The sequence below is a fragment of the Mobula birostris genome, chromosome 11 (assembly GCF_030028105.1).
Source record: "Mobula birostris isolate sMobBir1 chromosome 11, sMobBir1.hap1, whole genome shotgun sequence".
In the NCBI taxonomy this organism is placed as follows: Eukaryota; Metazoa; Chordata; class Chondrichthyes; order Myliobatiformes; family Myliobatidae; genus Mobula; species Mobula birostris.
Window position 1 is genome coordinate 21,806,577 of NC_092380.1, and position 53,645 is coordinate 21,860,221.

The window sequence follows — 53,645 nt, forward strand, 5'->3', positions numbered from 1 at the left end:
AGGCGGATACAATAGGGTCTTTTAAGAGACTCTTAGATAGGTACCCGGAGTTTGGAAAACCAGAGGGCTGTGCAGTAGGGAAATTCTAGGCAGTTTCCAGAGTAGGTTACATGGTCGGCACAGGATTGTGGGCTAAAGGGCCTGTAATGTGCTGTAGATTCCTATGTTCTAACACCGCATTGTATCCTAAATGTCATCTTTTCCCACATGACCCTAACAAAGTGAAAGTGATCTGAGAATCTCATGGACCCGGTTACAGACGTTTCAATGCTGAGGTCGCTTCTGTTCAATTTGTAATTGTTTGGGGAAAGAGATGTGCCCGACGCCCAGTCCCATGGGGAATACAATTTAAAAAGAAGGCCATTTCTCTGTCTCAGTTCATTTCCTTTATTTTATATTTATAGACCTTGCAATTGCAAAATAAAATTGCTTGGTAGCTCAAGAACATTACAAAGAGGATAAATTCACCCTGTGTTTACACAATATGTTTACTTGAAAATGAACAAAAAACCTTACTAAAGAACCAAAAATAAAACAAGAGGAAACCTCTGGTAAAAGCAGACCAGTTCCTTCAGGTTCGATGATCTGTATACCGAAAACGTATCTGGGATTCTCTAACTCTCACTGAGTCCCTGGGAGAAGAGTGGGTAGGGGGGAGGGGGGGAGGAAGGGAAGGAAATCTGCAGCACTGTTGCAAATACCACCCCCCACTCTCCCCCCTCTGATGGGGAGAGCTGGGGCTGTTCGACACGGACTCAGACATGTGATCGCACAGGAACTAGCTGTGCGGTGCACAGGTTCTCATGTGAGAGAGGTCTCTCTCTCTCGTCCGCCTCGCTCCCCCCACCTTACAATAGCCTGCAGAGTGAGTGAGTGTGTGTGTGTGTGTGTGTGTGTGTGTGTGTGTGCGCGCGCACACGTGCGCAGCCCTGCTCACTCCCATATCCCTCTCCCCACTCCACACCCTCCGATCTCCATCTCCAACAACCCGAAGCAAGGTTCAGGAGGATCCCAGGTCAGATAATTCCGAGCCGGGGGGTGGGGGCACAGGAGCAGCTACCTTTACATACACAGTGCCCGAGCGAGGGAGTGTGTACGATGCCTGGGATAGGGCAGAGGGAGGGATGGAAGGTAAGTTGGAAGGGGGTTGGGTGGTGAGAGACAGAGGCAGGAAACAAAATTGGAGAAGATCTTTTAGGGGTTTTGAGGTTAGTCTATAGATCCCCCACCCCCACAAATGTGTCCTGCATCAAACAGACGGACACAGGGGTCAGATTCTTTGTCACCACAGCCTGGAACAAAAACATCCTCCACTAGGCCATTTGCCTATGTATATCTGCACGGGTATGGGTGTGGAGTGAACGAGGGATGACAAATTCAATCCCCTACCTGCAGGGTGGGGGGGGGGGTGTTTTTATTTCAGGAGTGGGGGGGGGAATGTACATAATTGGGTGGGATCATTGCCCCTGACTGAAGGGTAGGGGTGGGGAGAGGGCAGGTGAAAGGATGCTGGCTGCAGTGTGGGAGTCTAAACTTGCGCCCCCACCCCTTTTTCTCACTGAGGGTGGGGCTCTCAGCATAGGGTGTTCTCCATCTCTCTCTCTCCTGAATCCCCCACAGTTTGGGCACCCCCTTCCCTCCCAGTCCCATGTGCAGAATTTCTGCTGGCTTCTCTCCACCCCCCCCCCCACCCCAGTGAGTGATCTTGCAGGAGGGGTTCTTCAGTATTCCTGCTGTTTATGGGAGGAGGGCTGAGGTGGAGGGCACGAGAAAACAAACAAGGGAGGATATATCGAGAGAGAGGGAGAGTGGGGAGTGAGGGGGGAGAGGAGAATGTGGGACAGAGAAAGGACAAAGTGGAGGAGGGAGAGGGTGAAGATGGGGAGAAAGTGAAAACAGGGGTGAGAAAGTGGGGAAAGAGGGGAATGTGGGACAGGGACAGGGCAAGGAGGGGTGGGAGGAGTAAGCAGAGGAGGGAAAGCAGGCATGTGAGCTCTGATAGCAGGTGGGAGGGATGGTATGGTATGGGAAGCGGGAAGGATGAGGAGGGGAAGGGTTGAGTCCAGTGTGTGGAGCCAGTGTGCTGAGTAAAGGCAGCGGGAAGGGCTGCCCACAGTGCGACAGCTCACTGGACGGCCTGCTCGTTGGCACTGCTTCCAGAGTCCTGGGGCTTCATCACGTCCGGCAGCTCTGGTGGGCTGGAGAATGGGTCGATACGCAGTGGTTCAAACTGGTCATCTGCAGTGGGCCAGAGAGAGAGAGAGATGGGCTAGAGTGCAGGGTTGGACAGTAACACCCTCCCCACATTCTCGCGACCCCCCTTCCTACCTTACGCCCCTCCTCATCCTGCGATCACCTTTCTGCCTCTGTAATCATCACTGCCTTACAGCCCCTCCCTGTCTTCCTAACCTGCCCCTACACACCTCACCATCTCTGAGAGACAAAGACAAACAAAAAAGGAGCAGTCAAGAAACTGTAAGACATAGAAGCAGAATTAGGGCATTCAGCCCATCGAATCTGCTCTGCCATTCAATCATGGTTGATTTATTTTTCCCCACTCAATCCCATTCTCCTGAATTCTCCCCTCCCCCCACTAATCAAGTGCAAAAGTAACAGGACTGTTGTCATGGGAGACTTCAACTTCCCTAATATTGATTGGCACCTCTTTAGTGCAAAAGCTTCAGATGGGGTGGAATTTCTGTCCAGGAAGGATTCCCGACACAATGTGTTGACAGGCTGACCAGAGGAGGCGCCAAACTGGATCTGGTTATAGGCATCAAAACTGATCTGGGAGACATTTGAATACTGTTGGGGTTGGGGGGAGAGAGAATGGGAATGACCTAACAGAGGAAAGGACAGTGGTTGGGTCTCTGGCACTGAGTCTGTCTCTGTGACTCAGAAGGGAAGAGGGAAGATGAGGCACGCTGTGGTGATAGGGGATTCGTCAATAAGGGGAGTGGACAGTGGGCAAGAACGAGTTTCCCCAGCTAGTACATTGCCTCCTGGGTGCCAGGGTCCGGGATATCTCAGATCAAGTCCTCAGCATTCATAAACGGAAGGGTGAACAGCCAGAAGTCGTCGTCCATGTAGGTACCAATGACATGGGTAGGACGGGCTACAAGGGAGTTCAGGGAGTTAGGTGCTAAATTAAAGGGCAGTACCTCCAGGCTTGTGATCTCAGGATTACTCTCCGTGCCATGTGCTAGTGAGGCTAGAACAAGGAAGATTATACAGTTTAATCCGTGGCCAAGGATTTGGTGTAGGAGGAAGGGCATAACATTTTTGGATCATTGGGCTCTCTTCCAGGTGGGACCTGTATAGAAGGGATGGTTTGCACCTGAACTGGAGGGTGGCTAATATCCTAGCAGGAAGGTTTGTTAATGCTGCATGATGGGGTTTAAACTAGAGTTGTAGGGGGATGGGAATCAGAGTGCCAGAGGAGTTAGTGGAGAGGTTGTGGAGGCAGATGTTGGTAAGACCTCAAAGTTAGGAATTAAAAGGTTGAGTATGGGATAACAAAATTAAAAAGGGTGAATACGGGATTGAATGCGCACAGTATACGGAATAAGGGAGATGAACTTGCAGCACAAGTCACTAATTAGGATGGGGGAATTATGATAATAGGCAGGAACGGCAGCATAAATTGGGAACGCACGTAGGAAAAGGCACAATGGAAATGGGGAGCTCTTGCTTGGTGTTCGAGATAGGTTTGTTCCATTAAGGCAGGGAAAACTTGAAGGGTGAAGGAACCATGGTTGACAAGGGATATGAAACATCTTATCAAGAGAAAGAAAGAAGTTTACTTAAGGCTTAGCAGCAAGGATCAAACAAGAGAATTACAAGGTAGCCAGGAAGGATTATTCCAGAAACATGTGCCTGGAGTCAGAGGAGGAAGTTTTTAAATGAATACTTTGCTTCAGTATTCACCAATGAGAGAAACCTTAAAGTTTGTCAGGAGAGTGTAGATCAGGCTGGTATTTTAGTCAACATTACGAAAGAGGATATGCTGGAACTTCAGGAAATCATTAGGATAAATAAGTCCTGGGGCCATACAAAACATACCCTAAGTTACTACAGGAAGTGAGGGAAGAGCTGCAGCACCTTTGGCAATGATCTTTGCGTCCTCACCAGCCACATGAGAGATAACCCTGGGAATTATAGACCAGTGAGTCTTTCTTCAGTGGTGGGCAAATTATTGAATCGGATTATTAGAGAGAGGATTTATGACTATTTGGAGAAGCATAGGCTGATTAGGAATAGTCACCATGACTTTGTAGGGGCTAGTCATGCCTCACAAGCCTGCCTGAATTCTTTGGGGATGTGGCAAAGTACATTGATGAAGGTACAGCAGTGGACGTGGTGATTGTGGATTTTAGTAAGGCACTTGATAAGGTTCTCCACAAAAGGTTGATTCAAAAAGACAGGAGGAATAGGATCCAGTGAACTTGGCTGTGTGGATCTGGATTTGTCTTGCCCACAAAAGGCAGACTGTGGTACACCCTATCCTCGTTATGTGTGTCCAAAACTCAGAGTTATGCGAGGAGCATCTTAAACTTCTGTTGGTTTTACCTATGGTGCAGTGATTTTGCGCTTGAAATATTTAACTATCCCTCCTAAGCGTCCGATGTCATGTCCTGGGCCGTCAGCTGAACGGCAGAGAACCACTTTAACATTTGAAAAAAAGTTGGAAATTATAAACAACACGGCATCAGCTGAAGGTAACACAGCTCTGGGCCGCTACTGCCGGGAACAGAATCTTGCCTTTAAAGTTCTTTTGTTGCTTGACAATGCGCCAGCCCATCCTAAACAGTTGGACAGCATTCACCCTAACATAACAGTGCGTTTCCTGCCGCTTAACACAACATCGCTGATTCAACCACTCGACCAAGGTGTAATCCACATTCAAGGCGTGCATATTTTTTTTAACCACGAACTCTCTCTCAGATGCTGCAACAGACGATTTTGAAAATCCTGGGAGTTTACCAACGGTGAGGGAATGATGGAAGTCGGAATACTTGGCACAAATGGCGATGGACATGGACCCACGTTTAGAACGGAATCAGCATTTCAGTCGTTCCCTGCCGTCAACCCTTCTTCCCTACAAGCAAACTTAAAGCAAAATGCTGCCAAGCAAGCAACCCTCACCACGCTATTCAAATCGGTAACACTTTCTGCTGCCGGCGGTTCTAAGAATTCTGAGAGTCTTCCTTCACCCCTTGCTGTGCTTGATATGATCCTGACGACCACAACCATCCACCTTAAAGCTGCCTGTAAAGCTGCCCGACACCACAACAACCACTTATCTCCCGGAGCAAACACACCTGAGTACTGTACACCCTCAGATCTTAACTTTCTATGATTTATTATATTGAATATTACCTTAAATTGATGAAATATAGTACAAATGTTGTCTTGTGGTACTGCTTTTGCGTCGTATTGGTATGAAAATGTGAATAAATTACAGATAAAACATATTTAGGAAGCCCTCTGGAACGCATCCCAATTTTCTCCATTTAATAATTATTCACATTATGCGTCAACTTCGAGGAATGTGTCCCCCGCATATGACTAGGATAGGGTGTAGAAGATAGAGCATAGTCTGTCTGGAAGTCAGCTATCAGTGGTATTCCACAGGGGTCTGTTCTGGGACTGCTGTTCTTTGTGATTTTTATAAATGACTTGGAAGAGGAAGTAGTGGGCTTTGTTAGTAAATTGCAGGTGACATGAAGGTTGATGGTGTTGTGGATAGTGTAGACGGCTGTCATGGGTTACAATGGGGCATTGACAGGACGCAGATTTGGGCTGAGAAGTGGCAGATGGAGTTCAACCCAGAAAAGTGTAAACTGATTCATTTGGAAGGTCGAATTTGAAGGCACAATACAGGGGTAATGGCAGGATCCTTAGCAGTGTGGAGAGACCGAGGGATCTTGCCGTCCATATCCATAGTTCCCTCAAAGTTGTGGTGGAGGTTGATAAGGTGGTTAAGGCAGCACATGGTGTGTTGGCCTTCATAAGTCATGAGGTAATATAAAACCCAAGTTAGACCACTTCTCTGCCCATTCTTTCAACTCAGCAGACATGGGGTGAGGGAGAGAGAGAAGAGGCGGAAACAACAAGATTGAGAGGGAGGAGGCAGTGAATGAAGTGATGTCGGGTGGACGACTGTGTGTGTGATAAGGAGCCCCATCTTCTACAGTTCCCCCACTGTGGCTGAATGAGAGCTGCTCTTTTCCTGTGTGAACGCAGGAAACAATCTGCCCTCACTCACCTTGTTTCCTCTGACTGGCAGCTCAGAGTGAGGGGTGGGTGTTGGGGAGTGTGCAGGGGTGTGGAGCAGCATGGCTCCTGGGAAGGGGTGGGGAGGTGAAAGGGAACTAAGAAGAATATCTACAGAGGTCCAATCCGTATACCAACTGGTGCCTCGCGGGGGAGATCTGTACACCGACCAGTGCCTTGCAGGGGAACACTGACTGGTTGCCCGCAATCTCTCTCTTTCAGGGGGTGTTCTGTACACCAACCAGCATCTCTTAGTATCTCTTTTGGGAGTGTGGGGGGGGGGGCAGAGGTTTGGGAATCTATAACACTGTTAACAGAGGCTGCACAGAGGGGCAAAATCAGCCAGTGTTGTGGACTCAAGAGCTACTTCCAAATAGGGTCAAGGGAGCAGAATTGCAAATGGCAGAGGGTTGGGGGGACATATGTGTGGAGAGCATGGAGCTCGAGGCAGATGGTGGGGGTAGAGAGGGCGAGCAGTCCAGGCCCAGAGGAAGCCCTCCAGCCTTCTCCTTCCCTCTCAGGCCTTACACCACCATCCCCTACCCATCTAAAACTCCCACCCAGCTTTTCCTCTCCCCACCCCGCTGTACAGCCGGGGATGGGAAATGGGAGGGAGCTGCACCTCGGAACGTGGCCGAGGCACCCCTCTCCCCCTCAAGGTGTGGGATACTCACCCAGCGATTTGAAGGCCAGTCCCACTGTGGCCGGCGCTTGGGGTCGGGCGGTCTGACTGGTGAAGCCACAGTCACCCAGCGTCTTCGCATCGTCCAGCAGCTGGTCATCCTGTGGGGGGAGGAGAGACGAGGTGGAGACAAGAGTGCAAAAACAAGTTAGTGTTGTGTAACTGTACACCTCACAGGTACAGACACACAAATATTCTCGCTGCGACTCAGATGGTCGATGAGAGGATCCACCGTCTCCCCCAGCGCTGGGTCAGCTCCCTCACCAAGTGGCAGTTCCTCTATCACCCGGTGAAGGACAGTGCACTGCAGAGCTCTCTCCTCCAGGAGCAGAACGAGGCCACTCAGTCTGTTGCCCCTTTAATCCACATCCGAGATTTCTCTCAAACCCATTCTCTGGCCTCCTCCCTGCAGCCCTCAACTTCCTCACTGATCAAGAACCTATCAACCTTTGTCCTAAACACACCCAATGACATGTTGTCCACAGCCATCCACAGACTCACCACCCTTTGGGTGAAGAAATTACTCGTCTCCGTTCTAAGGGGTTGTCTCTTTATTTTGAGACTGTGTCCTTGGATCCCAAGCTCTCCCACTGATGTGGACGTCCTCTCCATGTCCACTCTATCCAAGCCTGGGAGGTTTCAGTAAGATCCCTCTCCTCATCTCTTCCTCCTGAACTCAAAGGTACAGGACCAAGAGCCATCAAACACTCATCATTCTTTAACCATTTCATTCCCAGAATCATCCACGTGAATCTCCTCTGAACCCTCTACAATGCCAGCACGTTCTTTCTAAAATATAGGGCCCAAAGCTACTCACAATACGCAGAATGTGGTCTGACCAATGCCGCATTATAAAGCCCCAGCACTGCACCCTTCCTTTTATATTCTATTCCTCTTGAAACGAATGCGAACATCGCATTTGCCTTCCTTACCATCGACCCAACCTGTAAGTTAACCTTTAGGGAATCCGGCACAACTAAGGACACCCTCTCCATCACCAACATGGGTGGAATAAGCTGATACAGCTCTCCTGCATTCAGCTACAGTAAATAGTGAGGTCGACTGCACAAGTAGTTTATAGGGATCTTGATCAGCTGAGTAAGCAGGCCAAGCAATGGCAAACAGAGTTTAGTTTGCATAAGTGTGAGATATCGCTGTTTGGTAAGTCAAATCGAAGTAGGACTTTCACAGTGAACAGGAGGGAGTGTTGTAGGACAGAGGGAGCATGGAGCTCAGGTACGGGATTCCCTGAGAGTGGCAGCACAGGTAGACCAGGTGGTGAAGACGACGTTTGGCACGCTGGCCTTCAGGGCGCTGAATACACAGGTCGAGAGGTCATGGTGCGGTTGTACGGGAGGCTGTCGAGGATGCACTTGGGAGCACTGTGCTCAGTTCTGGTCGTCCCACTAATGGGAACAATGCCATTAAAGTGGAACGAGTGCTGGATGATTTATAAGGAGGTTGTTGGTACTCGAGAGACAGGCTACACAGGCTAGATTCTGGTTCTTGGAGCAAAGGAGACTGAGCGATCTTGTAGAGGTGTCTAATATCACAAGGGGCATAGACAGGGTGAATACAAACAGCCTTTTTCACTAAAGGCGGAGAATCAAGAACAGAGGGCACAGGATTAAGATTAAAGGGGAGAGATTTATTTGGCACTATCCCCCCCCGCCCCCCCAACTTGAGGGTGGTTAGAATATGGAACAAGCTGCAGGGGTATTAACAACATTTGGACAGGTACACGAATAGGAAAGACTTCGGGAAACATGGGCCAAGTGCAGGCAAATGGGACTGGCTTGGCTGGGGCCCATGGAGCAGATGGGCTGAAGGGTATGTCTTTGTGCTGTATGACTCTATAAGGTGTCTCAGGATGGCAAAATCCACTCTAACACTCATTATCACACCAGTATCAATATTTATTTTGCTTTTCAATTACCGTTGCATTAACTCATGTTTATCCTCGTACTCCGCTACTGCAGAAAAAAAAGCTAATTTCAAGGCATTGTGTAATGACAATCCAGTTAAACGAAGATTAAAGTTAACTGATTTTTTCCAAAAAGTTATTAATTAATAATAAGTTAGACGGAGTGAAGCTGGCTCCGCACCATCCCGTCACACACTGCAGGTCAGACACAGAGTGAAGCTCCCTCCACACCATCCCGTCACACACTGCAGGTCAGACACAGAGTGAAGCTCCCTCCACACCATCCCATCACACACTCCTGGTGTCAGACACAGAGTGAAGCTCCCTCCACACCATCCCATCACACACTCCCGGGGTCAGGCACAGAGTGAAGCTCCCTCCACACCATCCCGTCACACACTGCAGGTCAGACACAGAGTGAAGCTCCCTCCGCACTGTCCCATCACACACTCCCGGGGTCAGACACAGAGTGAAGCTCCTTCCACACTGTCCCATCACACAGTCTTGGGAAGTACACTGCATAAACACACACACACTCACCACACTTTGTACAGTTTAGATGGACTCTTCACCTCCCAATCTACCTCGTTATGGCCTCACAATTTATTGTCTACCTGCATTGTACTTTCTCCATAACTGTAACAGTTCATTCTGCACTATTATTGCTTTTCACTTGTACTACCTCGACATACTGATGTGACAAAATGATCTGTATGGATGGCAGTATGAACAAGGCTTTCCACTGCAGTCCGATGTTACCCTCCCTTCTGGCATCCCCGGGCATCAGTTATACACGATCCCCCTGGTCACTGGAGTGGGTGCACGCAGGATTCATCAGGATGTTCCCAGGACTGGAGGGCTTGCGTTATATGGAGGAACTGGAGAGGGCCGGGACTGTTTTTCCTGGAGGAAAGGCTGAAGAGTGTCCTGGCAGAGGTTTATAAAAGCATGACAGGCAAATAGAAAAGATGCAGACTTTGTCCACAGAGTCGTGGAAATCAAGAACCAGAGGGTACAGCTTTAAGGTGAGACCGGAGAAATTTTACGGGAAGCCATGGGGCGACCTTTTCACCCAGAGGTTGGTCAGTATTCAGAATGAGCTGCTGGTTGAGGTAGATACATTCACAACATTTAAAAGACACATATGTGGACAGGAAAGGCTTAGAACGAGAGCTCTCAGCCTGGATTCCATGGATCCCTCGGTTAACGGTAGGGGTTCATGGCATTAGAAATATTTTGGAACCCCTGGCTTAGAGGGATTTAGGCCAAATCGCAGGCAAACAGAACTAGCTTAGGTGGGAATCTTGGTCAACACAGATCAATTGGGCTGAAGGGCCGGTTTCCATGATGTACGGCTCGGTGACTCAATGATTCTCTCTTCTCCCTCCCTCTACTTTGGGAGGTTAAATCAGGGAAAGTCTTTCATAGTGAAGGGCAGGGCCCTGGGGAGCGTTGAAGAACAGAGAGACCCAGGGCTACATACACATATACACTGAATTACAGGAATTGGGACATCACGTTACAGCTGCACAAGCTATCAGAGACCATATGGAGTACTGTGTGCAGTTCTGCAGTTCAGAAGGGTGAGATTAAGGTGGAGAAGGTGCAGAGAAGATTTGCCAAGACATTCCCTGGATTGGAGAGCTTGAATTTATAAGGTGAGACTGGACGTGGCTGGGACTATTTTTCCTGGAGCGAAGGAGTCGAGGAGTGACCTTATAGCTTAGATAAGTTGGTCATGGTCTTCCTTCCCCAGAGGAGGGAAGTCTAAAAGTAGAGGGCATATGCTTAAGGTGAGAGAGGAAAGTTTTAAAAAGGGCAGGATTTTCATCCAGAGGGTGGTGGGGATATGGAATGAGCTGCCAGAGGTGGGAGAGGCGGATACAGTTAATTGAACAGGTACACAGATAACCAAAGTTGAAGAGGGATATGGGACTAACGCAGGCAAATGGGGGCTAGGTAGACGTGTTGGATAGTAGGGTCGAGTTGGGCAGAAGGGCCTGTTTCTGCACTGTATGACTCTATACTTCAATAATAAACCATACATCAATTTACCTGACAGGAATAAACCAAATCTCAGGCAGGGGAGAGGACAACACAACACCACCACCTGCTGGCTGGAGTGTTACCTCAAACGTCTCCTCTTTCCTGCACATCACCACTTGGTTCCCCTTTTGATCACATTAACCTTTAACCTACCCATGGGTGGGATTCACAGGGACCAATTCCCACCCTCCCTCCTGTTGTTGAGACACTGGGAGAAACCAGAGCATTTGGGAGAAACCCACAGTTACACAGAGAACATGCAAATTCCCACAAGTGCACACGCAGACAGGGCAGGGTTCTCTCCGCAAGTTTAACAATCTCGTAATCCTTAACAATGGGAGATATGCAGTGAGTTTCCTGCAGGAAATCAATACCATTCCAGGAGATGAGTCCACTTGGCTCCTGGAGTGGCAGAGAGGGGTCTACACGAGCCACCTCAGCTCCATCATCAGTGGGGTGGCAATCTTGTTGGCCCCGACATTCCAGTAGAAATCATAAAAGTCCAGGATATCATTCCCAGCCGTCTGCTCCACCTTGCTGTGTGTCTGGACGGCGTACCATTGCTATTTGTCAACGTGTATGCCCCCGGGGGCAGGGTGTTGCAGATGCACCTGTTCCATCCGGTGTTCACCCTGCTGAGTTCCATCGATGCTGGGGACTGCGTCATCCTCAGGAGATTTCGACTGTACCCTCGAGGAGGGGGATGACTCTGGTCTCCAGCGTCGATGAAGAAGTTAAAGGAGTTAGTGGGCTCCTTTGGCTTGGTGGACACATTCATCCTGACTCCAGCGCCTTCTTGAGAAGGTTGGGGGTGGGGCCGCATAAACAACCTCTATATTTCTTAGACGTATGCCTCTTGCGCACGAGTAGCCTCCATGCAGCCTGTGCCACGTTCAGAGCACCACGTCATGTGGATGCAGTTCGCTCCTCTGCACTTGCAGGGTGCGGTCCAGGTATTGGCACTTTAATAACCGTCTGCTGAAGGACAGCCAATTTCAGGATTTGCTCCAGGTGTTCTGGGCCACCTGGAAGGACAGGCATGAGGATTTCTGCTCCCTCCAGCTATGGTGGGATGTGGGCTTTGCCCACATCTGGTTTCTATGTCAGGAGTACACTAGGGGATTGATAAAGATGTGGGGCTCTGAGATTGAGCAGCTTGAAAGAGAGTTGCTCGACTTGGTCCAACTGCTGAGGATCTACAGCTATACCAGAAGGAAGGACTCACCGAAGGATCTGTAGCTCCAGCAGCCCCGAGGTGCACATATGACGTCACGGATCCAAATGCTGCAGGATTTGGACTGTGGCTCACCCTTCTATTCATTAGAGAAGTGGAGGAGAGTAGTTACTAGCCTGTGATGGAGCCTGATGAAATCAACAAAGAATTCTTCTCCTTCTACAGGCCCTTGTTCTCACCAGACCCATCAAGTGTGGAAGCATGCAGTGAGGTCTGGGAGGGTTTGCTGATGGTCAGGCTGGATGCTCCCGACTTGAGCTGAGCTGTCTATAGCCCTTCAAGCACTTCCTGAGGGTCAAGTCCCCTAGCTTAGATGCCCTTCAAGCTTTCTGGGATGTCCTGGAGGATGATTATAGTCTTGTTCTAGGGGAGAGCCTAGGCACCAGGAAGATTCACCTTTTGAATTGAATTGAATGATCTTTATTGTTATTATACATAGGTACAATGAAACTCTGTTTGGCTTTCTCTCAGGCAATTAAATAAAGCGGTAGATAAAAACAAGACAGTAATAGAAAAACAGTATGAAATAGATAAGTAGCAGAAAATAAGATGCAGCAGCACCAGAATATCACAGTAATGCACAAAGTGCCGTTAGTGCAAGTATTTGAGTCCTTGTGTGTGTGTGCTCACAGTTTCAGTCATTGTTCTGGGGGAGTGGTGTGATGGAGGCCACAGCTCTGGGATAGAAGCTGTTCCTCAGTCTATTTGTTCTGGCTTTTAGTGTCCTGAACCTTTTGCTAGACGTCAGCGGGTCAAACAGGGAGTGGCCGGGGTGTGTGGTGTCTCTGGTTATGCTGATTACTTTCCTCCTGAGTCTGCTGGAATAGATGGTGTCCGGTCCTGGGAGCTCCATCCTGACAATTCACTGGGTCGCCTTCACCACGCGATGCAGGTCTTGTTGCTCAGCGGCTGTGCAGCTGGCATACCACACGGTGGCGCTGTTGGTCAGGATGGTTTCAATTGTGCTTCTGTAGAAGTTAAGCAACAGCTTCTGTGGGAGTTTGGCCTGTTTCAGCTTCCTGAGGAAGAACAGTCTTCGTTGTGTCTTTTTTACAAGCAGCGAGGTGTTGGTGGTCCATGTCAGCTGTTTTGACAACATAACTCCAAGGAATTTTAGGTTTTCCACACTTTCCACTACCTCTCCATGTATATGGAGGTGGGGGGGGGGGTGTACTCTGTCCTTTGATCTCCTGAAGTCAATGATCATCTCTTTTGTTTTAGAAGTGTTAAGGACCAGGTCGTTGTCCTTACACCACTCCGTCAGATGATCCACCTCAAGCCTGTAGGCTGTTTCATCCTCGTCCGAGATCAGGCCAACCACTGTGGTATCGTCCACAAATTTAATTGTGTCGGAGAGCTGTCATGTACCTGTTGCTCAAGAAAGGAGATCTGAGGTGTCTGGTCTCCATTTTGTGTGTGGACTACATCTTCACTTGGGCAATGGCCAACAGTCTTGGCTCAGTGTTGGGCCAGGTGATCCATGCTGACCATTCCAACGTAGTCCTGGGCCGGTCTATTCTGGACAATGTTTATCTAAGTTGGGGATCTCATCCACCTGCTCCAGGAGACTGGATCCCTCGCAGCATTTCTTCCTTTGACCAGGAGAAGGTGTGGGATTAGGTAGACCACAGTTTCCTGGTGGGCACGCTGCAGGCCTGGACCACACTTTGTAGTATGGGTTTCGCTGTTACACTCTGCCACAAAGTGCCTTGTCAAGGTCAATGGATCGTTGATGGCGTCCACTCCCTTTCACAGGGAAGTATGTTAGGGAATCCCCAAGTCTGGCTGGTTGTATGCCATCTATGCAGAGCCAGTCCTGTGTCTTCTTCAGAGAGTCTAGTTCTGTACGAGTTGGACATGGAGGTTGCCTATCGGCCTATACCAATGACGTGCTCCCGGTGATGACAGATCCTGGCGACCTGCAGATGATGCCAGGTTTGTGCAGCTCCATCCTTCTCCAGGATGAACTGGGCATAATGTTCCAGACTCTTAGTGGGTCCGTGGCAGGTAGACTCCCTGTCTCGGGTGATGACACATTTTGCATGGCGCACCAAGCATCTCATCTATCTGAGTTCCTCTGGGAGGCCTGGCTGGCGAATTGGGAAGACCTAGAGATGAATGTCATGACCTGGCTCCTCAGGGAACTTTCTTACCGAGGTAGGGTTTTTCGGTACCGAATGGCCATGTTGCCTTTGCCACAAAATGCAGGGGAAGTTAGTGGACGACTTCTTGGGCAACAGGAAATACTGGGTCTTTGCAGTGATCCTGAGTCTCCTCATTGGAAATGGTAGACAGTCGCTGGTGTGTGTCTGCACACGTTGGCAACTCTTGGCCTCAGGACCCTGCTGTACACCAAGCACCTTCCCAGATGTCATGTGCTCATGACGTCCCTACTCCAGAGTGGCCGCCGCCTTAACGAAGTGACTTGGCTATCCCTGGTGGATGTCAGCCGTGCTGTTCTGCAGACTTCTATCAGGACTTGCTAAGGTTACCTCCAGCCAGGCTGAGGGTCCCAGCCCTACCTCACTGGGTGCTGGTGCGGCTCGGGTCAGTGAAGTAATTCTGGCTGAGCCCACCTCTGCTCAACTGGAGTTGCTCGTTGGCCCCAAGCCACAGAATCTTATCTGGGAGCTGGTCCCTCAAAGCTTGAGCCACCTCACATCAATACCTACAGTCCCTTTCAGAGCTGCAGGTAGGGGGTACCTGCGTGAGCTGCTGCCTCACGCCATCCATTTCCTAGCCGTCGTTCACCGTCCCAACATGCCGTGCCAGCCAATCTTCACACCTGGGAGCGAGGGGGTTCCCAGTGGAAGCCCTTCTGTTAGGGTGCCCTCCCCTTCTACACGGATCTCCCAGTTGCCTGTCACTTCTGCTGGCTGAAAGAAACCGTGAGCCATATGTACACGGAGTGTACGAGGCTGCAGCCCCTACCAGCATATCTGAGGGGGCTGTTTCTTGCCTTCTGGCTGCATTTTAGCCCCACCCTCTCCATCTTTGGTCATCCAGTAAGGAGGGGGTCAGGGTGGGAGGAGGATGTCCTAGTTAACTTGCTCCTGGGGCTGGCTAAGATAATTATCTGTGGGTCCTGGAGATGGGCAGCGGTAAGTACTGACTAGGCTCACTGCCTGGCAATGTTCAGGGGTTATGACTGGAAAGAGAACACGTGGCATCCACAGGTAACAGAGTTGATCTGAAACCACTGGGCACCGCAGGGATCAATGCCATCGTTGAAGAAGATGAGAATGTGTTAGTTTAGTTTGTGCTAGTCATGATTTGGCTGGGTTTTGTTTGTGATTGTACATTGGTGCAGCGGCATGAATTTGTAATAAATGTATTTTTGTAAAATGAAAGGGGTCAAACACAGATTGAAGTTCCCACCACACTGCACTATCACATATTCCCAGCGTCAGATACTGAGTGAAGCTCCCTCCACACCACAATATCACATACTGTATTCCCAGGATCAGCCACTGGGTGAGGCTCCCTCCACACCATCCCATCACCCACTCCAAGGACAATGCACGAACACACATTAGGAACAGGCAAACAGTCAGCACACCTTGTAGAGTCTCTGGTCCTCTGGCAATCGTTTCAAGATGCCCTCGACTACCTTCTTCAGCTCCAGAACTGTGGTCGATTCTTTGGCATCGGTGAATATTGTTGTCCTGTGTCGGCGAATCATTAAAAACACATCCTGTTGGGGGTGGGGGCAAAAGGAAGTGTTAGCCCCTCCAGAACAGCAGATACCCCCTGTTCAACCACATACTAACAGGTATGGAAGTGTAGAAATGTACGGAATGTTCCATCACATACTCCCAGGGTCAGACACAGGATGAATCTCCTCCCATACCATCCCATCGCACAATCCTGGGTCAGAGTGAGAAGACCTCCACACCATTCCACCATACATTCCTGGGTCAGACACAGAGTGAAACACTCTCTACACTGTCCCTTTACTCCGTCTCCCCATGATTGTGTCGCCACCCACAGCTCCAATCTGCTAATTAAATTTGCTGACGATACTACATTGATTGGCCTACTCTCAAATAATAATGAGGAAGCCTACAGAGAAGCCATCACCCTGACACAGTGGTGTCAAGAAAACAACCTCTCCCTCAACGTCACAAAAACAAAGGAGTTGGTTGTGGACTACAGGAGGCATGGAGGCAGGCTAATCCCTATTGACATCAATGGATCTGGGGTTGAGAGGGTGACAGTTTTAAGTTCCTCAGCATACACATTACCAAGGATCTCACGTGGTCTATACATACCGGCTGTGTGGTGAAGAAAGCACAACAGTGTCTTTTACCTCAGATGGTCAAAGTAGTTCAGCATGGGTCCTCAAATCCTGAGGACTTTCTACAGGGGCACAATTGAGAGCATCCTGACTAGCTGCATCACTGCCTGGTATGGGAACTGTACTTCCCTCAATCACAGGACTCTGCAGAGAGTGGTGCGGACAGCCCAGCGCATCTGTAGATGTGAACCTCCCACTATTCAGGACATTTACAGAGACAGTTGTGTAAAAAGAGCCCAAAGGATCATGGGGAAACGGTACTGCAGCATAAAAGCCAGGACCAACAGGCTCCAGGATAACCTCTTCCACCAGGCCACCAGACTGATTAATTCACGCTGATATATCTGTATTTCTATGCTATACTGACTGCTCTGTTGTAGATACTGTTGATTACAAATTACTATAAATTGCACATTACAGCGGAGATGTAACGTAAAGATTTTTACTCATGTATGTGAAGGGGGTAAATAATAAAGTCAATTCAATTCAAACACTCCCAAGGTTAGACATAGGGTGAAGCTCCCTCCATACCTTCCTATCACAGGTTCCCCAGTGTCAGACACAAGAGTGAATTTCCCTTCTTGCCATCCCATCACACACTCCCAGGGACAGACACAGTATGGAGATGTTTTGATTGAGCTAGGAGAAATCAAGGAAAATTGCTGGATAAAGTTTTCCAGAGACATTGGAGGAGGTGTGAAGGGTCTCCTGAACATCTCAGTGACTGGTTGTTTTAGTGTGGAGGCTTCTGTTTTTCCGCCAGTTTGGGCTGCGTTTGTTGGTGGTTGCTAACTGCATAGATTCTCATCGCAGTGTTTCACCTGGAAAGAAGGGACAGAATCACCGCTGATCCCCCCCTAACACCAGGACAACACCCCTTCCTCCTGCCTCGTTGTATTCCTTGACTGGCGAGAGTACAGGAACATTTTGGATATTTCATCCTTTTCCTGTCTGGCTGGCAGTTCTTCAAGACGGATGGAGCCCCCTGACATTGGAATTTCTGGTGTCGTCTCAAAAGGGACCGTCAGTGACGTGTTCCAGCTCTTCCTAGGATCCCACAATCTCAGGGCAGTCAGGCCAACGGGATCTGCTGGCACCAAACTATTCCATCTAGGAGCGCTACTCGCTTCAGTGACTTTGTCAGTGGACACTGCTGCCCACACTTCAGCAGTGTTCGTTCTATTTGTTTTTCAGTTGGGACTGCAGTGCCATCATGCCATGTCAGATGGTCTCCTGGGAGTTGCAGACCTCTGGGGACTATGAAAGGGTGACTGCCGCCACGCTCTCGGACAGTGCTCTGCTTCAGACAGTCATGGTTGAATGTGGGGTGCAATGTATTTTGCACCCTGGAATAACAGTGTTCCGAGGCCATGGAGGACTTGGTTGGGTAAGATCTTATTCTGAGCTCTGAGAAAGAGTTCAAGGAGGCAATGACACCCGAGGACAAATGGGTTGGTGCATCAGTTATGGGATGAAAGTTAGAGACCTCTTTGCAGTTGGATGTGGTGACTGCTCCCACACAACGGATCATCCTCCAACATGTCAAACACTTTATTCCTTATGAGGCCTCCTTCCCTACCTTGGGGCAAGATTGGAGATCACCACTATCAAACAAATTCAAGATTTACACCCTCCGCAGCATAACCTTTCCTGCGGCAGCAGTTTATGCAGCTGGCAAGGGAGGAGGATGTTGAGGGTCAGTTACCATCCGGTATAATGGGGAAGCTACCGGGTGTACTGGAGCCCTCAGCGTCTGCGGTCCCATACATACTTGGAAGTGGGGTAATTTCGGAGGAATTGTCCTACCCTCAGTCGAAGGATTCCACTTGGCACCACTGCCCCGAGTTAGAGTCGGAGGAAACCAAAGACTGCATATAGCACAGGTGCAGGGAGGGACAGGGGGAGACTCTGCATGGCAGGAAGGTGAGGAAGAAGAGCAAGCATCTTGGGAAGAAGGCTCCCAAGAATGTGGGCATGCTCACATTCAGGGCAAGCGAGACAAAGGGAAGGTCTTGGGTAGACAGGGCAATGGAAGCGAAGGGTACCAATGCATCAGTACTTCCTGTACCTGCGTGTTCCTCCAGCCCAAAGAGGAGAAGGAGCCCTCCCCCAGTAGAAGAGAACAGGTGTGCAGGAGTCATTGAAAGGGGTAGGAATCTCAGGGAAGGTTGGCCCAAACTTCAACTTCCAAATGTGGCCACGAGACCTGTGGTGGGTGGGAGTGTGACGAGATGGTGATGCTGAAGGAGCTGTCGTCCCTGGACTGACCACGGAGACGGTTCTGGAGGTCTCCATCCAGGACTTATTGGTTAGCACCTCCTGAGAGACAGGTACATAGGTTCAGGTCAATGAAGTACTGACAAGCCCCTCTCACTCTCGGGATTTGGCTCCCGAGGTGAGAGATATACTCACCACGCTGACCCCATCAACCCTTGGTTCCAAACAAATTCTTAGGGGCTATCCCTCTGTCATTGTTTCTGGGAATAGGACTGAGGTCGAGGTGGAACCAGCAGGTGCGAGTGAAGCAACCACCATGCAGTGTGGGTTAGAAGTGCTCTCGCCTGCTCATACACACGAGGAGGAAGAAGGGGGCTCCATGTGTACTGAGGGGTTAGAGGAGAACTCATTGACAGTAAGACAATGGACATCCTCACCCCTCCTGAGAAGTCCCTGCTGGCACCTGTTGAGGAAATCAAAGAACTTATTCTCAACTCTGTGAAGTACAGGCTGAATCGAGCCTCCCTATGCTAGTCCGGCATACCAAGGCTGGTGAGGTCTTTGCGTGTCATCCTCAAATAGAAGGGGAAACCAGGAATAATAGTCAATAGCTTAAAACCTTCCTGGATGACCTGGTGAGGGTGAAAAGCAGCCTCCCACTTTCGGGGATAGCAGGACACCAGGTGGCTCTGGCACCACTTGAACCCAGAAAGGAAGAAAGCATTCTCGCTCTTGCTTGGAGTTCGTAGGGTGAAACGAAGGGTGCTGGTGCTGAGGCCTAGTGCACTCCCGACATGAAGCTCACCATAGTTAGTCTCCATGTGAATGCAACGGCAGCAGAGGCTCTCTCCGCAAGTTTAACAATCTTTCAGTCCTTAGGGACGGGAGATGAGTAGTATGTTTTCATACTATCCCAGGACAGGAGTCCACTTGGCTCCTGGAGTGGCAGATAGAGGTCCCTCAGCTTACTCTCTGGTGGGGTGGCGATCTTGCTGGCCCCAACTTTCCAAACAGAAATTGTAAAAGTCCTGGATATCGTTCCTGGCTGTCTGCGACATCTTGCCATGCACTGGATGGCATACTGATGCACTACGTTAACATGTATGCCCCCCGGGCACGGAGAGCTGCAGACACCACTGTTCCATCAGGTGTCCATCCTGTTGAGCTTCAGCAATCTACGGGACTGCATCATCCTCGGGGGAGACTTCAACTGTACTCTCGAGGAGGACCACTCTGGTCTCCAGCGTGACCCAGCATAAGCAAAGTTAGAGGAGCTAGCAGGCTCCTGTAACTTATTGAACCTCATCTCTGACTCTAGCGCCATCTTGGCAGGTAGGTTCCACATTGATTGCCTCAATATCTCTTGGTTATCCGTCTCCTGCCTGTCAGCATCCTCCATTTGGCCAGTACCGTTCTCAGACCACCACCTCGTGGATCCAGTACGCTCCAGTGCACTCACAGGTGGCATTTTAATAACTGGCTGCTGGAGGACAGCTGACTCTGGGATTCGTTCTAAGTGCTTTGGGCCACTTGATGGGAGAGATGGGAGGATTTCTGCTCCAAGGCTTTAGTGGGATGTACTTCCAGTTTCTATGTCAAGAGTACACCAGGGAGGTGATAAGAGGCGGGGCTCCGAGATCGAGCAACTTGAGTGAGAGAATTACTCAACTTAAAGAGTCCCGTCATAGTTCAGCCATTGGGCATCCACAACAAATATTGAAAGGCCTAGATAGAATGGACTTGGAGAAGATGTTTGAGATGAGAAGGAATTTCTTTAGCTAGAGGGTAGTGACCCTGTGAAATTCAGGGAGCACAGATCCAGCCTCACTTGTAAATGAAAGGCTTCATCCTAGTGAGCCTTCACTGTACCCTCTACGGAGGTGCCCTGTCTGCCCCTACCGCTAATCCTACTCCAATCCCACCTCATTCGCCACACTTCACCATGCTCTACAGGAGTAACATACAACTTTAAGTTCCCAAGTTTGCATACCATCCGCCTGTCGTGGTCTAACCACGCAGATGTCACCAACACCTCTACTTCCTCAGGAGGTTAAGGAAATTCGGTGTGAACCATCGACCCTCACCGGATGCATCTCAGTTTGGTGTGCTCTGCCCTTGACTGCAAGAAGTCGTGGACACCGCTCGGCATGTCACGGAAACCAGCCTCCCCTCCGTGGACTCTGTCTACATTTCCTGCTGCCTCAGGAAAGTCCCCATCCTCCCCAGACATTCTCTCTTCTCCCCCCTCTCATTGGGCAGAAGATACAAAAGCCAATACAGAAGTCTATCCTACGATCCTCTAGTACAATAAGATGGGATTCTTGACCTCACAGTCTACCTTGCCATGGCCCTTGAACCTTATTGTCTGTCTGCACTTTCTCTGCAACTGCAACACATTATTGTTATTGTTTTCCCTTGTGCTCTCAATGGTATGATGTAGTGAAATGACAGGTACACAAAACGGACTTCCCCCTCCACTGTATCTTGGCACACAACGATAAGCCAATTTACCAACTAACCCGCCAAATCGAGTGCAAATTTGGCAATGGTTACGTCAATGTAGACTCCATTACAGAAGAATGAAGCGTTCCCGGTACCAGTCACCAGGAAACACCCAAATAACATTAAATGCCCAATCTCCTGTGTGTTGTCGGCATACACCGTTTGCTGCTTGTATACCACCCTGGTTCAGGTACCGTCACTTTACCAGTCTAGCCAGCTTGACAAGTCCCACCACTTTAGCTTGACAACAGTTTGTGCACATGTGGCAGCCAAAAGCGTAAGGAACTAATCCCTCTCAAGCAGTTTTGCCTCATGCCATCACATGCCTTCCCACAGCTGTGTAAATAATTGTCCCACCATGAAACCCCACCCCATTGAAAACACAGTGGGCGAGAGTGTGCTGTGATTTCACTTGCCCTGAATCCATCTCGCTCCCTTCCAGCCGACCTGGGTGTGGATTGTCTCTGTACACATCTGTCTCTGTGTGTTGGGGTGATATCCGTGTATGCGTGCATCTGTCTGTCCGCCCCCCAGTTGCTGCTGTCCCTCCTCTGCTCCCTGTGGCAGGTTTTCTGCATCCCCCTGCTCCAGTTGCTTTTCCGCCGCCCCTGTGCGCCTCCATCTTCTCCCCCTCCCTCCGGCCTAAATGACAGCAGCCTCTTCAGTGACTGGGAGGACAGCATCTTCAGGGATGATTTCTTTGAGCGACACCACAGTACTGCTCTGCCCAAGGAGCTCTTTCCGTCTCACTCCGAGGACCTCGAATCCAATGAATTCAGTTTTCTATCTGGTAGGTCAGTGTGAAGAGAGCAGAAATCTGTGTTGGACGGTGTAGAGGGAGATTCACTACATGTCTAACCCTTGGAGCGTGTAATGGGACAGTGCAGAGGGATCTTCACCCCGTTTCTGACTCTGGGAGTGTGTGATGGGACGGTGTAGAGGGATCTTCACCTTGTATCTGACTCTGGGAGTGTGTGATGGGACGGTGTGGAGGGATCTTCACCTTGTATCTGACTCTGGGAGTGTGTGATGGGACGGTGTGGCGGGAGCTTCACTCTGTTTCTGACCCTGGGAGTATGTGACAGGATGAGACACTTGAATTTTGGCATTAGTAATTTGTCCTCTCTCAACAGTGTCACCAGACCTTCATTAGGGAGCACATCAACCCCACGAAACCTGACTGCTGAACATTCCAGTATCCGAAGGTGTGCCATATTCAGCATGGTTATATTTCAGCAACTACAGGCTGGGATGGGGTTTATATATAATCCCCAGGAGAGGGTTACAGGCTGGGATCTAATCCAGGCATTCGGGTGTTTGTGTGTGTGTGTGTATATATATATAGAATAACAGATCCTGGGAGTGGGTTTATATAAAGAATAACAGATCCTGGGTGTGGGTCACAGGCTGGGATCTAATCCAGGGGTTTAGGGAGTTTATCTATCAGGTTGTCTGAGGTATTGTGACTGTGTCTGGTCTCTGCTCTCTCCACCCATTCCCGCACCCCCTCGTTGTCTGCAGGACATCCTACCGAGCCAGCCCCAACCTCAGCCGTATCGGAGGGGACTCGCCCCTCCCTTTCGCCGAGGAGGACAGGATGGGCCCCCCTTCTGGCCGGCCAGCCTTGGAGCCCCGCAACCTGCTCAGCCTCTTTGAATCGGCCGAATGTGACTGAATGCATTACTGTTTTGTGGGGGGGTGGTGAGGGTTATTTTATAGGGATGTATGGATGAATCCTTTTCTGGAGGTATTGGGTACGGGCAGGGGAGTACTATTCCTGAGGAGCTGGGAAGGTGTGAAAACTGGCACCATTCTGCAGTGGGTGGGGATGTACCTTTGCTGCAGCGCTGGTGGCAGGGAGGGGAGAAGTGGGTGGGGCTAACCATTCCATGGTGAGGGGGAGGGCTCTTGGGCTGTACTTTTGCCAGTTTGATGGGTGGAGTTGTGGGCAGAGGTGGCTTTTATCATTGCATTCTGTCCTCATGTCCCAACTGTACACTGTGACAGTCAGGGGAAGTACCTCTTTCATGAGCGATGATTTGACAGAGATGTCCCTCCTCTAGACTGTCGTTGTCACGTGTACCCCAGAACAGTGAAACACTTTGTCCACATGCCATTCACTAGATCGTTTCACCACGTCAGTGTACTGAGGTCACACAAGGGAAAACAATAACAGAATGCAGAAAAAAAGTGTAACAAAGAAAGTGCAGGCAGGCAATAACCTGCGAGGACCACACCAAGGTAGGTTGAGAGATCAAGAGTCCATCTTATCGTACAAGAGGTCTATTCCAGAGTCTAGTAATAGTGGGGTAAAACTGTCCTTGAGCCTAGTGGGATGTGCTTCCAGGCTTTTGTATCTTCTGCCCAAAGGGAGAGGGGTGAAGAGGGAATACGTCTCCAGGGTGGGTGGTGTCTTTCATCAGTCTGGCAGCTTTACTGCTGCAGCAGGAAGTGTAGACAGTGTCCGTGGGGGAAGAGGCTGGTTTCCATGATGTGCTGAGCTGTGTCCATAACTCTCTTCAGTTTCTTGTGGTCTTGGGCAGAGCAGCTGCTGTGTGTGTGTGCGCGCACGCAAATTCTCTCTATATGCAGGGTGACATCCCACTGCATATACATGTGTATATGGGGATGATTTCCCACTGTATACATCTACCTTTCCGTGTGGGGTTGCATTCTCCTTGTGTATATCTGTCTGTGTGTGTGGGGGGAAGAGTGAAATTTTTTGGACATATTTGTCTCACTGTATGTGGGGGGAATTAATTCTCCCTGCATATATCTGCCTGTCCGTGTGTGTTGGGGTGAATTCTCCCTGTACATATCTGTCTGCTGTCAGTGTATGGGGGTGGTGAATTCTCCCTGTATATCTGTCTGTGTATGGGGGGGGGCAATTCTCCCTGTATATCTGTCTGTGTATGGGGGGGGGGGCAATTCTCCCTGTATATCTGTCTGTGTATGGGGGGGGGCAATTCTCCCTGTATATCTGTCTGTGTATGGGGGGGGGGCAATTCTCCCTGTATATCTGTGTACGGGGGGGTGGGGGGTGGGAATTCTCCTTGTTTATGTGTGTATGCTTGAATTGTCCCTGTGAATTCTATCTCTCTCTTCTATGAGTGTATTTAATTCTTTTTGTATATATATCTGTATCTCCTCAGCTGTTTGGGGGAGGCGGTTTAGTTCTCTTTTGTTGCTATGGTCATTTAATTATCAGTGTGTATGTTTCTATCCCTTTTCATTCTTGAAAAAGAGGTTCTCTGTATATATGTCGGTCTCTGACGTATGGGAATCTAATTATCTCTGTATATATCTGTATCGCTGTAGTGGGGGGGGGGTTAATTCTCTGTGACTGCAATGGGCATGTAATTGTCAGTGCACATGCTTCTCCCTACCTGATACAGGGGGTTTAATTCTCTGTCCATACCTGTCTGTCTCTGATGTGGTGGTTTAATTCTCTGTACATCCCTCTCTCTGGTGGGGAGGGAAGGATTAATTTTATGTGTATCTATCTCTCATCACAATGGGGCCTTATTCTCCCTATATATTTCTCTCTTTCTTTCTGATGCAGAGAGTGGTGTTTTAATTCCTTTTGTATGCCTCTGCCATAGGGGTTAATTTGCTCTATAAATCTCTCTCTGCTATGGGGGGGGGGGGGGAATGCTCCAGCCTATCTCTGCTATAGACGGTTTAATTCTGCGTGTATATACTGTATATCTCTGCTGAGGAGGCTGTAATTGGCTCTGTATATATCAGCCTCTCTGCAATGAGGGGAGTGTTTAAATTCTCTTAAATATTAATATCTGTCTCTCTCTCTGCTATAATGGGAGAATCTAATCCTCTGTATATATCCAAGTCTCCATGGCATCATGGGTTAATTTTTACTGTACGTGTCTCCTTCTGATACTCAAAATTTAATTCTCCCTGTATGTAGCTCATGCTCTGTAATGGGGGCGGGTGGGGTGTTAATACTCCGTATATATCTCTCTGCTGTGTCGGGGGTGTTTAATTCTACTGAAATATACCCACTGTATTTCTCACTATGTGGGGTTAGTTCTCTCTGCATGACTCTCTCACTGATACGAGATTTGTATACAGATCTCTCTTTGCAATGGGGGAATTTACTCTTTTGTATTGAACACTCTCCCTGATTTGGGGGTTAACTCTGTACAACTATCTCTCTGCAATGGGGGATTTAAATCTGTTGATATTTGCTTCCCTTTTCTATGGGAGGTGGGTTGGTTTAATTCTCTCTGCATGGATCTGCCCCTCTCTGCTGTATGAGGTTTAATGCTGTATATGTCCCCCTCTGTTATGGGTGATATTAATCTCTCCATAAACATGTCTGTCTCTGCTAAAAGAGTGGTGGGAACTGTCTTAATTTCTCTGTATGTATGTTTCAACCAGCGTGGGGGCTTAATTTTCTGTGTAATGCCTCCTCTTTTATTGGGGGTAGGTGGAATCATTCTCTTTGTATATCTGCCTCTTCACACATGGGGGGGGTTTAAATTACGCATGAGTGTGTGTGTTAGTTAGAGTGAATTCTATCTGTATATCTCTGTGGGTACGGAGAGTGAATTCTCTCCTTATATATTGGGGGGAGGGAGGGGTGAATTCTCTCTGTAAATACCTGCCCTGTAAATGTGAGTGAATTCTCTCCCCCTACAATGGGAGTCTAATTCCGTCTGTATATATCTGTATTTTTCCATTATTGGCATGGGTGCATTTAATTTTCTCCACATATTTGTCTCTCTCTGCTTTGAGAATATAATTCTCACCATGTATATATATCTGTCACGAGCTGCTATGGGGAAATGAATTCTTACTGTACATCTTTCCCTCTCTGTACTATGGGAGAATTTAATTGGCTGTATATGTCTACCTCTCTATTGGGGGGGGGGGTCAATTTTCATTCTGTATATACAACACTCCCTGCAATAGGTTTAATTTACTCTGTTATATTCATCTCCTTTTCTCGGCCCCATAGGGAGGATGAATTCTATCTGTACATGGGTGGAGATACGTCTCTTCCAAAGGAGGTGTAAGGTGCTCCTTCCCTCCGCTAGCCTGCAGGTCACCCTTGGACAAGGTGTAGCACCTGCTTAGCCGCCCCCCCCCCCCACCCCACCGATCAGGGTCACATGAAACCATGGGAGCAGGTGGTGGATGGTCATATGAGCAGCTGGTGCATATTACAAGTCCTGGTTATGTTTCTATCAACGTCCAAGGCAGACAATCTCTGAAGAGTATTGATAATGGCTGGGGGCACCCGCCTTGTAAAGACACTGCCCAGAAGGAGGCAATGGCAAACCACTTCTGTAGAAAAATTTGCCAAGAGCAATCCTGATCTTAGATAAAACTACAATGGCCCATATCATACAACATGGCACATGATGATATATCTATTTCTCACTGCTATATTTGGTTAATTCTCACAGAATATCTTTCTCTAAAACAGGAGATTTAATTATCTCTCTCTCTCTCCAATGGGGAGGGGGGGGAGAAGGATGTTAATTCTGTACATAACTGTCTCTCCATACAACGTGTAGCATAGTGGCCAGCACAATGGGTTCAATTCCTGCCTAAGGAGTTTGTACGTTCTCCCTGTGACTGTGTGGGTTTCCTCCAGGTGCTCCAGTTTCCTCCCACAGTCCGAAGACATACCGATTGATGGGTTAATTGGCCATTGTAAATTGTCCTGTAATTACGCAAGGATTAAATCAGGGGTTGCTGGGCGACACGATTCGAAGGGCCAGCTACACATTGTATCTCAACAAGTAAGTAAAATAATCAAGAATGTATCAACCTCTGCTTTAAATGTACCCAAATAATTGGCCTCCACAGATTTACTACCCTCTGGCTACAGAAATTCCTCAACTCTGTCTAAATGGAGGTCCCTCTGAGGCTGTGCCCTCTAGATCTGGACTTCCCCATTACAGGAAACATCCTCTCCACATCCACTCTGTCTAGGCCTTTCAATATTCGATAGGTTTCAATCAGTCTTCTAAACTGAATACAAGCCCAGAGCCATCAAACGTATTTAACCTTTTCATTCCCAGAATCGCACTCATGAACCTCCTTACCCGTCTCAACCTCCAAGTTGTCCTTTAGAGAATCATGCGCAAGGACTCCCAAGTCCGCTTGCACCTCTGATTATTGAATTTTCTCCCCATTTAGAAAATGGTCTATGCCTTTGTTCTTTCTACCAAAGTGCATGACCATACACTTCCCTACACAATATTCCACCTGCCACTTCTTTGCCCATTCTAAGACCTTCTGCGGACTCCCTGCTTCCTCAACACTACCTGCCCCACCACCTATCTTCATATTCTTTGCAAACTTGCCTAGAAAGCCATCATTCAAATTGCTGACATATAACCTGAAAATAAGTGTCCCGACACCAACACCTGCAGAACAGATCTTGTCACTGGCAGCCAACCAGAAAAGGCTCCCTTTATTCCCACTCTTGTCTCCTGCCAGCCAGCCAACCCTCTAACCATGCTAATATTTTTCTTCCCTGTAACACCATGGGTTCTCATCTTGTTAAGCAGTGTAACATGCAGCAGCTTGTCAAAAGCCACCTGGAAATCTCAGTAAACAACATCTACTGACTCTCTATCTTGTCTGTTACTTCCTCAAAGAATTCCAACAGTCCTGTAAGTCACAATTCCCCCTGAAGGAAACCATGCTGACTTTGGCCTAATTTATCACGTGCCTCCAAGTATCCAAAAACCTCATAATAATGGACTCCAACACGTTTCCAATCACTGAAGTCAAGCTAACTGGCCTATAATTTCCTTTCTTCTGCCTCCCTCCCTTGAGTGTGGTCGTCTCTTTCTGTGCAGTGGGGTGGGGTGGGGTGGGGTGTGTGTGTGTGTGTGTGTGTGAGAGAGAGAGAGAACACGAACTTTTCTCTGTAACACTCTGCTGCATGGGGGAGAGGGGTTCTATTTGTATATATCTCCTCTCTGCTATGGGGTTTCTCTTTCTCTCTGAATTAGGGCTTTTAAGTTCCTCATATATGCAAGGTTTTTTTTTAATTTTGTAAATTAAAATTAATTTACAAAAGTATAAGTATTGATCTTTGCTATGGAGGGATTTAATTATAATTTATATCTATAAAAAAATAATCTGCCTCTGTCTTGTCCTTACTGCACCAACCACTGCTGCTGGGCTATAAACGTGCAGGAGCCATGTGTGGTTAATTGCCTTGCTCAAGGACACAACACGCTGCCTCAACTGAGGCTTGAACTCATGACCTTCAGATCACTAGCCCAACGCTTAAACCACTTGGCCACTGTTATGGGTGCTTAATGCTCTCTGCCAATATCTGTCTCCCTTTGCCTTGAGGGTTGCATGGGTTTAATTCTATGTGTCTCCTTCTGCTGTATGAGGTTTAATTATCTCCCCCTATGTTGGGGGGGGCATGTCTGTCTCTGCTATGTGGGGCAGGGTTTGATCTTAATACTTCCTGTATACATCAGTCTGAGTATGTGTGGGTGAATGAATTCTCTTCGTGTATATCTGTGGGGGTAAGTTTCTTTTTATGGGTGGGCTTAATTCTGTATACTTATCAGTCTCTCTCTGGTGTGTGGGGATTTAATTCTTACTACATATATCTCCCTGTTACGGGGTGTTTACTTCTCTCCTATCTGTGTGTGTGCTGTGAAGGGTTTAATTCTCTCTATATACATTTCTGTATGCTATAGGACCATTTAATTCTCTCTATGTATACATCTGTCTGTCTCTGGTATAGAAGCATCTATTTCTCTTTCCCTCTCTCTCCCTGCTATGGAGGTGTTTACTTCTCTGTATGGATTTGTTTGTGGGCTTAATTTTCTTTGTATTTCTGCCTCTGTGTTATAGGAGGGTTTAATTCTCCCCGTGCATATCAGTTTCTGGCTGTGATGTGAAGCCGAGGGGACATTTAACTGTCTACTTCCCCTCCCTCTAGTACCACTGTCCCCTCCCGACCAGTGTCCGAATCCCAGCCCGGTGTTGCGGCCTAACCGGCCGGCTATATCCCAAGATCGGGGTCAGGGCCGGAACGGTCTAGGACCCCACCTGCCCCAAGTGATGGCCCTACCTCCACACCCACGCCTCACCATTCGCAATCCCCACCCGGCCATCTCCCCCGGCCACCCTCCCTCACTTACCATGTCGCCGCAGCCCCGGGCAGCCTTGCACCACGTGACCCGCCGGCTCGGTCCTCCGATATCCCACAATGCCGGCGTGGTGACCGCCCGTCCCACGTGACAGGCCGGCTCCGCTCTGAGGAGGCGGGGCTGTCCTATACACCATGTGACCGTCAAATTGGGAGGGTCTTCGGTCGGTCCTCCACTAGCCCAAAGTGCCAAGCAAAACCACTCTTTGGCCATGTGATTTTTTTCCCCCCTCTCCCGTCAGCGTCACGACAACGCCATGTTGGTACGGGAACTCCAGCCCTTCAGAGCCGCCCGCAGAAATGATGCCCCATGTTGGTGAGGGCGGCGGCCATATTGATAAAGGAACTTCAGCCCAGCAGCGCGGCTGGCAGAAATTATACCCCATGTTGGGAAGGTCAAAGGTGAGACGATCAGGCGGGAAGCGCTAGTGGACGCTGAGAAGAGGGAAACTTGGAGGGAAGTTGTGAAGTGGTCGGTGACCGGCTTAATGAGCAGGTAACACGTACTGACTGGTGGTCTGGGAGGTGAGGGGAGGGGATGGGGGCGTGAGTATGAGGGAAACAATACGGGAGAATGGAGGAGACGGGTTGTGAGGCGAAGTGGAGAGTGGGAATGGGGGAGACGAACGGGGAAGAATGGGAGAGGATAGAGGACGGTCAAGGCAGAGAGGGGAGCGGGGTGGGGGTTAGGGAGAAGCGGGGTCGTGGAGTGGCAGGGACGAGGGGAGTGGAAGGTAAACGAGAGGAATGCATGGGAAATGGAGAATGAGGGAAGAGAGGAGGATATGGAGGGGAGGGGTAGATTGAAGTCAGGAGGAGGGAGGAATTATGAAGGGAGGATTGTTAATGTCTCTCTCTCGGTCTGGCTCTCTTGCCTACTCCCCCCACACTCGTCTTCTCTCTGTCTCTGTCTGTCCGTCCCTCCGTCTCTGTCTCACTCTCTCTTTCTTTCCTCTCTCCACAGAAGATACGCCGGCACAGGAAGGACGTGACTCGAGCGGGGCTGACCCCATGGGGGAGTCCCCACTGGCCCGCACCCCCCTCCCTGTACCTGCCTTCTTCCAGCAGGCTCAGGAGCCCCACTTCTCAAGGAAGAAGGGCCGGGGGGAAGGTTTGGCGGCGGGGAAAAGCCCCACCCCCCGGCCCCCTGTCCGGGGCGGGCTGCCCCTCACACGGGTCTTCCCCAGCAGGGCGAGGAGTTGGACCCGGACACGGCCCCAGAGCGTCTCAGCTTCATTGCCCCTCGACAAGGGGAGCTACGATGGCAGCAAGGACCTGCCCTACTTTGAGCAGTGTTTCCAGAGGATCAGTCAGCTGGGGCGCGGCTCCTTTGGGGATGTTTTTAAGGTGGGTTACCACCCCTCCCTTCTCTCCATCTTCCCACCTCACTCCAACCTCCTCCACCCCTCAGTTCACTGCACCCCCCCCTGCCTCCCCCCTTGCCTGTGGCTCCCTCGCTGGCCCAAACCCTCATCCCTCACCATTCTTCTCCCCCACAATCTTACCCCTGCCCTTCCCCCATAGCCATGCTGTATTGCTTCGTAACTCCAAAACATAAAACTAATCCAAGAGTAGTGCCTGTACTCTAGTTTTGTTTTTACTATTCATGAGGTGAGCACAGATGACATGGTGGCATAATGATGTATGCCATTCATGTACTTTTACATATAACTCATGAATTAGCTAAGTACAAAAAAATCTTTATCAATTATATTTACCTTATTACTCAAATACTAAATATACAACACTCTTCCCTGCTTAGCTATCAACTCCCAACTCAATGGAGAATGTCTATATAATATAGCTACTATGTAGACATCCACAGCATAGTAAACTTTTAAGTTGTCCCATTCAGGTCTAAAGATTTAATTACTATGGATTGTTTCTTCCTCTTGTGGGCTAATGGCTTTCCTGACAGGAAGGGTCACTCTGCTTGGTAGGAAAGGCTTGTGGCTGTGAAACAATCTCAGGTTCTGTGGCCTCCTATGTGGTGGTTGTAAGAGTCTGAGACTGCAAGAAGAGGTTCTGATAGTTCTGGACACCTTTCTTCGCGAACAATTGAAACAATCTCAGGTCTCTGCATTCGAGCTGCTGCTGTTAGTGTAACACATTTCTGTGGATTGGAAATGGACCCGCGTGGTTGATAATCAGTAATAAGGGTAAGCTCTCTCCCATACAATCAGTGGTTGAAACCTTCTACGCCCCAAACCAGACTCGAGGCCTCTCTGTCAATCTATGCGTAATTTTTCTCTGCGGTGGTAAGGGAGTGTGATGCAAAGTCTGTGGGGTATTCACTTCAGTCACTCATAACCTGTGACATGACTGCACCGATACCGTAAGGCACAGTCACCTGCAAGTTTCACTGTATGATGTAGATCATAATGTGTGAGTACAGCGTCTGAGGTCACTTACATTTTTGAAAGACACCTCACACCGATTTGTCCACTGCCATTTCTTCCTGATCTGCAGTAATGAGTTCAAGGGGGTGGAGCACAGTAGCCAAGTTTGCCAGGAGCCTGTTATAATAATTGACAAATCCTAAAAAGGACCGCAACTCTAACACATCCTTTGGCCTCAGGGAATCCACCACTGCTTGAATTTTGTCGGCACACTTGTGTAATCCTTGTGTGTCCATGGTGTTACCACAGTAAGTGATGCTTGGTTTAAAGAATTCACACTTGTCACACCATGCTCTGAGCCCATAATCCTCTAACCTTTTAATACTGTCTTGAGATTTTGGAGATGTTCCTCGATAATTCTTACTGGTAACAATTACGTCATCCAGGTAACATCGTGCCTGAGCAGACTTCCAGCACCTGGTCCATAGCTTTCTGTCAGAGTGCAGATGCAGGTCCTACTCCAAAAATAAGCCTATTGTGATGATAAAACCCTTGTGCGTGTTTATGGTGAGAAACACCTTGGACTCTTCTTCCATCTCTATCTGTAGATAGGCCTCAGCTAAATCAGCTTTGAAGGGTTTCACTCCAGAGGTTTGCAAGTACATCCTCTACTGTGGGCAGAGGGTATTGATCTACTTTCAGTACTGGGTCGATGATCATCTTAAAATCACCACAGATGCTGACAACCCTGTCATCTTTGGCTAATGGGACCACTTGCATTGCCCATGAGCTACGGTCAACCTTAGAAATTCCTTCAGCCTCCGTGCAATCAAACTCACTTGCTATCACCAATGGTATCATGAACCCGATAGGCATTTTCATTTGATGGGCTGAATGGCCGGCTTCTGCTCCTTTGTCTTATGGTCTTATTTTACTCTTGAATCGCTTGGATTTTCTAGGTCATCCTCGAACTCTGCTGTGGCATCATCCAAAACCTTTTCAATTTGCTTTCTGCTGTCTCTACTGCAGGGGATGTGGCATACAAATTCTGGATAGATTGCCAATCAAGTTTTTGTCCGCTTAGCTGATCACAGCCCCACAATACTGGCCTCCTGTTTTTACCACGTACAAACCCAATCTGGCTTGTTGGTTGGTATATTTCAGTGTTACAAATGTCATTCCCACAGGAGTTATCTTTTGTCCAGTATAAATTCTTAGCTGAATGTCTGCAGGCTTCAGTGACTTCGTGGAATGAATGAAACAGCTGAGCAAATGTCCAATTCCATTTTAATTAATTCACTTCTGATGTCAGCCATATTGCTTCTCTATTGTTAAGTTTTCACATTGTAAATCTCAAGGCTACTAAGTCGTGTGTCATTCTCATCATCAGATCTTGCATCAACAGTATGCAGCTTGGGGATCTTTTTGAAGCTGCAACTTGACTTTTTATCTTTTTCTCTTCCCTGTGCAGTCCATTGATTTTTTTGTCTGACCAACATGCTCTTTGCACATGTCCTGCTGTTATATTTTCTGCAAGTTTTACCTTTAAATCTGCATTTATTTGGTGTATGTGAGCCCCTGCCACAATGGTAACACAATTTTTTCAGCCAGGCTGATGTCTGTTTAGATGTTGCAATTTTGTTCACTTTCACTTTCATTCCTGACTGCAACTCAATTGTGTTTCTACCTGTTGTTTCCATTGATACAGCAATTTCAACTGCTCTTTTAAATGTGAATTCTGCTTCAGTTAGGAGCCATTTTTGAATGTTTTCTTGTAAGATTCCACAAACTAAACAGTCTATCATTAAGTCCATCGCTCCCAATGCTTCCCTGAAACCCCGCCCCACTGCCTCAATGCCCACTTTCCCTCACCTTGCCCTCTCCCTCTTTCCCCCTTCCTGCAAGCACTTCCACCCTCAATTCTGTCAGAGTCCACGTCGAGTTTATTGTCTCACATACAAATTTCAGGTGACATTCCAAATCTCCTCAAACTATAATGAAATATAGCCTCTGTCTTCCTTTCTTTTTTGCTGCATCAATATGTTGGAACCAGGTTAGGTCTCCAGAAATATTGACACCCTGGAACTTGAAACTGCTCACTCTCTCCACTTCTGATCCCTCGATAAGGATTGGTGTGTGTTCCCGTTCTGAAGTCCACAATCAGCTCTTTGGTTTCACTGACATTGAGTACAAGGTTTGTTGCTCTGACACCACTTAACTAGCTGTTATATCTTGCTCCTGTATGCCTTCTGGTCACCATCTGAGATTCTGCCAACAATGGTATCATCAGCAAATTTATACATGGCTTTTGACCCGTGCTTAGCCTCACTGTCATGGGTGTGTAGAGAGTAGAGCAGTGGGCTAAGCACACATCCCTTCATCTCTGTTTGTTCCTCTATTCTGAGGCTGTGCCCTCTCTTCTAGGCTCCCCCACCAGAGGAAACATCCACTCTATCGAGGTCTTTCAATGTTTGATAGGTTTTGATGACATTCCACCATGCCCCCCCCCACCACTCTGCTAAACTCCAGAGAGTGCATCCAAAGTGTTTCATACATTAACCCTTTCATTGCCAGGATCATTCCCATGATGCTCCCCTGGACACTCTTGAGTGCCATCACATTCTTTCAGATGTGCTCACAGCTGGTCACAATACTCCAAGTGTGGCCTAATCAATGCCTTATAAAGCCTCAGCATTACACCCTTTCTTTTATGTTTTAGTCCTCTTGAAATCTGCCTGCCTTGTTACTGACTCATTGTGTTTACTACCCATTGTGTTTTCCTCTATTCCTTCTTCACCTTTCCTGCCTATCACCTCCCTGCTTCCCCTCCCCCACCTCTTTATCTTTTCCCTTGCTGGTTTTCCTTCACCTGGAACTTACCAGCCTTCTCCTTCCCACCCTCCCCCCACCTTCTTTATAGGGCCTCTGCCCCTTTCCTCTACAGTCCTGACAAAGGGTTCCAGCCCAAAACGTTGACATCGTTTCCACTGATGCTGCTCAACCTGCTGAGTTCCTCCAGCGTGTTGTGAGTGTTGCTTTGATCCCAGCATCTGCAGATTATTTTGTGTTTACTGACTCAACTTGCAAGTTACACATCTGCGCCAGGTGCATCGAGATGCAGCTCCTAAGGGACCGCGTTACGGAACTGGAGCTGCAGCTCGATGACCTTCGTCTGGTCAGGGAGAGTGAGGAGTTGATAGAGAGGAGTTATAGGCAGGTGGTCACACCGGGGCCACGGGAGGCAGACAAGTGGGTCACGGTTAGGAGGGGGAAGGGGAAGAGTCAGGTAATAGAGAGTACCCCGGTGGCTGTGCCCCTTGACAATAGGTACTCCTGTTTGAGTACTGTTGGGGGGGACAGCTTACCTGGGGGAAGCGACAGTGGCCGTGCCTCCGGCACAGAGTCCGGCCCTGTAGCTCAGAAGGGCAGGGAAAGGAAGAGGAGGGCAGTTGTGATAGGGGACTCGATAGTAAGGGGGTCAGATAGGCGATTCTGTGGACGCAGTCCAGAGACCCAGATGGTAGTTTGCCTCCCTGGTGCCAGGGTCCAGGATATCTCTGATCGTGTCCAAGATATCCTGAAGTGGGAGAGTGAGGAGCCAGAGGTCGTGGTACATATAGGTACCAATGACATAGGTAGGAAAAGGGAAGAGGTCCTGAAAGGAGAATATAGGGAGCTAGGAAGGGAGTTGAGAAAAAGGACCACAAAGGTAGTAATCTCGGGATTACTGTCTGTGCCACGCGACAGTGTGAGTAGGAATGCGATGAGGTGGAGGATAAATGCGTGACTGAGGGATTGGAGCAGGGGGCGGGGATTCAAGTTTTTGGATCATTGGGACCTCTTTTGGCGCAGGCGTGACCAGTACAAAAAGGACGGGTTACACTTGAATCCTAGGGGGGGACCAATATCCTGGCAGGGAGATTAGCGAGGGCTACTGAGGTGACTTTAAACTAGAATGGTTGGGGGGTGGGAATCAAATTAAAGAGGCTAGGCGAGAGGAGGTTAGTTCACAACAGGGGGATGGGAACCAGTGCAGAGAGACAGAGGGGTGTAAAGTGAGGGTAGAAGCAAAAAGTAGTAAGGAGAAAAGTAAAAGTGGCAGGCCGACAAATCCAGGGCAAGCATCAAAAAGGGCCACTTTTCAACATAATTGTATAAGGACTAATAGAGTTGTAAAAGAGTCTGAAGGCTTTGTGTGTCAATGCCAGGAGCATTCGTAACAAGGTGGATGAATTGAAAGTGCAGATTGTTATTAATGATTATGATATAGTTGGGATCACAGAGACATGGCTCCAGGGTGACCAAGGATGGGAGCTCAACGTTCAGGGATATTCAATATTCAGGAGGGATAGACATGAAAGAAAAGGAGGTGGGGTGGGGTGGTGTTGCTGGTTATAGAGGAGATTAACGCAATAGAAAGGAAGGACATAAGCCGGGAAGATGTGGAATCGATATGGGTAGAGCTGCATAACACTAAGGGGCAGAAAACGCTGGTGGGAGTTGTGTACAGGCCACCTAACAGTAGTAGTGAGGTTGGGGATGGTATTAAACAGGAAATTAGAAATGTGTGCAATAAAGGAACAGCAGTTATAATGGGTGACTTCAATCTACATGTAGATTGGGTGAACCAAATTGGTAAAGGTGCTGAGGAAGAGGATTTCTTGGAATGTATGCGGGATGGTTTTTTGAACCAACATGTCGAGGAACCAACTAGAGAGCAGGCTATTCTAGACTGGGTTTTGAGCAATGAGGAAGAGTTAATTAGCAATCTTGACGTGAGAGGCCCCTTGGGTAAGAGTGACCATAATATGGTGGAATTCTTCATTAAGATGGAGAGTGACATAGTTAATTCAGAAACAAAGGTTCTGAACTTAAAGAGGGGTAACTTTGAAGGTATGAGACATGAATTAGCTAAGGTAGACTGGCAAATGACGCTTAAAGGATTGACGGTGGATATGCAATGGCAAGCATTTAAAGATTGCATGGATGAACTACAACAATTGTTCATCCCAGTTTGGCAAAAGAATAAATCAAGGAAGGTAGTGCACCCGTGGCTGACAAGGGAAATTAGGGATAGTATCAATTCCAAAGAAGAAGCATACAAATTAGCCAGAAAAAGTGGCTCACCTGAGGACTGGGAGAAATTCAGAGTTCAGCAGAGGAGGACAAAGGGCTTAATTAGGAAGGGGAAAAAAGATTATGAGAGGAAACTGGCAGGGAACATAAAAACTGACTGTAAAAGCTTTTATAGATATGTAAAAAGGAAAAGACTGGTAAAGACAAATGTAGGTCCCCTACAGACAGAAACAGGTGAATTGATTATGGGGAGCAAGGACATGGCAGACCAATTGAATTATTACTTTGGTTCTGTCTTCACTAAGGAGGACATAAATAATCTTCCAGAAATAGTAGGGGACAGAGAGTCCAGTGAGATGGAGGAACTGAGCGAAATACATGTTAGTAGGGAAGTGGTGTTAGGTAAATTGAAGGGATTAAAGGCAGATAAATCCCCAGGGCCAGATGGTCTACATCCCAGAGTGCTTAAGAAAGTAGCCCAAGAAATAGTGGATGCATTCGTGATAATTTTTCAAAACTCGTTAGATTCTGGACTAGTTCCTGAGGATTGGAGGGTGGCTAATGTAACCCCACTTTTTAAAAAAGGAGGGAGAGAGAAACCGGGGAATTATAGACCGATTAGCCTAATGTCGGTGGTGGGGAAACTGCTGGAGTCAGTTATCAAAGATGTGATAACAGCACATTTGGAAAGCGGTGAAATCATCGGACAAAGTCAGCATGGATTTGTGAAGGGAAAATCATGTCTGACGAATCTCATAGAATTTTTTGAGGATGTAACTAGTAGAGTGGATAGGGGAGAACCAGTGGATGTGGTATATTTGGATTTTCAAAAGGCTTTTGACAAGGTCCCACACAGGAGATTAGTGTGCAAACTTAAAGCACATGGTATTGGGGGTAAGGTATTGATGTGGATAGAGAATTGGTTAGCAGACAGGAAGCAAAGAGTGGGAATAAACGGGACCTTTTCAGAATAGCAGGCAGTGACTAGTGGGGTACCGCAAGGCTCAGTGCTGGGACCCCAGTTGTTTACAATATATATTAATGACTTGGATGAGGGAATTAAATGCAGCATCTCCAAGTTTGCGGATGACACGAAGCTGGGCGGCAGAGTTAGCTGTGAGGAGGATGCTAAGAGGATGCAGAGTGACTTGGATAGGTTGGGTGAGTGGGCAAATTCATGGCAGATGCAATTTAATGTGGATAAATGTGAAGTTACCCACTTTGGTGGCAAAAATAGGAAAACAGATTATTATCTGAATGGTGGCCGATTAGGAAAAGGGGAGGTGCAACGAGACCTGGGTGTCATTATACACCAGTCATTGAAAGTGGGCATGCAGGTACAGCAGGCGGTGAAAAAGGCGAATGGTATGCTGGCATTTATAGCAAGAGAATTCGAGTACAGGAGCAGGGAGGTACTACTGCAGTTGTACAAGGCCTTGGTGAGACCACACCTGGAGTATTGTGTGCATTTTTGGTCCCCTAATCTGAGGAAAGACATTCTTGCCATAGAGGGAGTACAAAGAAGGTTCACCAGATTGATTCCTGGGATGGCAGGACTTTCATATGAAGAAAGACTGGATGAACTAGGCTTGTACTCGTTGGAATTTAGAAGATTGAGGGGGACCTGATTGAAACGTATAAAATCCTAAAGGGATTGGACAGGCTAGATGCAGGAAGATTGTTCCCGATGTTGGGGAAGTCCAGAACGAGGGGTCACGGTTTGAGGATAAAGGCGAAGCCTTTTAGGACTGAGATTAGGAAAAACTTCTTCATACAGAGAGTGGTGAATCTGTGGAATTCTCTGCCACAGGAAACAGTTGAGGCCAGTTCATTGGCTATATTTAAGAGGGTGTTAGATATGGCCCTTGTGGCTAGGGGGATCAGAGAGTATGGAGGGAAGGCTGGTGCAGGGTTCTGAGTTGGATGATCAGCCATGATTATACTGAATGGTGGTGCAGGCTCGAAGGGCCGAATGGCCTACTCCTGCACCTATTTTCTATGTTTCTATGTTAATCTTTAGGGAATCTCGCAGTTCGCACCTCCATTTTCTGAATTCACTCTCCATTTAGAAAGAAGTTTCCCTTCACTTCTACCAAATCGCATGACCATACATTTCCCTACACTGTATTCCATCTGCTGTTTCTTTGCTTATTCGCCCTGTCTGTCCAAATCCTTCTGGAGATTCCCTGCTTCCTCAACACTTCCTGCCCCTCCAGCTAATCCCACGAGGTCACAGCAAGAGTGTTTAAACTCCGCCCAGGCAGAACCAGAGGTGGGGATCAAACGTGTGTGTGTGTGTGTGTGTGTGTGTGTGTATGTAGGCCAGAGGCAGTGGCTCTTCCCACTGTGCCACAAAGCAAAGAGTTACTGGCAGGCAGGGCACAAAGTGAGTGAGCTGGGAACGTGATAGTAAATAGTCTTTCCCTTGCTGTCTGTCCCTCCCCTCTTTCCACACCACTCCTCCTGTCCCCACAAACCCCTCTTCCCCTCCACCAGGTAAGAAGCAGGGAGAATGGCCGTCTGTACGCAGTGAAGCGCTCGCGCCGGCCATTCCGAGGGGAGCGAGACCGCCGGCGGTGCCTCGCAGAGGCCCGTCGTCATGAAGGACTGGGCCCCCACCCCAACCTGCTGACCTTCGTGCGTGCTTGGGAGGAGCGGGGCCAGCTCTATATCCAGACGGAGTTGTGCGAGGGGGGCAGCCTGCAGGGGCAGCTGATGGGGGCCCTGCCCGAGCCCCGTGTCTGGGAGGTGCTCTCTGACCTGCTGTGTGGCCTGGGCCACCTCCACCGGCGCGGCCTGGCACACCTCGACGTCAAGCCCGCCAACGTCCTACTCGGGGCAGGGGGCATCTGCAAGCTGGGCGACTTTGGCCTGGTATTGCCGGTGGAGCGGGGTGGAGGAAGGGCCAAGGACGAGGAAGAGGAGGAGGCACAGGAGGGAGACCCACGGTACATGGCGCCCGAGCTGTTGGATGGTGTCTACGGCACAGCGGCCGACGTCTTCAGGTAAGGCGGGGCGTTCTTCACCGCTTCCCCCTCCCATCAACCCCACGTCCCTCCCCTTCCCTTCCCCTCTTCTATAATACATACACACACACACACACACACACACACACACACACACACACAGCTTGTTTCCCCTCCTATCCTGTCCGTTCCCTTCCCATCCCATCCCGGGACATGCTACCCCTCTCAACATCCTTAACTCCTTCCACTTCTCTGGGGCTGTGGGGACTCCCTGTCCACTCCCTACCTCTGAGATCAGGCATTCTCTCTCCCTCTGTCCAGAACTGGCATTGCATCCCTGGTCCCCTACCCAGGCTTCCCCCAGTACTGGGTATTCGGCACATTGTCCCTCTCTGGGACAGGATGAATTCTCTGTCTGTCTCTCTCTCCCTTCACAGCCTGGGAATGTCGATCCTAGACATCAGCAGTAACCTGGAGCTCCCTCAGAGCGGGGAGGGATGGCAGAGACTGCGGCGAGGATACCTGCCCCCAGAGTTTGTGTCTGGTAAGCTGGGGGAGCTCAGGACAAAGGGTCAGGGATGTCCCATGTCCGGGCAGGGTGTGGGCAGCCTTCCTGCATCCAGGCAGGGGGTGGTGGGGAGTGACGGAAGTGCCACGCTGGGGTAGAAGGAAAGGTGGCAGCCACACCCCATATTTGGGGTGGAGATCCCGTGTCGGGATGCAGGGGAGGGGGGCTGCAGACTTCCTAGACAGAGCGCGGACTCCAGCCTATGGTCGAGGACGGGAGCAACAGTAACTCTTGTTCCTCTCCCTCCCCAGGTCTGTCCCCTGCACTGCGGGACTTGCTGCGGTCGATGCTGGAGCCAGACCCCCAGCGGCGACCCACGGTGGAGGAGCTGCTGTCCCTGCCCGCCCTGCGCAGGGTCCGGCGGTGGAGGCACCTCCGGCTGCTGATGCTGTCGGGCTTGGAACGAGCACTGGTCCTGTGGCAGGTCAGTGCTTACCCCAGCTCTCACCCCCGGCCCACTCCCCCCTCGCCCCCCACGCTCCTTCCCCCGTTCACCTTTCCCTGCTGCTCCTCCCTCCCCTACCTACCAACTCCGTCAAACACCAGTCACCTACTCTCTTCCATAATTTTATCACTGTTCCCCCTCTGTCTCTCTCCTCTTTGTCCTTTCACCCTCTCTTCCTGAACCCTTACTTCATCACAAATCGATCTCCCTTCCTCATTTAACACCCCGCCCCAACTCTCTTGTTTAGTCCCTGCCCCTTGCTCTTCCAGATTCCTCACGTTTGTTGTAGAGTAACTTCAAAAGACTTTCATAGAGATTTTTCAAAGAGCTCAACAAAAGTATATTCCAGTTAAACGTAGTGGATACAGCCCAGTCCATCCATGGGTAAAGCCCTCCCCACCATTGAGCACATCTATACACAGAGTGTTGTCACAGGAAAGCAGCATCCATCATCAGGGCTCCCCACCACCCCGGTCATACTCCCTTCCCACTGCTGCCTTCAGAACTCACGCCACCACGTTCAGGAATGGTTACTGTCCCTCAACCATCAGGCTCTTGAGCCAAAGGGGATAACTTCACTTGCCCCATCACTGAACTGTTCCTGCAACTAATGGACTAATTTCCAAGGACTCATCTCAAGTTCTTGATATTTATTTATTAACATTATTATTTCTTCTTTATTTTTGTAATTGTACAGTTTGTTGTCGTTTGCACCCTGTTTGTCCGCCCAGTTGGTGCGGTCTTTCATTGAATCTATTATGGTTATTAGAATTATTGACTATGCCCTCGAGTAAATACATCTCAGGGTTGTATATAGTGACATATGTCCTTTGATAATAAGTTTACTTTAAAAGTGAGATGGCTTCGGGTAACCAAGGAAAGGAAGAAGGCATCAAACATACGTTTAGTTTTGATACCACCTTTTATTTCCTTCCTAAGGGCTAAAAGTAAGATACAAGCTGAAATAGGTAAAGAACAATGTGGTTTTGCAAAAGACAAAGGTACAAGAACTGCGATATTGATGTTAAGGATACTATCAGAACGAGCTATTCAAGTGCAAAAAGATTTGTCTGTTGTTTTATCGACTACACAAAAGCATTTGATAAAGTGAAACACAATAAGTTATTCGAAATATTACAGGAAACTCTAGATCTAGATTCGAAAGACCTCCGCCTAATCAGAAATCTGTACTGGGAACAAACTGCCACTGTAAGAATAGATGGAGAAGTCACTCAGTTTACAAAAATCAAGAGAGGTGTTAGACAAGGGTGTGTTTTCTCCCCTGATTTGTTTAATACGTACAGTGAAACAATATTACAAAAAAAATAAGAGAGATCTTGGGTATCAATGTTGGTGGTGAAAACATCAATAATTTTAGAGATGTGGATGACACTGTTAATTGCAAGTATGGAGGAAGAACTACAAAACTTAATTGATATAGTTGTTGAAGAAAGTGCAAAAATGGGTCTATCTATCAATTGCAAAAAGAGAATGTATGGTGATATCCAAAAAGAAGGAGAATCCTGTCTGCAGGCTGAGAATAAACGGGGAAGACATAAAACAAGTACAGAATTTCTGCGACTTAGGAAGCTGGGTGACATCAGATGGCAGGTGCAACATGGACATCAAAAGAAGAATAGGGATGGTCAAAGACACCCTTACGAGATTGAAGAGTATACTGACCAACACTAAACTAGGCATGACAACCCGCCTCAGAGTATTGAAATGTTACGTTTATCCAGTTATGTTATATGGCTCAGAACGTTGGACAATATCTGGTAATGTGAGGAAACGAATTGAAGCAGCAGAGATGTGGTTTTTGAGGAGGATGCAAAGAATATCATGGACGAAACAAATATCTAACAAGGATGTCATAAACAGAGCAAACACAAAGAGAAGTAATGTATGAGATCATGAAAAGGCAACGTGACTTCATTGGACATGTGATTAGGAAAGAGGAGTTAGAATGCACGGTAATTATGGGAAAGATTGAAGGGAAGAAAGCAAGAGGAAGACAAAGACAAATTATAATGGAGACAGCAGCCGGAGAACTGGAAATTAATACCAATGAATTGATCCACTTGACCCGAAACAGGAGCGTGTGGGCCATGGCAGTCAAAGCTCGATCCGGGCACGGCACCTGATGATGATGATGAAGGGTAGTGGCACAACTTTAAAAATACAGAGCATTGCTAAACAAGTGATAAAGAAAAGGAAGATAGATTATTGAAAATAAACCAGCACAGAATATTAAAGTAGATATAAGTTTTTATGCTAATTGTTATATGCCATTTTGTATGATGTGGGTGATCATAGATTAGGTGAGTGGGCAAGGGTCTGTCAGACAGGATACAATGTTGATAAATGTGAGGTCATCTGCCTTGGAAGGGGAAATAGAAGATCAGATGATTATTTAAATGGTGAAAGGCTGCAGCATGCTGTTATACAGAAGTTCCTGGGAGTGTTTGTGCATGAATAGCAAAATATTGGTTTGTAGATGCAACAGGTTATCACGGAAGTAAATGGAATGTTGGCCTTCACTGCCAGAGGAGCTGAATTGAAGAACAGGAAGGTTACGCTACAACTGTATAGGGTACTGGTGAAGCTGCACCTGGAGTACTGCATGCAGTTTTGGTTTCTACTTGAGGAAAGGTATACTGGCTTTGGAGGTGGTGTAGAGGAGGTTGATTCCAGAGATGAGGGGGTTAACCTGAGGAGAGATTGCGTTATCTTGGACTATACTCACTAGAATTCAGAACGAGAGGGTGACTCATAGAAACATAAAATTATGAAAGGGTTAAATAAGATAGAGGCAGGAAAGTTGTTTCCACTGATAGGTGAGATTAGAACTAGGGGACAGAGCCTCATGATTCAGGGGGATAGATTTATGACAAATGAGGAGAAACTGCTTTTCCCAAAGAGTATTGAATCTGTGGCATTCTCTGCCCAGAGAAGCAGTAAATCACAAGACATATGGTATTGTGAAAAAGTCTTAGGCATATATAAATAGGGTACTGTACAAGCAGAATTAGGCCATTCAGCCCATCACAGCTGCTCTGCCATTCCAACATGGCTGAGTCATTATCTTTCTTCACCCCATTTTCCTGCTTTCTCCTCATAACCGTTGATGCCCTGATTAATCAAGAACCTATCAACTTCTGCCTTAAATATACTCGATGACTTGGTCTGTAGCAGTGAGTTCAACATATTCACCACCCTCTGGCTAAAGAAATGTTTCCTCATCTTTCTAAATGGACGTCTTTCTATTCTGGGGCTGTACCCTCTGGTCCTAGACTCCGCCACTGTAGGAAACATCCCCTCCACATCTACTCTCTCTGGGCCTTTCAATATTCCATAGGTTTCAGTGAGATTCTCCCTTCATTCTAGACTCCAGTGAGTTCAAGCCCAGAGCCACAAACACTCCTCACGTGTTAATGCTTTCATTCCTGGGATCATTCTCGTGAACCTCCTCTGAACCATCTCCAATGCCAGCACATCTTTTCTTCGATAAGGCATTGGTCAGATTGAGTACAGTCTGACCAGTGCCTTATAAAGCCTCAGCGTCACATCATTGCTTTTGTATTCTGATCCCCTCAAAATGAATGCTAACATTGCATTTGCCTTCCTTACCACCAGCTCAACCTACAAGTTATCCTTCATAGAATCATGCACGAGGACTTCCACATACCTTTGCACTTCTGATTTTTGTATTTTCTGCCCATTTGGAAAATACTCCATGCCTTTATTCCTTTAAACAAATCATTGACATGTAATGTGAAAAGAAGCAGTCCCAACACGGACCCTGAAGAACATCACTAGTCACCAGCAGCCAACTGGAAAAGGCTCCCTTTATTCCCATTTTTTTGCTTCCTGCCAATCAACTAATCTATGCTAGTATCTTCCCTGTAACACCATATTGCTAAGCAGCCTCATATACAACACCTTGTCAAAGCCTTCTGAAAATCCAAATAAACTGACTCTCCTTTATCTATCCTGCTTGTTATTTCCTCAAGGAATTCCAACAGATTTATCAAGCAAGATTTCCCCCAAAGAAAGTGACTTTGGCCTCTTTTATCATGTGTCTCCAAGTACACCAAAACCTCAACCTTAAACATCTTCCCACCACTGAAATCAGGCTAACTGGCCTACAATTTCCTTTCTTCTACCTCCTTCCTTTCCTAGAGTGAAGTGACATTTGCAGTTTTCCAGTCTTCTGGAATCATTCCAGAATCTAGTAATTCTTGAAAGATCATTACTAATGCCTCCAGAATCTCTTCAGCCACCTCTTTCAGAACCCTGGGGTTTAGGGGCTGCCTCGTTAAATAGTTTTAACAAACATGTAGATAGCAGGGAATGAAGGGTCATTGGGGAAAGGCAAGTAAGTAGATCTGAGTCTAGAATCAGGATTGGTCTATGGCCTGATTAGCCATGATCTAACTGAGAACAGGGCAGGCTTGATAGGCCGAATGGCTCCTCCTGCTGCTGTTCCTTATGATCGTGTGTGAAGATGTTATTGACAATGTGACTTCTCTCTTCCCCTCTACCCTACCCAACTGCCAATGCTTTTGTCTCTCTATCTGTCTCACTGTGTGCATGTGTCTCTGCCCCCCAGTTGCTGCTGTCCCTCCTCTGCTCCCTGTGGCAAGTTTTCTGCATCCCCCTGCTCCAGTTGCTTTTCCGCCGCCCCTGTGCGCCTCCATCTTCTCCCCCTCCCTCCGGCCTAAATGACAGCAGCCTCTTCAGTGACTGGGAGGACAGCATCTTCAGGGATGATTTCTTTGAGCGACACCACAGTACTGCTCTGCCCAAGGAGCTCTTTCCGTCTCACTCCGAGGACCTCGAATCCAATGAATTCAGTTTTCTGTCTGGCAGGTCAGTGTGAAGAGAGCAGAAATCTGTGTTGGACGGTGTAGAGGGAGATTCACTACATGTCTAACCCTTGGAGCGTGTAATGGGACAGTGCAGAGGGATCTTCACCCCGTTTCTGACTCTGGGAGTGTGTGATGGGACGGTGTAGAGGGAGCTTCACCTTGTATCTGACCCTGGGTGTGTAATGGGACAGTGCAGAGGGATCTTCACCCCGTTTCTGACTCTGGGAGTGTGTGATGGGACGGTGTAGAGGGAGCTTCACCTTGTATCTGACCCTGGGTGTGTAATGGGACAGTGCAGAGGAATCTTCACCCCGTTTCTGACTCTGGGAGTGTGTGATGGGACGGTGTAGAGGGAGCTTCACCTTGTATCTGACCCTGGGTGTGTAATGGGACAGTGCAGAGGGATCTTCACCCCGTTTCTGACTCTGGGAGTGTGTGATGGGACGGTGTAGAGGGAGCTTCACCTTGTATCTGACCCTGGGTGTGTAATGGGACAGTGCAGAGGAATCTTCACCCCGTTTCTGACTCTGGGAGTGTGTGATGGGACGGTGTAGAGGGAGCTTCACCTTGTATCTGACCCTGGGTGTGTAATGGGACAGTGCAGAGGGATCTTCACCCCGTTTCTGACTCTGGGAGTGTGTGATGGGACGGTGTGGAGGGAGCTTCACCTTGTATCTGACCCTGGGTGTGTGTGATGGGACGGTGTGGAGGGAGCTTCACCTTGTATCTGACCCTGGGTGTGTGTGACGGGACGGTGTGGAGGGAGCTTCACCTTGTATCTGACCCTGGGTGTGTGTGATGGGACGGTGTGGAGGGATCTTCACCCCGTTTCTGACTCTGGGAGTGTGTGATGGGACGGTGTGGAGGGAGCTTCACCTTGTATCTGACTCTGGGAGTGTGTGATGGGACGGTGTGGAGGGAGCTTCACCTTGTATCTGACCCTGGGAGTGTGTGACGGGACGGTGTGGCGGGAGCTTCACTCTGTTTCTGACCCTGGGAGTATGTGACAGGATGAGACACTTGAATTTTGGCATTAGTAATTTGTCCTCTCTCAACAGTGTCACCAGACCTTCATTAGGGAGCACATCAACCCCACGAAACCTGACTGCTGAACATTCCAGTATCCGAAGGTGTGCCATATTCAGCATGGTTATATTTCAGCAACTACAGGCTGGGATGGGGTTTATATATAATCCCCAGGAGAGGGTTACAGGCTGGGATCTAATCCAGGCATTCGGGTGTTTGTGTGTGTGTGTGTATATATATATAGAATAACAGATCCTGGGAGTGGGTTTATATAAAGAATAACAGATCCTGGGTGTGGGTCACAGGCTGGGATCTAATCCAGGGGTTTAGGGAGTTTATCTATCAGGTTGTCTGAGGTATTGTGACTGTGTCTGGTCTCTGCTCTCTCCACCCATTCCCGCACCCCCTCGTTGTCTGCAGGACATCCTACCGAGCCAGCCCCAACCTCAGCCGTATCGGAGGGGACTCGCCCCTCCCTTTCGCCGAGGAGGACAGGATGGGCCCCCCTTCTGGCCGGCCAGCCTTGGAGCCCCGCAACCTGCTCAGCCTCTTTGAATCGGCCGAATGTGACTGAATGCATTACTGTTTTGTGGGGGGGTGGTGAGGGTTATTTTATAGGGATGTATGGATGAATCCTTTTCTGGAGGTATTGGGTACGGGCAGGGGAGTACTATTCCTGAGGAGCTGGGAAGGTGTGAAAACTGGCACCATTCTGCAGTGGGTGGGGATGTACCTTTGCTGCAGCGCTGGTGGCAGGGAGGGGAGAAGTGGGTGGGGCTAACCATTCCATGGTGAGGGGGAGGGCTCTTGGGCTGTACTTTTGCCAGTTTGATGGGTGGAGTGGTGGGCAGAGGTGGCTTTTACCATTGCATGGCAAGAGAGTGGAGTGTATTGTGCGTTCAATTCTGGTTCCTTTCCCCCTCCCCACCCCACTCCCTCTATCTTTCCCCTCCCAACCCACTCAGCGTTCACTGATCAGATCCAGGTATTGTAGTCTCGGGATCGGAACTGATTACATTCTGCGCACTGCCGTTGTGTACATATTAAAATGCTGGAGTTTTTGTGGATGTTTCCTTGAAATAAACAGCTTGTTCTTCGGCTGATCGGTTGTGCGGTTAATTATCCAGGCAGGGTTCTGTCCACATGTCCCAACTGTACACTGTGACAGTCAGGGGAAGTACCTCTTTCATGAGCGATGATTTGACAGAGATGTCCCTCCTCTAGACTGTTGTTGTCACGTGTACCCCAGAACAGTGAAACACTTTGTCCACATGCCATTCACTAGATCGTTTCACCACGTCAGTGTACTGAGGTCACACAAGGGAAAACAATAACAGAATGCAGAAAAAAGTGTAACAAAGAAAGTGCAGTGCAGGCAGGCAATAACCTGCGAGGACCACACCAAGGTAGGTTGAGAGATCAAGAGTCCATCTTATCGTACAAGAGGTCTATTCCAGAGTCTAATAATAGTGGGGTAAAACTGTCCTTGAGCCTAGTGTGCCAGGCTTTTGTATCTTCTGCCCAAAGGGAGAGGGGTGAAGAGGGAATACATCTCCAGGGTGGGTGGTGTCTTTCATCAGTCTGGCAGCTTTACTGCTGCAGCAGGAAGTGTAGACAGTGTCCGTGGGGGAAGAGGGCGGTTTCCATGATGTGCTGAGCTGTGTCCACAACTCTCTTCAGTTTCTTGTGGTCTTGGCAGAACATTTGCTGTGTCAACCTGAAATGCATCAGGATAGGATGCTTTCAGTAGCAAATCAATAAAAATTGGTGAGGGTTGTTGGGGGATATGCTGAATTTCTTAAGGCTCCCAAGGAAGTAGAGAGGTTGGTGAGCCTTAGCTGTGGTTTCAATAATGGCTGGATCAGGACTGGCTATTGGTGATGTTTACATCTAGCAACCTGAATCTTTGAAACCTCTTGACCTCAGAGTTGTGTATTGTACAGGAGACAGAGTGACTAAGAGTTCCCCTCTGTGGCCCATTGGCTTTATATCAACCTTGCCCTGAAGCAAGAAGCTTTCTAGTCTAATCTCACTTCCCTCCTTTGAAAAGGTCCTGGACAGATACACAGATAGGAAAGATTTAGAGGAGGGGTTCCCAACTTGGGGTCCACAAACCCCTTGATAATGGTATTGGTCCATGGCATAAAAAGGGTTGGGAACTGCTGCTTCAGAGGGATGTGGGCCACACGCAGGCAAATGGGATTGGGATTAGCAAGGATAAATAGGGCCATAGACTTTGTTTCAATGCTTCCATTTAATATCAGAGAACATATAGAGTACAACCTGAAATTTAAAAGCCTTCCTGTTTGAGTGTCCCTACAGGCTTGTGACCACAGTCACTCAGCACAGCTTCCACCACCGACTAAACATGCCCACAATTTACTAACCCGTTTATCTTCTGGAATATGGTGGCGGGGAGAACGTACAAACTGCTTTCTGACAGCAGTGGGAACTGAACCATGTCAGTGGCGCTGTAAAGCATTAACATACGGGGAGGGGGTGGTGTAAAGAGGTAGTTTTTTTAAAACCCAGAGTGGTGGGTGTGTAAAACGCACTGCCAGGGTGACAGCAGAGGCAGATACGCGAGGGTCATCTGAAAGATTATTAATTAGGTGCATAGATGAAAGGAAAAATGCAGGGCTATGTGGGATGAAAGGGTTAGGTTGATCTTAGGGTAGGTTAAAAGATCAGCACAACATTGTAGGCCATTCCATGTTTTAGCCACCATACTACTGTGCCGCCTAAGTGCACATTCACCATGATTTTATACACCTCTGTACGAGGTCACTCACCTCAGTCTCCTATATTCCAAGTAATACAGTCCCAACCTCTCTCCAGACTCAGTCAGGTTTAATATCACCAGCATATGTCGTGAAATTTGTTGACGTTGCAGCGGCAGTACATGATGTGGGGGGGGGGGACTGCATAACAGTAAGTATATATGTGTGTATCAAGTTGTTTAAGAAAAAGTGCAAAAAAAAACCCAAAATTTTAAAAAATACTGACATAGTGTTTGTGGTTTCAATGCCCATTCAGAAATCAGATGGCAGAGGGGAAGAAGCTGTCCTGAGTTGCTGAACGTGTCCCCTCAGGTTCATATACCTCCTTCCCAGCGGTAACAATGAGAAGAGGTCATGTCCTGGGTGGTAGGGTCCTCAATGATGGACACTGCCTTTTTGAGGCATCGCTCCTTGAAGATGTCTTGGATACTATGGAGGCTAGTACCCATGATGGGGCTAATTTTACCACTCTGCAACTTACTTTGATCCTGTGCAGTAGCCCCACCATACCAGACTGTGATGCAGCCAGTTAGAATACTCTCCATGGTACATAACTTAGTCTCTTGAGTCCTGGCAACATCCCTATAATTCTCTGTACTTTTTCCAGCTTAACAGCATCTTTCCTGCAGCAGGGTGACCAAAAGAGAACACGTTACTCCGACTGTGCCCTCATCAATGTCTTGTACCACTGCAACATAACGTCCTAACTTCTGTACCCGGTGACCTGACTAATGGAGGCCAGATGGCCAAACACCTTCTACGTCACTCTGTCTACCTGTGACACCACTCTCAGGGAATCGTGTACCTGTAATCCTTAGTTCCTCTGTTCACTGTGAAAGTCATATTTCTTACCAAAATTTTGCACTTATTCAAATTAAACTCCATTTGCCATTCCTCAGCCCACTTACCCAGCTAATCATGTTCTCCCTGTAAACCCTGATAACCATCTTCATAGATGAAAGCACCACCTATTTCAGTGTTGTCTTCAAACCTATGGCTTTAGTCACTTGCTGAGACTGTTTTGCTTCTTGTATGCAGTATTATCCTCTGCCTTGATCCTCTGGCCAGTAACTCAAGAGGCACAGAAAGTATAAATGTAGTCATTTTCCCTAGGGTTAGGGACCCAAGAAACAGAGGGCACAGGTTTAAGGTGAGAAGGGAAATGTTTAAAGGGGATCTGAGAAGCAACTTTTCCAAAGTGCAGTGAGTGTATGGGACGAGGCAGGTACAATAGTCTCATTTAAGAAGAACTTGGATAGATAGGTAGATGGAGAGTGGTGAAACAGGAGCTGTGATCTCACCACCCTCCCTACTCCCCAAGGGCAACATCCTACCTCTTTGTTGCCACCATTAGGGTTAAGTACAGAAGCCTCAGTGAAAAGATTGTCTTGTATACTATTCATACAGGTCAAATCATTACACAATGTATTGAGGTAGAACAAGATAAGACAATAAAAGAATGCAGAATAAGATGAGAAAGATAAGTGCAAGCAGGCAATCAGGTGCAAGATCATAGCAAGCTGAAGTGTGAGATCAAGACCCCATCTTATTGTATTAAGGGTGGTTCAATAGTCTGATAACATTGGGGTAGAAGCCTGGTGGGATGTGCTTTCACACTCTTGCATCTTCTGCCCAATGGGAGAGGGGTGAAAAGAGAATATCCAGGTCTCTGATTGAGCTGGCTGCTTTCTCAAAGCAGCGGGGTGTAAAGAGCCCATAGACTTGCAGGGGATGTGAACCAGAGTGCCAGAACAGTTAGTGGAGAGGTTGTGGAGACAGATGTGGTTAACACCTCAGACAAAGTCAGGAATCAAAAAGTTGAGCACGGTGTGACTAGTGTCCTGAGCTGTGTATATTTCAATGCATCATTGTATCTTCGCAAAGGCAGATGAACTCGGCATGGATCAACACACGGAATTATAATATTGTAGCCTTTAGTGACAGTTGGTTGCAGGAGGGGCAGGACTGTCAGCTCAGTGTTCCAGGGTTCCGTTGTTTTAGATGCAACAGAGCAGGAGGCATTAAAGGAGGAGGAATGGTGTTACCAGTCAGGGAAAATGTCACGGCAGTGCTCAGTCAGAACAGACTGGAGAACTCATCCAGTGAGGTGTTATAGGTGGAACTGAGAAATAAGAAAGGTCTGACCATGTTAACGGGGTTATATTACAGATCACCAAGCTATTTAAAGGAACAAATTTGTAGAGATTGCAGACTGTTGCAAAACAACACAAGGTTGTTAAAGAAGGTGATTTTAACTTTTCACATATTGACTGGGACTCCCATACTGTAAAAGGACTATATGGGATAGAGTTTGTCAAATGCTTTCATAAAAGTTTCCTTAATCAGTACACAGAATTCCCAACAAGAGAGTGCACAATACTTGATTTTTTATTCGGGAATGAGACAGAGCAGGTGACAGAAGTTTGTGCAAGGGGAACACTTTGTATCTCGTGATCACAATGCCATTAGTTTCAAAGTAAATATGTAAAAAAGATAGGTCTGGTCCACAGGTTGAGATTCTAAATTGGTCAAAGGCCAATTTTGATGTTATCAGAAAAGATCTGGCAAGTGTGGATTGGGTCAGGCTGTTTTCTTGCCAAGTTGTACTTGGCAAGTGGGAGGCCTTCAGAAGTGTAATTTTGAGAGTATACAACTTGTTCATCCTTCCACTATGGATCAATCTTATTTAGATAGGAAAATCAAAGGTATAGTACGATTTTGTGATTTATTTTTGGGTAATTGTTTTATGTCCTTCGAACAACCATCTAATAAATATAATTTGCCTAGATCTCACTTTTTTAGATATCTACAGGTTAGAAACTTTTTAATTACTGTTTCTCCTAATTTTCCACATTTATATCCAATGGGTATTTTGGAAAAAAATTTAGATTTAAATCTTTTTCAGAAAGGTGTTGTAGCAATTATTTATAATATAATTATGAATTTACTTCCTGATGTATCTAATAAAATTAAAACTGATTGGGAAAGAGAACTTAAGATCACTGTACCAATTGAAAAATGGGAAAAAAATTCATCCTCCATATTTGCTAAACATGTGTTGATACAGTTTAAAGTAGTGCACAGGGCTCATATGTCCAAAGACAAACTATCTCGTTATTACTCTTACATAAATCCTATATGTGATAGATGTCATTCCAAGATAGCTTCTTTAGCTCACATGTTTTGGTCATGTCCTTTGTTGAAACAATATTAGATATTTTTGATATTATTTCAATAGTTTTGAATATAGACTTACAACCTCACCCAATTACTGCTATTTTTGGGTTACCAATGATAGAATCAAATCACTTAACCTCTTCAGTTCATTGGGTGATTGCATTACTTACTTTAATGGCTAGAAGATCCATTTTGCTGAATTGGAAAGAGATTAATCCTCCTACCACATTTCATTGGTTTTCTCAAACTATGCTGTGTTTAACTTTGGAAAAAAATAGAAGTGTTGTTTATGATCCCTCTATTAAATTCGAAAAGACTTGGAGGCCATTTATGCAACATTTTCATATGATGTAATTTGATCTTTTCAAAACTTATTTTATTTCTTTGTAATATTGGTTGAGAGGAACAGAGTCGTCGACGCTAAGGTTTTCTCTTTTTTTACAATGTTACAAAACAGCCCATGTCTTTTTTTTTAGTTTAGTTGATTAATTCTGTTTGGATCTGTTTTTTGGGGGGGGGGGTTATAATTTTTTTTTTCCTTTTCCTTATTTTTTTTAGATATTTTTCTTTGTTTTATATTGTTCACTTGTATCCTATATGATTGGGAGTTTTATCATTTAAGTGTCAACTGGTTTTATTATCACTTATGCTAATTATAACAATGTATTCCCAATAACTTTGTACCATTACCATTTTATGTTTATTTTTATGAAACGAATAAAAAGATTGAAAAAGAAAAGAAAACTTGTCCGTCAGAATAAAAGGTAAAGATAACAGGTGTAGGGAACCTTATTCTTAAAGAGATATTGAGACCCTGGTTATGAAAACAAAAAGAGGAAGGATTGTAAACACGAGGACTTCTGCAGACGCTGGAAATTCAAGCAACACACATCAAAGTTGCTGGTGAACGCAGCAGGCCAGGCAGCATCTCTAGGAAGAGGTACAGTCGACGTTTCGGGTCGAGACCCTTCGTCAGGACTAACTGAAAGAAGAGTTAGTAAGAGATTTGAAAGTGGGAGGGGGAGGGGGAGATCCAAAATGATAGGAGAAGACAGGAGGGGGCT

General features: G+C 47.7%; 2 protein-coding genes across 3 annotated transcripts; one reads left to right on the forward strand and one right to left on the reverse strand.

Annotated features, from left to right (window-relative positions):
- Positions 1-373: 373 nt before the first annotated feature.
- elob (elongin B) lies at positions 374-29,562 on the reverse strand. The gene is made up of 4 exons (XM_072271886.1): positions 29,326-29,562; positions 15,722-15,856; positions 6,951-7,059; positions 374-2,238 (listed from the first exon to the last, which is right to left on the reverse strand). The coding sequence occupies exons 1-4, from the start codon at positions 29,545-29,547 to the stop codon at positions 2,126-2,128; spliced, it is 579 nt and encodes a 192-aa protein (XP_072127987.1). The 5' UTR covers positions 29,548-29,562; the 3' UTR covers positions 374-2,125.
- A 73-nt stretch (positions 29,563-29,635) lies between these two features.
- Positions 29,636-53,289, forward strand: pkmyt1 (protein kinase, membrane associated tyrosine/threonine 1). Of its 2 annotated transcripts, XM_072271882.1 has the most exons (8): positions 29,661-29,829; positions 30,298-30,680; positions 39,245-39,753; positions 40,152-40,258; positions 40,534-40,706; positions 45,340-45,599; positions 46,657-46,728; positions 47,045-53,289. In XM_072271882.1, exons 2-8 carry the CDS (start codon positions 30,345-30,347, stop codon positions 47,196-47,198), a joined length of 1,611 nt encoding a protein of 536 aa, XP_072127983.1. In that variant the 5' UTR covers positions 29,661-29,829; positions 30,298-30,344; the 3' UTR covers positions 47,199-53,289. The 2 variants fall into 2 exon arrangements, with proteins under 2 accessions (XP_072127984.1, XP_072127983.1); XM_072271883.1 differs by lacking the exon at positions 46,657-46,728 and having other exon boundaries at positions 29,636-29,829.
- Positions 53,290-53,645: the final 356 nt, after the last annotated feature.

Coding starts and splice junctions, on each gene's coding strand:
- elob (XM_072271886.1), bottom strand. CDS start 29,547: ATGGCCAAAGAGTGGTTTTGCTTGGCACTTTGGGCTAGTGGAGGACCG. Junction 15,857..29,325: donor CCCGGGGCTGCGGCGACATG/GTAAGTGAGGGA, acceptor CACCCCCAACAG/GATGTGTTTTTAATGATTCG. Junction 2,239..6,950: donor ACTGGCCTTCAAATCGCTGG/GTGAGTATCCCA, acceptor GGCCCACTGCAG/ATGACCAGTTTGAACCACTG.
- pkmyt1 (XM_072271882.1), top strand. CDS start 30,345: ATGGGGGAGTCCCCACTGGCCCGCACCCCCCTCCCTGTACCTGCCTTC. Junction 30,681..39,244: donor CCTTTGGGGATGTTTTTAAG/GTGGGTTACCAC, acceptor CCCCTCCACCAG/GTAAGAAGCAGGGAGAATGG. Junction 40,707..45,339: donor GAGCACTGGTCCTGTGGCAG/GTCAGTGCTTAC, acceptor TCTGCCCCCCAG/TTGCTGCTGTCCCTCCTCTG.